The 72,089-nt window shown below is 32.2% G+C and overlaps 1 protein-coding gene across 1 annotated transcript; it reads left to right on the top strand.

The window, feature by feature from the left end:
- The first annotated feature begins 44,104 nt into the window (after positions 1 to 44,104).
- On the top strand, positions 44,105 to 71,321 carry LOC134722461 (uncharacterized). The gene is made up of 17 exons (XM_063586082.1): positions 44,105 to 44,399; positions 45,096 to 45,371; positions 47,025 to 47,351; positions 50,042 to 50,341; positions 51,078 to 51,143; positions 53,826 to 53,891; positions 54,887 to 55,234; positions 56,350 to 56,649; positions 59,097 to 59,411; positions 59,589 to 59,678; positions 60,000 to 60,056; positions 60,775 to 60,879; positions 64,226 to 64,745; positions 65,487 to 65,548; positions 69,900 to 69,992; positions 70,718 to 70,849; positions 71,272 to 71,321. The coding sequence occupies exons 1-17, from the start codon at positions 44,105 to 44,107 to the stop codon at positions 71,319 to 71,321; spliced, it is 3,402 nt and encodes a 1,133-aa protein (XP_063442152.1).
- The last annotated feature ends 768 nt before the right edge of the window (positions 71,322 to 72,089 follow it).

The following is a 72,089-nucleotide window of genomic DNA, read 5'->3' as shown; positions in this document are numbered from 1 at the left end:
CTCGTTCATATATATCAGTCTAAAGTTTTGCACAACGGTACTGATATAAGATGTTATTATACCAAAATGTTGTTATTAAATCGTGTTGATAAATATTTCGGATCAACAAATGGCCTTCTTCTGTGACACAAGTTTTAACAAAGAACTTTTTTTCTTTTTTTTTGCTGGTTGGTCCTTTTTATAGACTTTTACCATTGTAACCCAACAATGTTAGATCTGTAAATTTGCTTTCGCAAATTTTTGGTTCTTCCCTCACCGGGATTCGAACCCATGCTACTGTGATATCGTGACACCAAATCGCTTGCACTGCAGCCGTCCCGCTAGACCACACGACCACCTGGGCTCTAAAAAAAGAGCTATCGGTGGGCATGTGTTACCTTTCCACCTCAGTTTTAATCTAGCGGCGTACTACAGTACATGATATATATATATATTTGCGAAAGCAAATTTACAGATCTAACATTGTTGGGTTGATGTTAAGACGAGTTGTATATATATATATATAAGTACGTCTGAGTCAGTGACAACCATACAACAGATGTATCCATCGGATCGCCATCAATGATGGTGACACATGGCTGTGTACATAATGTATATACAACTCGTCTAAACATCAACCCAACAATGTAAGATCTGTGAAAGCAATTTTTTTTTTTTTTTAAATTTGCGAAAGCAAATTTACAGATCTAACATTGTTGGGTTGATGTTTAGACGAGTTGTATATATCCGGATATGGTGTAAAAAATTTAGCACCTCATGTTGTGGTTTACCATCTTTGCCGCAAGTTTATTGTTTTCTACTTCGTATTAAATTAATATAGATCCATTTTGTTACACCTTGTGATCAATTTATTTGGCAATCGTCAATGGCAGTCAGCAGGGTTTAAGAACATCAGTTGTTCGACCTGTTAGTCAAATGCGTTTTGTTAAAATATGTTTTTTTCCCTCTTTTTGTCTTTTGGAAAATGTTGTTAGTGCTGTATTTAGACCCCCTCTACAACGAAATTTGTTACATGCACACGTATAAAAATTGCGGTTTTTATCCAACGCAATCATAGGTTTGAACGTTGTTTTTAATTTAGACTTGTTTATATTTATTTCGTTTGGGCTTGTATTATATTTTCTCTCCGGTTTATATAATTCGTTCATCCTATTTTGACTCTTTAAAATTTAAGAGTCTATCCTAAATTGACATAAATTAAATGGCCTTCTAAATACTTTTCGATCCCTAACATCACTGAAGAGACATTTATTGTCGAAATCCGGATATGGTGTAAAAAAATTAGCACCTCATGTTGTGGTTTACCATCTTTGCCGCAAGTTTATTGTTTTCTACTTCGTATTAAATTAATATAGATCCATTTTGTTACACCTTGTGATCAATTTATTTGGCAATCGTCAATGGCAGTCAGCAGGGTTTAAGAACATCAGTTGTTCGACCTGTTAGTCAAATGCGTTTTGTTAAAATATGTTTTTCCCTCTTTTTGTCTTTTGGAAAATGTTGTTAGTGCTGTATTTAGACCCCCTCTTCAACGAAATTTGTTACATGCACACGTATAAAAATTGCGGTTTTTTATCCAACGCAATCATAGGTTTGAACGTTGTTTTCAATTTAGACTTGTTTATATTTATTTCGTTTGGGCTTGTATTATATTTTCCCTCCGGTTTATATAATCCGTTCATCCTATTTTGACTCTTTAAAATTCAAGAGTCTATCCTAAATTGACATAAATTAAATGGCCTTCTAAATACTTTTCGATCCCTAACATCACTGAAGAGACATTAATTGTCGAAATCCGGATATGGTGTAAAAAATTTAGCACCTCATGTTGTGGTTTACCATCTTTGCCGCAAGTTTATTGTTTTCTACTTCGTATTAAATTAATAAAGATCCATTCCGTTACACCTTGTGATCAATTTATTTGGCAATCATCAATGGCAGTCAGCAGGGTTTAAGAACATCAGTTATTCGACCTGTTAGTCCAATGCGTTTTGTTAAAATATGTTTTTTTTCCCTCTTTTTGTCTTTTGGAAAATGTTGTTATTGCTGTATTTAGACCCCCTCTACAACGAAATTTGTTACATGCACACGTATAAAAATTGCGGTTTTTATCCAACGCAATCATAGGTTTGAACGTTGTTTTCAATTTAGACTTGTTTATATTTATTTCGTTTGGGCTTGTATTATATTTTCCCTCCGGTTTATATAATCCGTTCATCCTATTTTGACTCTTTAAAATTCAAGAGTCTATCCTAAATTGACATAAATTAAATGGCCTTCCAAATACTTTTCGATCCCTAACATCACTGAAGAGACATTAATTGTCGAAATCCGGATATGGTGTAAAAAATTTAGCACCTCATGTTGTGGTTTACCATCTTTGCCGCAAGTTTATTGTTTTCTACTTCGTATTAAATTAATATAGATCCATTTTGTTACACCTTGTGATCAATTTATTTGGCAATCGTCACTGGCAGTCAGCAGGGTTTAAGAACATCAGTTGTTCGACCTGTTAGGCAAATGCGTTTTGTAAAAAATATGTTTTTTTCCCCCTCTTTTTGTCTTTTGGAAAATGTTGTTAGTGCTGTATTTAGACCCCCTCTACAACGAAATTTGTTACATGCACACGTATAAAAATTGCGGTTTTTGTCCAACGCAATCATAGGTTTGAACGTTGTTTTTAATTTAGACTTGTTTATATTTATTTCGTTTGGGCTTGTATTATATTTTCCCTCCGGTTTATATAATTGGTTCATTCTATTTTGACTCTTTAAAATTCAAGAGTCTATCCTAAATTGACATACATTAAATGGCCTTCCAAATACTTTTCGATCCCTAACATCACTGAAGAGACATTAATTGTCGAAATCCGGATATGATGTAAAACATTTAGCACCTCATGTTGTGGTTTACCATCTTTGCCGCAAGTTTATTGTTTTTTACTTCGTATTAAATTAATATAGATCCATTTTGTTACACCTTGTGATCAATTTATTTGGCAATCGTCAATGGCAGTCAGCAGGGTTTAAGAACATCAGTTGTTCGACCTGTTAGTCAAATGCGTTTTGTTAAAATATGTTTTTTTCCCTCTTTTTGTCTTTTGGAAAATGTTGTTAGTGCTGTATTTAGACCCCCTCTACAACGAAATTTGTTACATGCACACGTATAAAAATTGCGGTTTTTATCCAACGCAATCATAGGTTTGAACGTTGTTTTTAATTTAGACTTGTTTATATTTATTTCGTTTGGGCTTGTATTATATTTTCTCTCCGGTTTATATAATTCGTTCATCCTATTTTGACTCTTTAAAATTTAAGAGTCTATCCTAAATTGACATAAATTAAATGGCCTTCTAAATACTTTTCGATCCCTAACATCACTGAAGAGACATTAATTGTCGAAATCCGGATATGGTGTAAAAAATTTAGCACCTCATGTTGTGGTTTACCATCTTTGCCGCAAGTTTATTGTTTTCTACTTCGTATTAAATTAATAAAGATCCATTCCGTTACACCTTGTGATCAATTTATTTGGCAATCATCAATGGCAGTCAGCAGGGTTTAAGAACATCAGTTATTCGACCTGTTAGTCCAATGCGTTTTGTTAAAATATGTTTTTTTTCCCTCTTTTTGTCTTTTGGAAAATGTTGTTATTGCTGTATTTAGACCCCCTCTACAACGAAATTTGTTACATGCACACGTATAAAAATTGCGGTTTTTATCCAACGCAATCATAGATTTGAACGTTGTTTTCAATTTAGACTTGTTTATATTTATTTCGTTTGGGCTTGTATTATATTTTCCCTCCGGTTTATATAATCCGTTCATCCTATTTTGACTCTTTAAAATTCAAGAGTCTATCCTAAATTGACATAAATTAAATGGCCTTCCAAATACTTTTCGATCCCTAACATCACTGAAGAGACATTAATTGTCGAAATCCGGATATGGTGTAAAAAATTTAGCACCTCATGTTGTGGTTTACCATCTTTGCCGCAAGTTTATTGTTTTCTACTTCGTATTAAATTAATATAGATCCATTTTGTTACACCTTGTGATCAATTTATTTGGCAATCGTCACTGGCAGTCAGCAGGGTTTAAGAACATCAGTTGTTCGACCTGTTAGGCAAATGCGTTTTGTAAAAAATATGTTTTTTTCCCCCTCTTTTTGTCTTTTGGAAAATGTTGTTAGTGCTGTATTTAGACCCCCTCTACAACGAAATTTGTTACATGCACACGTATAAAAATTGCGGTTTTTGTCCAACGCAATCATAGGTTTGAACGTTGTTTTTAATTTAGACTTGTTTATATTTATTTCGTTTGGGCTTGTATTATATTTTCCCTCCGGTTTATATAATTGGTTCATTCTATTTTGACTCTTTAAAATTCAAGAGTCTATCCTAAATTGACATACATTAAATGGCCTTCCAAATACTTTTCGATCCCTAACATCACTGAAGAGACATTAATTGTCGAAATCCGGATATGATGTAAAACATTTAGCACCTCATGTTGTGGTTTACCATCTTTGCCGCAAGTTTATTGTTTTTTACTTCGTATTAAATTAATATAGATCCATTTTGTTACACCTTGTGATCAATTTATTTGGCAATCGTCAATGGCAGTCAGCAGGGTTTAAGAACATCAGTTGTTCGACCTGTTAGTCAAATGCGTTTTGTTAAAATATGTTTTTTTCCCTCTTTTTGTCTTTTGGAAAATGTTGTTAGTGCTGTATTTAGACCCCCTCTACAACGAAATTTGTTACATGCACACGTATAAAAATTGCGGTTTTTATCCAACGCAATCATAGGTTTGAACGTTGTTTTTAATTTAGACTTGTTTATATTTATTTCGTTTGGGCTTGTATTATATTTTCTCTCCGGTTTATATAATTCGTTCATCCTATTTTGACTCTTTAAAATTTAAGAGTCTATCCTAAATTGACATAAATTAAATGGCCTTCTAAATACTTTTCGATCCCTAACATCACTGAAGAGACATTAATTGTCGAAATCCGGATATGGTGTAAAAAATTTAGCACCTCATGTTGTGGTTTACCATCTTTGCCGCAAGTTTATTGTTTTCTACTTCGTATTAAATTAATAAAGATCCATTCCGTTACACCTTGTGATCAATTTATTTGGCAATCATCAATGGCAGTCAGCAGGGTTTAAGAACATCAGTTATTCGACCTGTTAGTCCAATGCGTTTTGTTAAAATATGTTTTTTTTCCCTCTTTTTGTCTTTTGGAAAATGTTGTTATTGCTGTATTTAGACCCCCTCTACAACGAAATTTGTTACATGCACACGTATAAAAATTGCGGTTTTTATCCAACGCAATCATAGATTTGAACGTTGTTTTCAATTTAGACTTGTTTATATTTATTTCGTTTGGGCTTGTATTATATTTTCCCTCCGGTTTATATAATCCGTTCATCCTATTTTGACTCTTTAAAATTCAAGAGTCTATCCTAAATTGACATAAATTAAATGGCCTTCCAAATACTTTTCGATCCCTAACATCACTGAAGAGACATTAATTGTCGAAATCCGGATATGGTGTAAAAAATTTAGCACCTCATGTTGTGGTTTACCATCTTTGCCGCAAGTTTATTGTTTTCTACTTCGTATTAAATTAATATAGATCCATTTTGTTACACCTTGTGATCAATTTATTTGGCAATCGTCACTGGCAGTCAGCAGGGTTTAAGAACATCAGTTGTTCGACCTGTTAGGCAAATGCGTTTTGTAAAAAATATGTTTTTTTCCCCCTCTTTTTGTCTTTTGGAAAATGTTGTTAGTGCTGTATTTAGACCCCCTCTACAACGAAATTTGTTACATGCACACGTATAAAAATTGCGGTTTTTGTCCAACGCAATCATAGGTTTGAACGTTGTTTTTAATTTAGACTTGTTTATATTTATTTCGTTTGGGCTTGTATTATATTTTCCCTCCGGTTTATATAATTGGTTCATTCTATTTTGACTCTTTAAAATTCAAGAGTCTATCCTAAATTGACATACATTAAATGGCCTTCCAAATACTTTTCGATCCCTAACATCACTGAAGAGACATTAATTGTCGAAATCCGGATATGATGTAAAACATTTAGCACCTCATGTTGTGGTTTACCATCTTTGCCGCAAGTTTATTGTTTTTTACTTCGTATTAAATTAATATAGATCCATTTTGTTACACCTTGTGATCAATTTATTTGGCAATCGTCAATGGCAGTCAGCAGGGTTTAAGAACATCAGTTGTTCGACCTGTTAGTCAAATGCGTTTTGTTAAAATATGTTTTTTTCCCTCTTTTTGTCTTTTGGAAAATGTTGTTAGTGCTGTATTTAGACCCCCTCTACAACGAAATTTGTTACATGCACACGTATAAAAATTGCGGTTTTTATCCAACGCAATCATAGGTTTGAACGTTGTTTTTAATTTAGACTTGTTTATATTTATTTCGTTTGGGCTTGTATTATATTTTCTCTCCGGTTTATATAATTCGTTCATCCTATTTTGACTCTTTAAAATTTAAGAGTCTATCCTAAATTGACATAAATTAAATGGCCTTCTAAATACTTTTCGATCCCTAACATCACTGAAGAGACATTAATTGTCGAAATCCGGATATGGTGTAAAAAAATTAGCACCTCATGTTGTGGTTTACCATCTTTGCCGCAAGTTTATTGTTTTCTACTTCGTATTAAATTAATATAGATCCATTTTGTTACACCTTGTGATCAATTTATTTGGCAATCGTCAATGGCAGTCAGCAGGGTTTAAGAACATCAGTTGTTCGACCTGTTAGTCAAATGCGTTTTGTTAAAATATGTTTTTTCCCTCTTTTTGTCTTTTGGAAAATGTTGTTAGTGCTGTATTTAGACCCCCTCTTCAACGAAATTTGTTACATGCACACGTATAAAAATTGCGGTTTTTTATCCAACGCAATCATAGGTTTGAACGTTGTTTTCAATTTAGACTTGTTTATATTTATTTCGTTTGGGCTTGTATTATATTTTCCCTCCGGTTTATATAATCCGTTCATCCTATTTTGACTCTTTAAAATTCAAGAGTCTATCCTAAATTGACATAAATTAAATGGCCTTCTAAATACTTTTCGATCCCTAACATCACTGAAGAGACATTAATTGTCGAAATCCGGATATGGTGTAATAAAATTTAGCACCTCATGTTGTGGTTTACCATCTTTGCCGCAAGTTTATTGTTTTCTACTTCGTATTAAATTAATAAAGATCCATTCCGTTACACCTTGTGATCAATTTATTTGGCAATCATCAATGGCAGTCAGCAGGGTTTAAGAACATCAGTTATTCGACCTGTTAGTCCAATGCGTTTTGTTAAAATATGTTTTTTTTCCCTCTTTTTGTCTTTTGGAAAATGTTGTTATTGCTGTATTTAGACCGCCTCTACAACGAAATTTGTTACATGCACACGTATAAAAATTGCGGTTTTTATCCAACGCAATCATAGGTTTGAACGTTGTTTTCAATTTAGACTTGTTTATATTTATTTCGTTTGGGCTTGTATTATATTTTCCCTCCGGTTTATATAATCCGTTCATCCTATTTTGACTCTTTAAAATTCAAGAGTCTATCCTAAATTGACATAAATTAAATGGCCTTCCAAATACTTTTCGATCCCTAACATCACTGAAGAGACATTAATTGTCGAAATCCGGATATGGTGTAAAAAATTTAGCACCTCATGTTGTGGTTTACCATCTTTGCCGCAAGTTTATTGTTTTCTACTTCGTATTAAATTAATATAGATCCATTTTGTTACACCTTGTGATCAATTTATTTGGCAATCGTCACTGGCAGTCAGCAGGGTTTAAGAACATCAGTTGTTCGACCTGTTAGGCAAATGCGTTTTGTAAAAAATATGTTTTTTTCCCCCTCTTTTTGTCTTTTGGAAAATGTTGTTAGTGCTGTATTTAGACCCCCTCTACAACGAAATTTGTTACATGCACACGTATAAAAATTGCGGTTTTTATCCAACGCAATCATAGGTTTGAACGTTGTTTTCAATTTAGACTTGTTTATATTTATTTCGGTTGGGCTTGTATTATATTTTCTCTCCGGTTTATATAATCCGTTCATCCTATTTTGACTCTTTAAAATTCAAGAGTCTATCCTAAATTGACATAGATTAAATGGCCTTTCAAATACTTTTCGATCCCTAACATCACTGAAGAGACAATAATTGTCGAAATCCGGATATGGTGTTAAAAATTTAGCACCTCATGTTGTGGTTTACCATCTTTGCCGCAAGTTTATTGTTTTCTACTTCGTATTAAATTAATAAAGATCCATTTTGTTACACCTTGTGATCAATTTTTTTGGCAATCGTCAATGGCAGTCAGCAGGGTTTAAGAACATCAGTTGTTCGACCTGTTAGTCAAATGCGTTTTGTTAAAATATGTTTTTTTTTCCCTCTTTTTGCCTTTTGGAAAATGTTGTTATTGCTGTATTTAGACCCCCTCTACAACGAAATTTGTTACATGCACACGTATAAAAATTGCGGTTTTTATCCAACGCAATCATAGGTTTGAACGTTGTTTTCAATTTAGACTTGTATATATATATATATATATATACACGAGTCTAAATTGAAAACTACGTTCAAACCTATGACTGCGTTGGATAAAAACCGCAATTTTTATACGTGTGCATGTCAAACAAATTTCGTTGTAGAAGGGTCTAAAAACAGCACAAACAACATTTTCCAAAAGACCAAAAGAGTGAAAAAGTATATTTAAACAAAACGCATTTGACTAACAGGTCGAACAACTGATGTTTTTAAACCCTGCTGACTGCCATTGGCGATTGCCAAATAAAATTGATCACAGGTTGTAACAAAATGGATCTTATTATAAATTTAATACGTCACAGAAAAAAAAATTGTTAACTTGTGGACAGGATGTTGTGCCACAAACATTCGGTGTCAATATTTCTTTAGTTCACCATATCCGGATTTCGACAATAAATGTCTCTTCAGTAATGTTAGGGATCGAAACGGTATTTGGAAGGCCATATAAAAAGCACCCTCATTTTTAGAGAAAGTACCCTCATTTTTAGATTAACTCTTGAATTTTAAGAGTCAATATATAGGATGAACGGATCATATAAACCGGAGGGAAAATATGATACATGCCCAAACAAAAAATATAAACGAGTCTAAATTGAAAACTACGTTCAAACCTATGACTGCGTTGGATAAAAACCGCAATTTTTATACGTGTGCATGTCAAACAAATTTCGTTGTAGAAGGGTCTAAAAACAGCACAAACAACATTTTCCAAAAGACCAAAAGAGTGAAAAAGTATATTTAAACAAAACGCATTTGACTAACAGGTCGAACAACTGATGTTCTTTAACCCTGCTGACTGCCATTGGCGATTGCCAAATAAAATTGATCACAGGTTGTAACAAAATGGATCTTATTATAAATTTAATACGTCACAGAAAAAAAAAATTGTTAACTTGTGGACAGGATGTTGTGCCACAAACATTCGGTGTCAATATTTCTTTAGTTCACCATATCCGGATTTCGACAATAAATGTCTCTTCAGTGATGTTAGGGATCGAAACGGTATTTGGAAGGCCATATAAAAAGCACCCTCATTTTTAGAGAAAGTACCCTCATTTTTAGATTAACTCTTGAATTTTAAGAGTCAATATATAGGATGAACGGATCATATAAACCGGAGGGAAAATATGATACATGCCCAAACAAAAAATATAAACGAGTCTAAATTGAAAACTACGTTCAAACCTATGACTGCGTTGGATAAAAACCGCAATTTTTATACGTGTGCATGTCAAACAAATTTCGTTGTAGAAGGGTCTAAAAACAGCACAAACAACATTTTCCAAAAGACCAAAAGAGTGAAAAAGTATATTTAAACAAAACGCATTTGACTAACAGGTCGAACAACTGATGTTCTTTAACCCTGCTGACTGCCATTGGCGATTGCCAAATAAAATTGATCACAGTATGTAACAAAATGGATCTTATTATAAATTTAATACGTCACAGAAAAAAAAAATTGTTAACTTGTGGACAGGATGTTGTGCCACAATGTATATATATATATATAAGTACGTCTGAGTCAGTGACAACCCTACAACAGATGGATCCATCGGATCGCCATCAATGATGGTGATACATGGCTGTGTATATATAGATTCTTACATTGATACCAGTGGATTATCGGATTTATCCAATCGAGATAGTTAAATTGTCAATTTTAAAGTCCGAGCCGCCTCGGCGAGGACTTTAAAATTTATAATTTAACTATCGAGATTGGATAAATCCGATAATTCACGAGTAACTATGTAAGAATCTGTTTCTCTAATGATCAAAAAGACATTTTCTTTTTTGTTAACCGAAAATCCCCTACGAGTGCCTTTCACATTGCACGAAGTTGTCAATTTCATTAACACCTGTTATCATATTTTGATTCATTCAGTTAGCTAAAAGGTCATGACCCTTAAAATCATCCAATGATCTTTTGAGATCACCAGCAACCACACGTTGATTAAATTTGTTTATACAATGGGTTCAGAAAGGGATAAATTTCCATAGAATTAGAGAAATAATGTATATACAACTCGTCTAAACATCAACCCAACAATGTTAGATCTGTAAATTTGCTTTCTTAAATTTTTGGTTCTTCCCTCTTCGGGATTCGAACCCATGCTTCTGTGATATCGTGACACCAAATCGCCTGCACTGCAGCCGTCCCACTAGACCACACGACCACCTGGGCTCTCAAAAAAAAAGAGCTTTTGGTGGGCATGTGTTACCTTTCCACGTCAGTTTTAATCTAGCGGCGTACTACAGTACATGATATATAAGGCATGAAGATGTTATTGTTACAGATCAGCTAAGTTATCTATAGTAAAGGATCCTACAAATTAATGTAAGATACAGTCACAGAAAATAATTATATTCCTAAGTACGTCTGAGTCAGTGACAACCCTACAACAGATGTGTCCATCGGATCGCCATCAATGATGGTGATACATGGCTGTGTACATAATGTATATACAACACGTCTAAACATCAACCCAACAATGTTAGATCTGTAAATTTGCTTTCGCAAATTTTTGGTTCTTCCCTCGCCGGGATTCGAACCCATGCTTCTGTGATATCGTGACACCAAATCGCCTGCACTGCAGCCGTCCCGCTAGACCACACGACCACCTGGGCTCTAAAAAAAAAGAGCTATCGGTGGGCATGTGTTACCTTTCCACGTCAGTTTTAATCTAGAGGCGTACTACAGTACATGATATATAAGGCATGAAGATGTTATTGTTACAGATCAGCTAAGTTATCTATAGTAAAGGATCCTACAAATTAATTTAAGATACAGTCACAGAAAATAATTATATTCATAAGTACGTCTGAGTCAGTGACAACCCTACAACAGATGTGTCCATCGGATCGCCATCAATGATGGTGATACATGGCTGTGTACATAATGTATATACAACTCGTCTAAACATCAACCCAACAATGTTAGATCTGTAAATTTGCTTTCGCAAATTTTTGGTTCTTCCCTCGCCAGGATTCGAACCCATGCTACTGTGATATCGTGACATCAAATTGCCTGCACTGCAGCCGTCCTCCTCAACCATGAAATCAAATATCATAAGAATGTATACAGTTCTTTAAATCCTTTTCTTGGCCGTTCTTATGTAAAACCATTGATGTTAATGCTACATAAATCTGTTTGTACACACATTTAGTTTGCTGTGTAGTGTAAAATGTAAAACATCTTTTTTTAACTCCATAGAAAATTCAAAACGGTGAGTCCGTAATCGAATGGCAAAATCAAAGACATAGACATCAAACGAATGGACAACAACTGTCATATTCCTGACTTGGTACAGTCATTTTTGTATGTAGAAACTGGTGAATTTAACCTGGTTTTATCGCTAATGAAATTCTTTCACTTACATGACAGTCGCAAAAAAATCACTAATATTGACAACAATGTGTGAACAAAACAAACAGACATGCCAGGTAAAATTGTCAACAAAAAAAGGACAGCAGACAACAGTGTGTGATAATATAAATCACTATAAAACACATAAATATGTAAAAAAGAAACACAAAAAGGTTTAAAGACAAAACACATGAGCAAAAATGAAAGACAAGAATACACACCTTTCCTATAGCACAATGACGAACTGTATTTATTGTGTTAGTTAGTTAACGCATCATTGTAAATATAACGGAATTTGATGAGACTGTCATCAAAGTGAGAGGGTTAGCGCCTCAAAACCAGGTTTAATACACCATTTTCTACATTTGAAAATGCCTGTACCAAGTCAGGAATATGACAGTTCTTGCCCATTCGATTTTGATGCGTTTTGTTATTTGATTTTGCCATGTGATTATGGACTTTCCGAATTGACTTTCCTCTAAGTTTTAGGAATTTTGGTCCTATATGCTCTTCAACTTCGTACTTTATTTGGCCTTTTAAACTTTTCTGGATTCGAGCGTCACTGCTGAGTCTATTGTAGACGAAACGCGCGTCTGGCATATATACAAAATTATTTCCTGGTATCTATGATGAGTTTATTTATCATGCGTTATGTTATTTAACCTATTTATTATGTGTCTTTTTTGTACTGATAGCATCACCCCGTATAACCCCGATACAAATGAATCCGGACGTTGACGCATTCGAAGCGATTATCAGGACAACATTTGGGATGACAATAATTTCGATTGCCTCTCTAGAACTTATACGATGAAATATAAACATGTCAATGTGTATGATAGTTTATTTATTCAATTATGCAGTTGTTGTAAGTTTTAGATATTGCATAGAACGTTTGATAAAACTGCTCGATGCAAAACGCACAGACATGGTGCAATTTCATACGTTTTATGAGATAAACAATGCTGAATATCTTTTCGTACATACACATTTGCGTATTAATACCTTAGACAATAATAAATAACTATACGTTGCATTACTGCGTGCCTTCAAATGTTCCGTAGAACTTAGAATAAACGCAATATCATACTCAATAAGTTTTCTTTAACTGTATTGTTCGTTCCATCAAATGGGTCGCGTTCGTTTTGCGTTTTTGAATAATCACTGTACAGTTCGTTGACGAAAACCTTCACAAATCAATTTCTTGTCAAGGTATTCGAGATGGTTTCGACGACTCTTTTTCTGTATTTTATTGTAAATTTTTATCTGTTTACTTAGTCAAATTAGTTGAACTCAAAATATCAGTCATATAAAGCCAAAATTTCAAAATTAAACCAACTTACATCAGATAGGAATGTTTCTATTGAAAATTGGGACTTTCAACGTTATTCCAGATAAAATGAACAGTTAAAAAGTATATTCCAGAGAAAGTATAGTACAGTCAATAAAACTTACTTTTCACAATTTAAGGCTCTTCCAAATACCGATGTTTTTCTTAAATCGACTACACGTTAGCAGACATAGATTCTCGTTAAACTTAGTTTACCGAATGACTTACATGGCATTCCAATTGCTTTTAAAAAAAAAAAAAAAAATAATTTATTTATTTTTTACATCTAAAGCTTTGTAGATCTGGTGTGATGGCCGGTGAGACAACTTTCTACCTAAGTTTAAATGAAATAGGTGTATTTATAAAACATTTCACAATGAGGAAATATAAAAAAGAAGATGTGGTATGATTGCCAAAAAGACAACTATCCACAAAAGACCAAAATGACACACACATTACCAACTAAAGTCACCGTACGGCCGTCAACAATGAGCAAAGCCTATACCGCATAGTCAGCTATAAAAGGCCCCGATAAGACAATGTAAAACAATTCAAACGAGAAAACTAACGGCCTTATTTATGTAAAAAATTGAACATTTGAAATAATTAAAACGAGGAAACTAAAGGTTATATATTGATAACTTAAAAATTATGTATTAAAGAAGAAAAAAAAATATGACAGATCTGTATAACCAATGTACTACAGGCTCCTGACGTTGGACGACACACAAAAAAAAATAACATATTGACAAAGTCAGTATATCTAACGGTTTTAGGTCAAGACGTAATAAATTGCATGAACTTGTGCAATGCCAAATGCTCTGTCAGACGAGATCGGGATCATAACTGATGCCCAGGATGGTTTTCGGAAGGGGTATTCTGTCCAAGATAGTATGTTTATCATGCATGCTTTAATTTCATTATATTTGAGTTCGGGAAAGAAATTATTTTGCGCTTTTGTAGATTTTAGAAAAGCGTTTGACACAGTGACGAGGGTGGGACTATGGCAAAAACTATTAAAATATAATATTGGTGGGAAAATGTTGAAAGTTATATTGAGCATGTATACAGATATTAAGTCTTGTGTTAAAAATGGAGAACTGAAAACAGATTTTTTCCCGTGTGAGGTAGGTGTAAGACAGGGAGAAAAAATGTCACCCTTTCTCTTTGCCTTATACCTTAATGACTTGGAGGAATATCTGGATGAAAACTCTGTGGATGGTCTAAAATTTATTAATGGAATATTTACAGAGAATCTTGATTTGTATATCAAGTTATTTATTCTTCTGTACGCCGATGACACAATTATTTTTGCGGAGTCGGCAGAAGGGTTACAAAAGACTCTGGATGTTTTTGAGCAATATTGTTTTGAGTGGAAACTCACTGTTAATGTTACAAAAACAAAGATTGTAATTTTTTCAAAGAGAAAGTATAATAAGAATGTTACTTTTAAACTATGTAATGAAATTATTGAAATTAAAGATTCATATTTTTATCTTGGTCTGCTGTTTAATTACAACGGAAATTTCTTTCAAGCTCGTACAAAATTGGTAGACCAAAGCTCAAAAAGCACTTTATGCTCTTTACAAGAAGATACAAAATATCTCACTTCCGATTGATCTACAGCTAAAATTATTTGATGCGTTGGTGGTTCCTATTTTGACCTATTCCTCGGAAATATGGGGGTTTGAAAATAAAAATAATACTGAAAAGTTACATCTACAGTTTTGTAAGCGCAGTTTGGGTGTGCGATCATCTACGCCAAATTTTATGGAAGATTTCCACTTGAACTGCAGATCAAGTTAAAAATGGTATGTTTTTGGCACAAGCTAGCAACAAATGATAAAAAACTATCGGGTAAACTTTATAAGTTACTTTGGTAGATGCATGAGCATGAAGGTTGTACTTTTAAGTGGTTTAACTATGTAAAATCTGTGTTTAATAATTGTGGCTTTTGTGAACTATATAATTTTCCGGAGCAAGTTGATTATAATTATATTAAAATTAATGTAAGGCAGCGTCTCCAGGACCAGTTTATTCAAAAATGGTTCTCAGATATAAACAATTCATCAAGGGGGGAATTTTATTTACACTTTAAAGAAGAGTTTTGCTTGGAACCATATCTGTTAAAATTAAGGCGGGGTCATAGAGTAAACATATGTAAATTAAGGGTATGTAATACAAAGTTTCCCACCGAAACAGGAAGATGGAGAAATGTACCACGAAATGAGAGGATTTGTCCACTCTGTATTATGAATTCTCATAAGTATGCTTATATTGAAATAATGTTAAGTGATGTTTTAATTTAACAGGTACAGCAAAACTTTCTACATTGTAGCCAAAATTTTTTTTTTTTAATTTCGTTTAACGAAAGAATTTTGTGAATGGTGACTGGGATATATACTATTAGATATGGTCACTTTGGTCTTCTTTTTCCGACCGGCAGTAAAACCTGACAGAAGTTGGCTAACCGTTTAGTTGTGTAGGCTGTAAATGTACGCAGTCACGTCCAGTCCAAATGGGAACATAAGATCCAATGTCTGGTGTTGAGAGAACACCACGCTAAAACACTGTGCAAACCCTTGCAAAAACTCTATGAGAGGTCCATAAATGGCCTGTTGAAAGGCAACATGTTTGTCCTTATTCATTTTACCTCATTTAATCCTGTGGCAGTCCAAACTTCTCTGGCTTAATTCCGGAGGGCCTCCTTCCAGGACCTACATATAATATGTGTTGCTACTTATGTGATTGTCCTGAAAACACATGACATATTTGCAGGTGAACTTTATTTAAGCAACAAAAAATCAGCCATTATGTACGCGTGTCATTAACAAATAAAAAACATAATTGATCCATAATTGAAGAAAGCAAACCAGTTGAATATAAAAAAATATCTTTTAATCTTTACATCTTCACATAAAAGAAACTGTATAACTATTGGTGGCTATAAGTTACATGGTCATTGTATACACATATTCTGTAGCCTTAATATAACTCTATTGTAATCTATGACCCGCTAGGACTCGCCTTTGAGATTCAGACCAAAAGTCTATAATCCATTGATGGTTGTTTATTGCTGTATATAACAAAAAGAAAATGTGGTATTGAAACAACTCTTCGCCTTTGAAAAGACCAAAGGACACAAAATGAACAACTATAGGTCAGCGTACGGCTTTCAACAATGAACAAATCCCATACCGCATAGTCAGCTATAAAACACACCGAACTTACAAGTTAAAAACAATTCATTCGAGAAAACGGCCTAATTAATGCACAACATAGTGAATAAAAAATATATATACAACTACTGAATTACACGCTCCTGGTTTTAGACAGGCACATACAGAATATGACGGGACTAAAGATGTTAGTGGGCACCCAACCCACCACCCTCACCGTACATTGACTGTCACGTAAACACTTTCAAAAATTGTATTCAATTATAAATCGGACGTGTGTTCATGTCTGCCAAGCCATATTATGCATATGTCGAGTTATTGTATTTTCAATTTCGAATGTGTTTTTAATTTGATAGATGCTTTTGTGTTCTCTTAAATTGTTTCTTTTTGAAATATTTACACGAACACGACTATTGTTTCCATATTTGGACTATTTTATTTATTATCTCTCTTAAGTTCACGCATCATTGTAAATATAACGGAATTTGATGGGACTGTCGTACAAAGTGAGAGGTTTAGTGCTATCAAACAAGGTTTAATCCACCATTTTTTACATTTGAAAATGCCTGTACCAAGTCAGGAATATGACAGTTGTTGTCCATTCGTTTTTTTTATGTGATTTTCCGATGTGATTAGGGACTTGCAGATTTGATTTTCCTCTGAGTTCAATAATTTTGTGATTTTACTTATCGTATAAATAAGTATTTTTTACATGCACAAAATGCCTCTACGAGTGTTCCAACAGTACAACAGTTATTATGGGTTGCTGTCTGCATGAAACGTTGGTAAATTATTGGTTATAATCATACTAAAGTATAATTATATACATGCAAAATTCATTTACAAACGCAATATGTTGTCAACAAAGCGTACAGTACAAAAAGGTGTAATGACAACGAAGCGTACACAACATGAAAATAAAGACAATTTAAAACGTGTACTTTTCTTTTTCTAGACACAACATAAAGATACGATCTTAATAAGTTTGTTAATTTCAAATATGAAATTTTCAAAAATGTATGTTTAAAAAGCTATGAGGTACGAGAAACATTAATTTTTGAAGATTTTAAAATACCAAGCATGTTTTATCACTGATATCGTCTTGCGTTTTTTAATGTTTGCATATAAAGATGTCACATATTTGAAATACCTTTTATAGTGTGTGATAACATTGTGTGAGGGAATTCGACGTTTGCTGTACCACTGTTCACTCCAGTGAAATTTATGACAATACCACTGCATCAATCAGAATTATCTTTTTTGCAGTGTTTTAAGAAATGATTTTGCTTTGTTGTCGCGTATTATTTGTGAAACATTCAATGTTTTAAAAAGGCGAATTTTCTGTATAAAATCAATGTTTGTGTTGACTTTTGAAGGCCAAACTTTCTACAGCCTTAAATACGCCAATGAAAGATCCAAAAACTATACCTATACATAACGACATGTTTATAAAATTATAACAAATCTATTGGTTACCAAATTTTTACTCGTTATTGCAAAATAATGAACTTAAAATATCTGACATTTTCTCCCTACCCAGTTTACCCCTATACATTTTTATGGTGTGGACTGGTCATTGTTATTGAATCGTAGGCAATTTGATTGGATTAAGGTGTTATTAGTTTACCTTCAAACTTGTTTATGCTTTTCATACATGAGTATTGATTAATTAGAACGTGCATTAAGGTTCATCATAAGGAATTGAAAAATATGGCCGTGTTTACACCTAAAAAAATACTATGAGTACAGACAAACTGGTACATCCAGGAAAGTTTTAAGGCATGGCAGAAACTAGATATATAAAAGTTATATGAAGTCTACGTTTCAGAAAATTAAAAACTTACCTGCATTTTGATGTGCATTTTTTTCCAGTCTGCAAAAGATAGCAAAATAAACAAACACCCGAGTTTCATTTGATACGGTCCACTCAGCTACACAGTTTAAACCTGTTAAATCACCTATTTTTTACAGGTGTCTATTGTCCATCTATTGTCCATTTAAATCAATACTACTCACAACATTGATTATATGAGGGGAGCTTCTCAATCGTTTTCACTAAATAGTTAATTTTTGCACTTTCTGCAGGAACGAAAAAAAAATGGATAGCAAAATCTAGAAAAGTTTATAATTTTCAGAAACATAAAATGCATTTAAAATTTATATATCTAGTTCCTGCCATCCCTTAAAACTGTTGCAGATGTATAAGTTAGTCTGTACTCAGGGTAAAATTTGTTGTGTAAATACGGCCATTTTAGCCAAAAGGTTATGATGAACCTTAATGTGTACGGTTACAAAAATGACCTTCAAACTGGACACTGGACGAGTCAATATTATGTTTTATCAATGAAAGTTGAGGTGTGAAAGGTAAGAATTGCCACTTGTTCTATTTTCACAAAATTTTCGGAATATACAGTTGAAAGGTTATTTTTTAAAAGCCTATTGTGAAGAGTAAAGAGAAAGTTTACAAATTATACGTTGTGTTCCATTAAACAAGTCATTTTCGTTAGAGAAATGCAGAAATATATTTTACACACGACTACGGCAAGTAAAATTATTATTTATCATAATAAAAAAAAACATTTTTCAGTCTCATTGGAATATGTTGATTACAATTAATCCCAAACTTAAGAAGTAAGTAAATAAAGTCAAAATATGTCCGATCTGCCTACTTCTGCACATCAACAGTCAATACGATCGTTTTAAAGCCAATTTCGTCTACCTCACAAAATCTTGTTAGGCACTATAATAACTAATGAGTTTTATGGCAATGAATATATTGGAGCAAAATATCCGAAGAATAGATATTGTATTTTCTTGAAAAGAATTATTTTTTGTTGTCAGAACTAAGTGTTACACGATGTGTTCGATTCGAACGCGTCAACGTCCGGTTTCATCTGTATCGGGGTTATACAGGGTGAGCATGGTATGAAATATAATCAAGAAAACAAACAATATATCACAACAATTTACTTTATGATATCAAAAGGCCGGAATGAATTCGGTATTTACAGGTAAGGAATGTGTTTCGACCTTGCCAATTATATTCATAAATCCTCGAATTTCCACTTTATCAAATGTTAAAACTATTCTATTTGACAATACACGTAGCTTTGCAATGACTTTATAAATACAAAAAACTATGATCAATCCTCTGGATGTGGTAAAGAGTGGGATAAATATGGGAAGTTGGACCCTTCTCATAGCCGAACGTTTTTTTATTCGGGTAAGCTCTCCTGAACTGCTTCATTTGTTAACAAATCCTTCTGTTTTGGAACATATTTACTTAGTTCTAAGTGTCTAGCTATACGCGATGCTCTTAGTCAGATGAGCAGGATTGTAATTTTTAGGGGACATATATTAATGATTGCCAGTAGGTTTAGAACGTTTATCTGTGGATATGATGCCATCTGTGAGGGAGCTGGAAGTGTCGAGGAAAGCGATTTTGGATTAAGATTTTTCACGAGTAAATTTGATACTAGAATGTACAAACATTTACATATACCATAAGTTTATGGGCGATTAACAAACATTACTGAGTCTCACTTTGTTTGAAGACAGAAAACAAAACAATTATAGCATTAAACGATTGTGGAAAAAACATATGTAACTACAATTGTATTAATTCTGCAGTAACTCTTTTTGTGTTACAGAATTAAAATTTTGTCCTATTGAAATAGAATGTAATTTGTACGGATATCATGGCATAAAAAGACACGTGCGAGAATAAACAAAAAATAAATCACAACCATCTTAGGATGAAGGACATATAAAAGACAAGTAGTTATAGTTAAAAGTGCGTATACATGTGCTTAGAGACTTCTTAATAAATCATTAGAAACTTCAAAGAATATCAACTTTTATTAAGGTAATAGTATGTTCCTTATACACACTTTACATTGAATGAGAGTGTCTGATCATTTAACACTTTTTTCAGAGACTTAACAATTTGTGTTTTAATGATTTGACATGATGCACCTGTTTCAACATAACTGAATATGTTTAAAAGTACACAAAACGTTCACAGTATATATTAACGGATTAAGTTACCCTTCTTTGAAATGACATCCGCAGTTGAAAAATTACACATCTTTAAGATTCAGACGAAGATAAGAAATGGATTGCAATGATCATTATCATCAATGCGAGATCGTCTTTTTCTTGAAAAAAAGTTTCAAAGGCAATCTTGGTATTTGGAAGTACACTGTTTGTTTTGATTTAAAAACAATGTGTCCTAAAACTAGGCAAAGGGGCATTAAGTGTTACCATTGAGTGTCCAGTCGCCTTTCCGTTTGTCCTTCCGTCCGTCCAATTTCGTTTCCGCACTGTAACTTGAGTTTGCCTCATGTAAAATTTATGAAACTTGTACACAAAACTTAGAACCTAAACTTGCAGAAACAGTTTGCATTGTCACTTTCTGTTCTAGATTTGTTCCCCTTTTCAACTTGTAAAGTTGTAAAATTAGTGTTTTTGTTCCGCACTCTTATTAAAGTTCCCCTCGTCCAAGTTATATAAATCTCCAACACAATGATAGGTTTCAAAACTTGCAGACATATTTTTTGTCTATCTGATAGCTCATTCTTATGTTGTACTGTTATACCACTGTCCCAGATTAGGGGGAGGGTTGGGATATCGCTAACATGTTTAACCTCGCCACAGGATTTATGTATGTGCCTGTCCCAAGTCAGGAGCCTGTAATTCAGTGGTTGTCGTTTGTTTATGTGTTACATATTTTTTTTCGTTCTTTTTTTTTTACATAAATAAGGCCGTTAGTTGTCTCGTTTGAATTGTTTTACATTGTCTTATCGGGGCCTTTTATAGCTGGCTATGCGGTATGAGCTTTGCTCATTGTTCAAGGCCATACGGTTACCTGTAGTTGTTAATGTTTGTGTCATTTTGGTCTTTTGTGGATATTTATCTCATTAGCAATAATACCACATCTTCCTTTTTATATAGTTTGAATTATGGCAGTAGGTCCAAGGACACAGTTATCGTCCTTTGGTTGTCTACGAATATAGTCTTTAGTGTAAACAGTGAATAACTTGCATGTTTTATTTGATACTGTTTCCCAATTTATTTCTTGATATTAAATGCATAAAATATTAAGTAGGGGGATTTAATTACATGTTTAAAAAATATCGGTGCTGAATCTTTATGTTAAGTAGTGATTTGGTCCAGCTCAAAAAGGTCAAATGTTCTCACGTTTGAAGCTTTCAAACAGAATTTTACACTCCCCTCAACACAGAAATGTCAATATTATAATTTAGAGCTGGTAGAAGTTTCCATAGTTTTGATATTATTTGTCTCACTGGTAGTACAATACATTGTAAAAAATCTTTTTGTGTAAGAGCATGTGCAATTTTTTTAATTTGAATTTATTGTCTAAAAGAAATGCACTACGAAATAACTGTGTTCCCGGGCCTAAGAGATGGATATCTGAAATCTATATTTGGTACTTTGGCAACTTTCCTGAACGATTTGCTGGAATCAATTTGTCAAACTCAATCACAGTAAAGGATTTACATCTTTGGTTTACAGAAATTCTGTTAAAATGTGCCATTTTGGCATTCTACAGCTACACTAATCATTTAAAGCAGTTTACATTTTATGCCTAAGAGGCATGCTGACTTTCTATCTAACAGCTTTTTTGTTCCTGATATTTGTGTTTCTATGCTTAAATCAAATTTAATTAACCATCATGGCGTTGTCAGTTTGTTTTAGATTTATGAGTTTGACTGTCCCTTTGGTATACTTCGTCCCTCCTTTGTGAACTCTGAATACAGAGAAAAGTAGATTATTACAGAAAACAAGTGCATAATATTTTGTATTCATGGCCCTGGTTAAACGGCCTAATTGATGTATGTAAAATGTGAAGAGCTTTGTACATCAAATCTGTAGTCCATCACAAATATTTCACAAGATCTGTAAAAAAGCACTTTACTATATTTAGTACACGTTACTCCTTTCATAGGCTACCATATTTTTTTCTATATGATGGTAGGTGGTCCAAATTTATGCATATTGAGACTAAAACTAACTGCAAGGTGTCCATTGAAAAGTGAAAAAAACTGGCCATCAGACCATATTGTCATTCAAAAAATTTAAGTGCAAGAGTCCTTTTGCAATTAGACTTCTTGTATCATAACACCTTATCATAGAAATGAGCAAAGAGTAACACATTTTCATTTCTGATAGCTTCTGTGAGTATTTTTATATGTCAATATGGGCTACCGCTTAAATCGACTCTAAATAATTCTCAGTGCTACATGACCCAAGACCATTTTATACTCATGTGTTATGCTTTTTGTAACTTTTCTTTACATTTAAAGTACATTTAATATATATAAAAGAATAATTTAGGCTTAAAAAACTTCAAAAACTTCAAATTGGATGAGAAAAATGCATAATTATGTATATAAGGCTTCCCTGAATTGGAAAATCTCTATTATCAGGCATAGGCTCATATGAATTTGACTTTGGAATAATTACAATGCATCTGATACACAAAATGATTGTTCCGATGCTTTTAATACTTAATATTTAATATTCAAGAGCATTTAAAAAGCAATATTTAGCAAAATTTCATTTTTTTAGGCCAAAATCTTGACAGTCAAAAATAAACATCCAAATGTAAATACTAAAATGAATTTAGTTTCTCTAATATATGCTATATGACCTAGAAACTTAGCAAACTATCTCATAATTGCCTAAGCTTAGGTTATGCTAAGTTTTATAAAGATTGGTCAACTATTTCTGTCCTATAAGGTCCAAGGACACAGTTATCGTCTTTTGGTTCTTTGGAATATAGTCCCTAGTGTAAATAGTGTATAACTTGCATGTTTTATTCGATTCACTTTCCCAATTTATTTCCTGATATTAAATGCACAAAATATTAAGTAGGGGGCTGTAATTACATGTTAAAAAATTGGTGCTGAATCTTTATGTTAAGTAGTGATTTGGTCCAGCTCAAAAAGGTCAAATTTTATCACGTCTGAAGCTGTCAAACTGAATTTTACACTCCCCTTAACACACATTTGTCAATATTATGACTTAGAGCCGGTAGAAGTTTCTATAATTTTGATATTATTTGTCTCACTGGTTGTACACTACACTGTAAAAATCTTTTTGAGAAAGAACAGGTGCGATTTTTTTAATTTGAATTTATTGTCTAAATAAAATGCACTACGAAATAACTGTGTTCTCGGGCTTTAGAGATAGATATCTGAAATCTATATTTGGTACTTTGGTAACTTTCCTGAATGATTTGCTGGAATCAATTTGTCAAACTAAATCAAAGTGAAGGATTTACATCTTTGGTTTACAGAAATTCTGTTAAAATGTGCCATTTTGGCATTCTACGGCTACACTAATCATGTTAAAGCAGTTTAAATTTTATGCCTAAGAGGCATGCAGACTTTCTATCTGACAGCTTTTTTGTTCCTGATATTTGTTTTTCTATGCTTAAACCAAATTTAATTAACCATTTGTGAACTTTGAATATAGAGAAAAGTAGATTATTACAGAAAAAAAGTGCATAATATTTTGTATTCATGGCCCTGGTTAAACAGCCTAATTGATGTATGTAAAATGTGAAGAGCTTTGTACATCAAATCTGTAGTCCATCACAAATATTTCACAAGATCTGTAAAAAATACACTTCACTATATTAAGTACACGTTACTCCTTTCATAGGCTACCATATTTTTTTCTGTATGATGGTAGGTGGTCCAAATTTATGCCTATTGAGACTAAAACTAACTGCAAGGTTTCCATTGAAAAGTGAAAAAAAATGGCCATCAGACCATATTGTCTTTCAAAAAATTTAAGTGCAAGAGTCCTTTTGCAATTAGACTTCTTGTATCATAACACCTTAGCATAGAAATGAGCAAAAAGTAACACATTTTCATTTCTGATAGCTTCTGTGTGCATTTTTATATGTAAATATCGTCTACCGCCTAAATCGACTCTAAATAATTCTCAGTGCTACATGACCCAAGACCATTTAATACTCATGTGGTATGCTTTTTGTAACTTTTCTTTACATATAAAGTACATTTAATATATATAAAAGAATAATTTAGGCTTAAAAAACTTGAAAAACTTCAAATTGGATGAGAAAATTTATATGTATATAATGCTTCCCTGAATTGGAAAATCTCTATTATCAGGCATAGGCTCATATAAATTTGACTTTGGAATAATTACAATGCACCTGATACACACAATGAGTGTTCCGATGCTTTTAATACTTAATATTTAATATTCAACAGCATTTAAAAAGCAAATTTTAGCAAAATTTCATTTTTTCAGGCCAAAATCTTGACAGTCAAAAATAAACATCCAAATGTAAATACTAAAATGAACCTAGTTTCTCTAATATATGCGATATGACCATGAAACTTAGCAAACTATCACATAATTGCCTAAGCTTAGGTTATTCAAAGTTTTATTAAGATTGATCAAGTCTTTCTGTCCTATAAGGTCCAATGACACAGTTATCGTCTTTTGGTTTTTTGGTTTTCGTTGTCTACGAATATAGTCCCTTGTGTAAATAGTGTATAACTTGCATGTTTTATTCGATTCACTTTCCCAATTTATTTCTTGATATTAAATGCACAAAATATTAAGTAGGGGGCTGTAATTACATGTTAAAAAATGGGTGCTGAATCTTTATGCAAAGTAATGATTTGGTCCAGCTCAAAAAGGTCAAATTTTATCACGTCTGAAGCTGTCAAACTGAATTTTACACGTCCCCCTTAACACATAATTGTCAATATTATGACTTAGAGCCGGTAGAAGTTTCTATAATTTTAATATTTTTTGTCTCACTGGTAGTACACTACACTGTAAAAATCTTTTTGAGAAAGAACAGGTGCGATTTTTTTAATTTGAATTTATTGTCTAAAAGAAATGCACTACGAAATAACTGTGTTCTCGGGCCAGTGTGTCATAGTCGTTTTGGCAGTTTTTGATGTGGAAAATTACAAAGCCTGCAGATGATCATCAGTCACTTCAGATACATTCTTCTTTTATTTCATGTTAGTTGCAGCTATGGAAAGTTTAGTTTAACAATTAGAGATGCAATTTGTAAGACTTTCGAGTCAAATCTTATGATTATAAACCACTTTTTTTATAATATATCTTGTATAAATTTATTGTTTTTCCAAACATTTAATTAATATCTTAAAACATTTCTTAATAAATGCAAAGTTGTTAAAATTCAGTTGAGTCATTGTGACAGTCGTTTAAATTCAAACTATATTGTCATTTGAAGCGTATTTATTTCATTTATTTATAGTTTAAGTCGACTTGAGATGAACTTTTAAATCTGCTTAGTTCTAAGAATTTGACGATATTTTTTAATTCGACTAGCTGATGTTCAGATTGTATGTAAATGGACACATGCGTACACACGTACACTGCTATGAGTTTCAAGGGAAGGAGTACTATCGATTAAATTTGTTTACAGGTAAGATGTTTTGCATTTAAGATATTATCAGATATATTCGTATTTAAATTCCCATTAGCAAATATTATGTTTGTATCTTACTAGGTGGTGCTATATGATATCTTTAGAGTGAAGGATATAGTAAAACGATTTACTGAAGAAATCTGTGACTATCTAGTACAAACTTTAACTCTAGGTGTTGAAATTCAAAATGATTGTCTCAAATTTGCTGTTTTACTCCAATCAACTCGTGTGTGTATAATTTATAAGTAGTTTTAATTCAAACAGAAATTTGTCATTGAAGACTATTCACAAAATATTGCCATTAATTCATTTTTGGATCAATTATTTTATTACAATCGAAAAAATAGATACACAAATTTAAAAATAATTTAGCACAAAATAAATAAGTCTGTATATTGTGTTTATAGACTTCAACAAATATTTTGCCTTGATATATATTTCTTGTTTGCAACCATTTTGTTAAGTATTTCAGTTGGGATACCGCTTTTTTATAAGCATGCATTGAATATAGATACGTGATAAAGGTAAATATCCCTTACGATCAAGTTTATTGTTATTTAAAAGAGGGACGAAAGACACCAAAGGGACAGTCAAACTCGTAAATCTAAAACAAACTGACAACGCCATGGCTAAAAATGAAAAAGACAAACAGAAAAACAATAGTACAAATGACACAACATAGAAAACTAAAGAATAAACAACACGAACCCCACCAAAAACTAGGGGTGATCTCAGGTGCTCCGGAAGGGTAAGCAGATCCTGCTCCACATGCGGCACCCGTCGTGTTGCTTATGTGATTACAAATCCGATAAATAGTCTAATTCGGTAGGTCAAATTCATGAAAGGGAAGGGGATTGTAGCTACGACGTATCCGATATCATTTGTGAAAGGTTTGTAAAGGTTATACACAAGTAGATAATGTATGTCAATAGTTTTATGGACGCTTTAACACGGGTATACATTTTATGTGTAAGCCATGCACCGATACATTTTTATTTGAAAAAAAAACAAACTTTTATGTATTTTCCATTTCATGGATGAATTTCTATTTGGCATTGTTGATCAAATGTCATCCTACCCATAGCATGCATTATCACATGTACACGAAAAAAAAAAATGATTTATTCAAAAGATACATATTAAAACAAGCAAGACCAATCGTATTTTTAATGTACATGTGTATTGTCACCTGTTACGAGAATGAGTAAAATTAGTAAAGGTTAGTTCATCAATACATCTTGATTTGAAACTAAAGCTATACTAAAATATTTAGCCTGAAGTATAATTTTACCGTATTAACTGTCAGAATTTGTATTCTCTTTCCAATGTCATATACTTTTGATTAAATTTAAATGTGAATCCGATAACATGGAATATGGGGGGGGGGGGGGTCCTCAACGCTTAAAACAAAACTATACGACAAAAGAGATGATTTCAGCTTTCCAATTGTGAACTTTCCATTTCTTAGTAGCAACATTCCAGCAGCACCTGCATACGGGGTATATATCTCCCAATTGATACGATATTCCCGAGATTGCATTTCCTATCATGATTTTCTTGATAGAGGGTTACTGCTCACAAGGAAGCTATTAAACCAAGAGTTCCAAATGGTGAAGTTAAAATCATCCCTTCGTAAATTTTACGGACGCCATCACGAGTTGGTTTACCGTTATGGAATAACCGTTTCCTACATGATATCGGATATGTTCCTTACATTGTAACTACAATCCCCTTCCCTTTCATGAATGTGACCTACCGAATTAGACTATTTACCGGATTTGTAATCACATAAGCAACACGACGGGTGCAACATGTGGAGCAGGATCTGCTTACCCTTACGGAGCACCTGAGATCACCCCTAGTTATTGGTTGGGTTCGTGTTATCCTTTAGTTTTCTATGTTGTGTCGTGTGTACTATTGTTTTTCTGTTTGTCTTTTTCCTTTTTAGCCTTGGCGTTGTCAGTTTATTTTAGATTTATGAGTTTGACTGTCCCTTTGGTATCTTTCGTCCCTCTTTTAAACTTAATACTTGTTTGGCTCTATAACTATTTTGATTTGCGTCTCACTTAGGAGTCTTATGTAGACGAAACGAGCGTCTGGCGTTTCAAAGTATAATTTTTGTACCTTTGATAAGTATTTACACCACTGGGTCGATAGCACTGTTTGTGGACGTATTTTACCGGAGAGTATCACTATCCCAGTAGTCACCACTTTGGTGTTGACATGAATATTAGTTATATGGTTATTTGTATAAATTTACTGTTTGCAAAAGTATTCATTATTAGAAATACCGAAGATTTTCTATTTCAGGATAAAGATAATCTTAATTGTATTTGGCACATCTTTTGGGATTTTTGTTCTTCAATGCTCTTCACCTTTATACTTGTTTGGCTTTCGTATTATTTTTATCTTAGCGGCACTGATGAGTCTTATAAAGACGAAATTCGCGTCTGGCGTTTCAAATTATAACCCTTGCACCTGACTAAATGTAATCTTCGATTTCAATCGGATCAATATATTTTTGATACTCTTTCAATCATAGAAATAGAATATTCAACAAACTAGCGTAATCAAATTTCATAGTTCAATGGAAAAACTCAGCAAGAAAAAATAAACCAATACAAGTATAGGTAGTAAGTTATACTCTTGCCTATATACATTATTACATGTCATATTTTAGATTAGATACTGTTAATTTAGAAATTATTGCGTGCATTTATTATTGCGATTTAGATAGACTAAAATGCATTTTTAATTTTGCGGTATTGATAAAACTCCTGTTAAATTAAAAACAAAATCAGAATGCTAGTTTAAATTATTGCGATTATAACTGTGTCGCATTTTTCGAAATAATAAAAACATCGCAATATTTTTGTTGTATCTTTTGTATCTTTTAGGTAAACAAGTTTTTCTTAAAAATTACAGGTTAATCACGTTTTCTTTGGATAATTCCTGAACTAAGTCATAAATATGGTAGTTCTTTTTCACTTGTTCTGTTGATTTGACAACGTTTGAATTTGTCAGTTTATATAGTCCTCACCTTGGAACATGCTAAGAATTTGGAATTTTTGTTACACTGGTTTTTTTTTAATATTTCGTATAATTTGGAAGTCTATACTTATATAAGGACACGGCCACGTCCACTTGTATTGTTTTGTCCATCTGATGAGTAAGCCTTTTTCAACTGATATTTATAGTTCGTTCTTATGTTGTACTGTTATACCACTGTCCCAGTTTAGGGGGAGGGTTGGGATCCCGCTAACATGTTTAACCCCGCCACATTATGTATGTATGTGCCTGTCCCAAGTCAAGAGCCTGTAATTCAGTGGTTGTCGTATGTTTATGTGCTACATATTTGTTTTTCGTTCATTTTTTTTTTACATAAATAAGGCCGTTAGTTTTCTCGTTTGAATTGTTTTACATTGTCTTATCGGGGCCTTTTATAGCTGACTATGCGGTATGGGCTTTGTTCATTGTTGAAGGCCATACGGTGACCTATCGTTGTTAATGTTTGTTTCATTTTGGTTTTTTGTGGATAGTTGTCCCATTGGCAATCATACCACATCTGTTTTTTTATATTTTCTCTTGAATCTTCTACTTTTCTATCTATTCATTCACAATTGTAGTTATAGCATCCATAATACTATTTCCACAAATAAGATAACATACACAATTTAGTTCTGGTATATATGATGAGTTTATTTACAACCACTGGGTCGATGTCACGGCTGGTATCACCAGCCCAGTAGTCACATTTTTTGTGCTGACATTAATATCCATTGATATGGTTACATTTATAAATTAACTGTTGACAAAATGTAGAAGTTTTGAAATACTAAGGCTTTTCTACCTCAGGCATATATTACCCTAGCTGTATTTGGCAAAACATTTAGGAATTTTGGTCCTCAATGCGCTTTAACATCGTTCTTTATTTGGCCTATAAACCTTTTTGGATTCGAGCGTCACTGATGAGTCATTTGTAAACGAAACACGCGTCTGGCGTATATACACAATTTAGTCCCGGTATATATGATGAGTTTATTTACAACCACTGAGTCGATGCCACTGCTGATGGAGATTTATTTTCCCGAGGGTATCGCTAGCGCAGTAGTCAGTACTTTTTGTGCGGACATGAATTAACATTGATATGGTAACATTTATAAATTAACTGTTAACAAAATATTTTTAGTCCTGGTATCTATGATGAGTTTATATACACGGTTTCATATCTCGGTATGATATTGGAACCACATGATTTGAAAGTAAAGTCACTTGATTCTTCACATTTTCAATGAACCTACATTTCTCATATGATCACATTTGATTTTAAGGTGGTTCTTTTTGACAAAAATATAAAACTTTGAAAAAATTTCAACCAAACGTTTTATCAGAAAAATACACTGGTTATATAGCAGTTTGACAAACACTTATTTTGAGCATTCAGAAGCTTAATATTCACTTAACAACACAACGTATTTATCTCCCTGTAGTGTAAGGTACCATCCTAGAGGGAATGGTTCAAAGCAGGATTCAGTTAAGAATTTAAAAAATAATAACTGTTCCTACCATCTTAGCATATTATTTAAGAAAACATTTTCTTTAATGCACTGCTTTCATCGTGAAACACTCTTCAGGAGCACATCCAATCGTCCCAGGTTATGGCTATTTTCGTGTTAACCAGTATTTAGCATTCAAAAAAGTGTTTCATTAAATGTGTGTCTATTCGTCATTATGCCCCATTTATGGGCATTATGTTTTATGGTATATGTGTCCGCCTGTCCGTCCGTCTGTCCCGCTTCAGGTTAAAGTTTTTGGTCGAGGTAGTTTTTGATGAAGTTGAAGTCCAATCAACTTGAAACTTAGTACAAATGTTCCCTATGCTATGATCTTTCTATTTGTTATGCCAAATTTGAGTTTTTATCCCATTTTCACGGTCCACTGAACATAGAAAAAGAAAGTGCGGATGGGGCATCCGTGTACTTGGGACACAGTCATGTTATCAATGGCATTGTCAGTTTATTTTTTACTTATAAGTTTGTATATTTCTTTTTTTCGTTTTCTTTTTGGCCTTTCTTTAACTTAGTTATACTATTTGAAATTATAGATTAATACTCGTTTAAGTGCCTTTATAACATGTGCATTTCACTTAACATATGTCGTTATGTCGTAACTGCAATCCACTTAACTTTTTACCACGCATACACAGTTCCTAGAATTCAGTTGTCTTCAGTTTTAGATTGTAACCTGGTTTTTTTTTCTATCGATTTATGAGTAGGGTTCGAACAGCGGTATATTACTGTTGCCTTTATTCATCAGACACATTCTTTTTTGTGTTCTATATCAGTTGTAGCTAAAGGTAAAATTAATCATTTGGGGATGCTGATTTGCAGACTTTCAATGTCAAGTTTAAGGATTCAAAACTATATTTTATATCGGGAAAACCTTTGTCAAATATATTTGCTTTCATTTGACGATTTGCCTTACATTCAGTTGATTTTTGAAAGAATATGTGAATCGCATACACAGTTACTCGAATTCAGTTGAGGGATTGTTAAGATACACAGTTGTCTAAATTCAATCTTTTGTTATTTAAAACACTATTTTCCTTTATTCATATTTTACCACAAAGACGTGAGATAAAAAGTTTAATCTGTTAAGTTCTAAGAATTCGATGATTTTTATTTTGAATAGTTAAATTTCAGGTAAATGTGAATGGCTTAATTGAGTACACACGTATATTGTTGTAATTTTTAAATGGAGGAAAGATAACGGTCAAAAATGTTTACAGGTAAGGTGTTTTGTAATTAACATATAATGTTTTTGTGTATAGTTTCAACAATAGGGGTTCCCATTAAATATGTTGTGTGAGATGGTGTAGGATATTTGTAGAGGGAAGAATGGACTACAATGATTTTCGGAAGAAATCTGAGACTATATATTACAAACTGCAAAATTTAAGTGTTGAAAATTAGTCAAAGTGATTATATCGATTGCACAAAAAGGATTCTTCGGTTTAGAAGATTCTGTCTACACAACCAGGTATACAATTAAAAAAAATTTATTAAGATGAAAAACACTACATTTTGAAAGACTATAAAAATATCATGAGACAAAATAAGTTTCAGATAAATTGCTTTAAATCAATCGGATGAATCGGTAAAAAATAATGAAAAAAATTGTAAGTCGGCTATCTGTTTTCTCAAAACTAATATAGACAATAAGCTTTCATTTTACTATTGTATAACAAGTGCGCTTTCTCGTGGGTTGACGACATTGTCAGACACCTTTTTGTTGGCGTTTTTCGTAGATTAATTTTCATGTCTGTTCAATTTTTATTTTAGTCAGTGTATGTCTATGATTTATGTTTAGTCTTGTATATTTTTTTTCTCAAATATAAGTTCATTAATTGGTTTCAAAATTTATTATGACGTTCATTTTCGGTGACCTAATACACACGTTTGTTGATGGGCTTTTTAGAGGACGCTTCCGAGTTTCTCACTGTCTTGAAGTTCCTTTGGTTACCTAGTGCTGTTACGTACTGTTTGGTCGGGTTGTTGTCTCTTTGGCACATTCCCCATGTCCATTCTCAATTGTGTATTAAAGTTTTGGTTGCTTGATCCCTATTATTGTCCTAATGTCTGTCTTGGTTGCTAGCACCCAATTTTGTCAGTATGATGGAATTAAATACAACTGTTTTACAAATGAGAGGTTCAACCAGCTATACTACCAGTTCTGATCCATATTATTTTTTTGGAAAATGCTTGACTGAAGTCAGGAATATTGCAGTATTTTCTACTTGTTCTGTTGATTCTGTGTGCTTTTATAGGATTCTCCTTTTTGAGTTTGCTCAGTATTTTTGTTTTTCAAGTATTACATGCATAAGCAATCGATCACCTTTCTGGTATATTTAGACTTTTATTCTTAATTACTTTAAATATAAAATCACTTGTCAGTAAAGCCGGCGAGCTATATTATTTGAAGAATTCTAAGAATTGGATCACAACATGACCATTTTTTATTTATCGAATCAAACAAATTAAGGTTATAAGCTAGTTATTTATTTAAAACTATTAGTTTGTGTATTTTCATAAGTAGGGTTGATAAGCCAGACGTGTTAAAAAATTTTAAGAACCGAAGTCATATTGTTCATTCCTTTGCATCATCTAATTTCTTTCCCTTTGTGATGTTTCAGTAGTTTTAATCCGATATCTTATGATGTTCGTTGTTTTAATTGTGTAACCAAATCATTTGCGTGACAAAGACAGCCAACAAGTACAAAAAACAAAAAGCCTTTAAGTTAGATCTTTGACAAAAGAAGTAGAGTATTGATGACATGTATAATAAACTATACTTGCTTGTTGCCAATAGTGTATTCTACCAAATATGTTTGAATACTTTTGTTTAAATATAGATACATTTTTTTTATCGATACAGGACTTGTGAACTTTGTTACCAAAGTTACTTGCGTGCATTCTAATAAGTAAATTGATAAACCTAGATTAAAAAAAGTTTTTCATAAAAAAAATCATATTCCCCTTAATATTTACGACACCAGACACGAAATGATGGGAGACAGTAAATTTTATACAACAGGAATGGATGAATGCTTTAATATTTTAGTGTTAAAACTGAAAACAATTTACAATTACTGGTGAAATTTAGATCCGAAAGCTGTAAACATATTTAAAGGATTCAAAAATATCAAACATAAACTAGTTGTGTATATCTGTACATTATTTGTACGCATATTTCTAAAATTTGGTTATGAATGATGGCCTTGAGAATTGACCTCGTAATTCCTGAAATCGATGATATCTTAGTAAATGAAAACCTTAACGGTCAAATTACAGAAAATGAAGTTATGATACCTCGAAGAGACTTGAAAAAGGAGAAGCACCAGCTTGAGATACAGTGATAAATTAGTATATCTAGTCTGTTATATAATTAACAGAAAATATGGAATTAGTGCCAATGTGACATCTATCCATCCAAGTCACAATATATTTAAAATAAGAACCAATATTTGTCAATGTACAGTTTTTAACAGGAATTTTTGGTTAACACTGAACAGAAAGCTATAAAGGGTATCAAAATATCTTCGTATTTGGCAAATCATTTTGGAATTTTGGGTTCTCAAAGCTCTTTATTTTATAGTTGTTTGGCTCTCTAACTATTTTGATCTGAGCGTTACTAATGAGTCTTATGTAGACGAAACGCGTGTTTGGCGTATCGAAAAATAAGCCTTATACCTTTGATAATCATTATGTATCTGTCGATGCCTTTGTTTCATAAAAGGTTTCACATATTTTAGAAACTGGAATTTTACAAGAATTTTGTACTCTAAGGATTACTCATTTTCAAAATAAGGAAACGGTTGGTACAATTATTTCTGACAACAAATTTAAAGACTGAGGGATAAATTTTGAGTTCGAATCTGTTTGGAGGCTGAGATTATGACAATATTTCTTAAACAATAGCATTACTGGATAAAAGTCAATGGTATTTTACAATAAATCAAAATAGACCAAATAAGAAAAAAAAGCAAAACTAAACACAGTTATTGTTTATAAAAAAGGTCATTTTACTTTTACAAAGACAGGACAAGATGAGTAAGTAAAGAAAGAACTCTTCTTATTATATAAGACAGTAACTTTAAGGATTCCTTTCAGTTTATAATTCAAAATATTTTGATTGATTTCAAGTCCTTATATTTGAATTTGAGGTTTCACAAACTTAATTTTGATAAAAAAAAATCAATATCCAATATTCAAAGAAAGATTTTAGCGTTAAGATGGAATAAAGAGACACTGACGTGTAGCTTATATGACAAACCTGGGTATCATTTGACATACAATTAACATTATTTTTTTCAACTTTTTTGTCGAAGTTATTATTCCTTCCATTTTAGGTAAGATTACAGGGACTTGCAGATTTAAATTGTCCTTGGAGTTCAGTATTTTTGTGATTCTACTTTTAACTAGTATTAAGCTCAACGTTTTATTGTTTGATTTTCACTACGCCTGGTTGGCAAAAGGAAGAGGCCTGTTGAATATTTTTTTGTAAATTCCCCTTTGACCAATACAGTGCAACCTGTCTAATGCGACACACTACGAGACCAGACAATGGTGTCGGACTGTACAAGGTGTCTAATACTCAGGTTTCATTTTTGAACAACACAAGTTTTTTCCGGCATATTGCTGTTTTTTGTAAGTATACAAAACTGTTTCGCGTCCAATCCCGTATATTTCGCTAAGTTGTTTTAGCTTAATTTTGGAATTTGGAAAAAAAGATTTTTGTCTTAACTAAAATGCGTTCTAATCCGTTTTGGTGAAGGTGGCGTAGCCGTATTGTATAATTCTTTTTTTTAAATGGAGGGTGAAAAAACCTTACATTTAACTTCTTATTTTTATATTAGGTAATTTACCAAAAATGTATCTGGAATACATAACGAGCCTCAATTCATCTGCCGATCTTCAATTCTAAGGGTACCCAATCATTTCAATTTGTTTGACGGTTCAGTGATAATATTACACATTTATACATGATTATAGGGTTATTGCATGAATATTTGGGAATACTGTGACGAGTAGAATTGTATATTGCACAAGCTTGTGAGGGACAATATTCCCCAATATTCATGTAATAACCCTTTAATTGTATAGAAATATAATATTTGAAAGTAAAAAATGGTTTAAACTAAGATTTTGTCGTTGATGACGTCATGAATTTTGAAGATGTATTGCACTAGTGCAATATTACAATTTATTGCTCGCTAACTTGTGATTACTTTCTCTGGGAAGTATTTTTGCTATGCAATAATATCATTTTTTTTTATTTAATTGATAAGCAGACCAAAGGGTCGGATTAGACAGGATTAATAAGATATAAATAATAACATCTAGATTTGAAAACAGTGTCGGATTAAGAAAGTGACAGTTTTCTGAATACACAAGTTTTTTTTAACAAAGATTGTTGTAGAAATTGTTTATGCACTAAATTTTTTGTCGGATTTCACAAGTTGTCGGATACTTAGGTGTCGGATTGAGCAGTTTGCATTGCATAGATATTATATATATCTTTGGTACTGGGTACTACAGTACAGATCAGTACAGAAAAGTGTTTTGGTTGCATCACTGTTGTAGAGTACCTTATTTTTTCGTTATTCCTCTTCAAATAAACTCATCCTTCAAAGGTTGCTACATATAACCAAACAATGATTCATTTGAACAAGTCTGATTATAGTTGCATTTTTATACACATATTCTGTGTATTGCTTTAATTGCATTATCATATAATGTTTCGAAGATGGCTGAAAGGGGTGACTAAATAACCATATGCAAAGCAATCTTTCAAAAAGTGAAGCCAAAAATTTATAAAGTGAGCTTGATAAAGAAATTTGTTAGAAACGGAATATTTAAAGACTGTGATGCTTCAAACCCGAATGTGAATACAGAAGTTGACGTAGAACTACTTGTTACTAAATTGAAACCACAACTTTTAAAAATCGAATTAAGACCAACATGTTTGTCCATAATGAAGAATCGCTGTGTGTGTGTTAACAATCACAGTCAACTGATTCGGACCTCACGATTGAATTTTCCTCGGAGTTCAGTATTTTTGTGATTTTACTTTATAAAAAGATTGTTGGCTTGACGTATAAGTTGACTGTATTAATTCAGAATTTGCTTTCTCTTTCAAATGCCATATACCTTTCATTAAATCAAATGTGATAACTTGGAATTTTAGGTCCTCAATGCTCTTCAACTTTATAGTTGTTTGACTTTATATTTGATCCGAAGGTCACTGAGAAATCTTATGTAGATGAAACGTACGTCTTGAGTGTCAAAGTATAATTCCGGTACCTTTGATAACTATTTACACCACTGGGTCGATGCCACTGCTGGTGGACGATTCAGTTCCAAGGGTATCATCATCCCAGTTGTCCTCATTTCGGTGTTGATATAAATTTACTGTTTGAAAAAGTATTAATAATTCGAAATACTAAAGATGTTCTTATACCAGGAAAAGATTACCTTAATCGTAGTTGGCACAACTTTTCGACTTTAAGTTCCTTTTTAAAATGCTCTTTTACTTTATACTTGTTTAGCTTTCTAACTTTTTACATCTTAGCGTCACTGACGAGTCTTGTGTAGACGAAACGCGCGTATGGCCCATTTGATAACTAATTAAACTGTTTGATTTCAATTGGATCACCATATTTTGAATACTCTTTCAAAGATAAAAATAGAATATTCAAGAAACTACCTTAATTAAATGTCTTGTACGACTTTACCACAGCAAAGCTATAGAAAAATAGTACATTTATGGCTGTTACACAGACACCTTTTAGTTGATACACGGACACTTTTTACATGTTACAAAGACGCTTTTTGTGAATAAAATCACTCGTGCATAATCAGTGAGTTCATGGGCACTTTAAGTTTCAATAGATTTGAACTTTAGTTTTACCGACATATTTCCTGTCTTTTTTATTAAAATATTTAATTTAGCATCAATAACTATATTTCAAACAATTCCAGTTAATAACTAGTTATATCAATACACTAAGGGATTGACCATTTATCTTTAAAAAAAGGTGGTATGTCTTTTTTTCTAAAAAAAATATTTGATCCCAAATTTTATGAGAAAAAATATATTGTGGTCAGGCAGCTGACCAAATTATGTTATGATTCCTGATTTTCAATATACCTTATATGATTGTCTTATTTCGAAAAGACATCAGAGACATATGAAAAAGACCATATGTATAAACTTTTAAAACAAATACAAAACATATGCCTTTTTATTTATCTAAAAATTAAATTTTTGAACTGTTTTTTAGAAGAAAAAAAACCACTCGGCTTAAAGGAATGTGTTCAGTAACTTACATTAACTGGTATATGGTCATTGAAGTTTCTAATATTTTTAGTTTTGCTTCCTGTTCTAAATGCAAAATGTACTATTTCATCCCTTAAGCGTCGTACAAGTCAGATACAAAACAAAGGAAACAAAAATAGGCCAGAAACAACCTGCCGTATACTAAGTTGTTTGTCTGCACTTGTAGCCAGGCTGACGCCTCGGACCTTGACCTTGTGACTCCATCTCCTCCACAACCGTAAAAGAAAAAAGAAAATTTATTTGATAAAATTGCTTGATGTATCGATATCCTTCGCATGATTTATCCTGTTTTGACCTAAGCGGTATGAACACTCTATATGAGAGTTATTTTCCCTTATTCATGTGATATACGTGATATGCATTTCTGTCTTGTAAACCATAAGTGATATAGACCTAGAATCTTTTGATTTGAGGTTCTTGATTTAAAAATAAGAAATAAGGTCAAGGTCATATTTTAAATTTTGATTTTGGCTTATTTTAAAACTGAATTAGATACGGAATTAGCTTGTGTGCTTGTTTAATGTAAAAGTATATTAAACAATATATTTTTGGAATCAGTATCAAGTAAACTAAAAAAGGTGGTATGTCTTTTTTTCTAAAAAAAATATTTGATCCCAAATTTTATGAGAAAAAATATATTGTGGTCAGGCAGCTGACCAAATTATGTTATGATTCCTGATTTTCAATATACCTTATATGATTGTCTTATTTCGAAAAGACATCAGAGACATATGAAAAAGACTATATGTATAAACTTTTAAAACAAATACAAAACATATGCCTTTTTATTTATCTAAAAATTAAATTTTTGAACTGTTTTTTAGAAGAAAAAAAACCACTCGGCTTAAAGGAATGTGTTCAGTAACTTACATTAACTGGTATATGGTCATTGAAGTTTCTAATATTTTTAGTTTTGCTTCCTGTTCTAAATGCAAAATGTACTATTTCATCCCTTAAGCGTCGTACAAGTCAGATACAAAACAAAGGAAACAAAAATAGGCCAGAAACAACCTGCCGTATACTAAGTTGTTTGTCTGCACTTGTAGCCAGGCTGACGCCTCGGACCTTGACCTGACTACTTGTGCAGAAAAACACTATCCGACAACGGTTGCTACCGGTCTGTTTCTTTCTGATTGTTACCTTTGTATTGTATCTAATACATATTTCAATGAAAAAACTAACAAAAAGAATACTAGTATAGGAAGTAAGTTACACTGCTGTCTATCATCTATTATTACATGTCACATTTTAAATTAAATAGTATCTTTTGTATGTTTTGGATAAACAAGTGTTTATTGCAAATAATGGGTCTTTTTTCTACCCCCGGCTAGATTTCTTTAGCTGTATTTGGCAAAACTTTTAGGAATTTTGGTCCTCAATGCTGTTCAACTTCGTACTTTTATTCGTCCTTTTTAACTGTTTTGGATTCGACTGTCACTGGTGAGTCTTTTGTAGACGAAACGGGCGTCTGGCGTATACTAAATTTAGTTCTGGTATCTATGAAGAGTTTATTTACACATATTTTTGGGGAAATGCCCTAACCAAGACAGGAATATGGCAGTTCTTCTTTACTTGTTCTGTTGATTTGATTACCTTTGTATTTGTCAGTCTATATAGCCTTCAACTTTTTCTACTTTGAATTTATGTTACACTTTTTTATATTTTAAAGTATATACTTTTCTCTTTCATCTTCTTCAACTTTTCTATCTGTTCATTCACATTTATAGTTGTAGCATCCATATACTTTTTCCACAAATAGAATACATGGTTTCATTTCTTGGTATATCATTGGAACCATCACATTTGAAAGTTCAAGTCACTTGCTTCTTTACATTTTCAATTAACCTACTGTAAATTCAGAAATTATTGCGTGCATTTATTATTGCGATTTTGTCATTTTAGGCTTAAATGCGATTTTAATTTTTACGATTTTGAGAAATATCTTATTAAATTCATATAAATTATTTCAAAATGCGAGTTTAAATTATTGCGTTTACAACTCAGTCGCATTTTTCGCAATAATAAAAACCTCGCATTAATTTCTGAATTTACAGTATATTTTCCCGAGGATCACTTTTACCACGAGATGGCTCTTTATGCCAAATAGTTTACCTTGAGCAAAAGCAAGGGTTAAAATATCGAAATAAAGGGACAACCTGTGGTAAAATCACGATATATTCAAGCCCCCATGACTTTTTCGACTCTAATAGCTCAAATACGGTAATCGTGTTAGATCGAAGCGCTCTTGGTAAAGGCATTAATAGAACGGAGCAAACTGAATAAGTGACATGCGTAAACTATTCCGATGACAAATATAGACAGGTTTGGACGAATCTTAATGATAATTGCACTTATATGTCTTAAGTGTATAAACACCATAAGTTATATAACATATTTTTGTATAGTCTCATCACTTGGCGCCCGGCGTCTGTCGTCTGTCGTCGTCGTCCGTCGTCGGCGTCGTCCGTTGTCGTTAACTTTTACAAAAATCTTCTTTTCTGAAACTACTGCGCTAAATTAAACCAAACTTGGCCACAATCATTTTGAGGTATCTAGTTTAGAAATGTGTCCGGGGACCTGGCCAACCAACCACCATGGCTAAAAATAAAACATAGAGGTACAATATAGATTTTGGCTCATATCTCTGTAAACGAAGCATTTAGAGCAAATCTTGCATGGTATAAAACTGTTTATCAGGTCAAGATCTGCAGGTTTTGGCTGATATCTCTGAAACCATAGCATTTCTGCTGGGAATACAAATTATCATTAGGTCAAGATATATCTGCCCGGACGAGTCGAGCAACTTGGTGTTGGGTTGCTGCTCCTGAATTATTAATTTTAAGAAAATTGTGCAGCTTTGGGTTATTATCTTGAATATTATTATAGATAAAGATAAACTGTAAACAGCAGCAAGGTACAACAAAGAAATACCTACAAATAAGTCAACATGACCAAAATTGTCACTTGACTACTAAATGAGTTATTGTCCTTTATATTCAATTTTAAACAGTTTTCATAAATTTTGTAAATTTTAATACATTTTTACAAATTATGCTCCTCTATAACTTATGTAACAAGTTCAATAGAGACAGAGATAATTGTAAACAGCAAAAGTGTTCAGTAAAATAAGATCTACAAACACATCACCAACACCAAAACACAATTTGTCCTGAATCCATCTATGCTCTTTGTTTAATATGCACATAGACCATGGTGAGCAACACAGGCTCTTTAGGGCCTCTAGTTTCAGATATATGTCAATTTCAGCTATAGCAAATCTAATTTAATATTTAGAGATACTGATTTGCAGACTTTCGATGTCAATTTTAAGGATTCAAAATTTATATTTTAAAGCGGGAACCCTTTGCCGAGTATATTTGTTTTCAATCTATGATTTTTCCTAACATTCAGTTGATATTTAAAGAATTATTGATTCACATACAAAGATAACAGGAAAAATCTGTTGCTATTGTTGGTACTTGCAGATTTATTTTTTAGATTTGTGTCCCAAATTTTACATACACAGTCATTTCAGTACCAGAATCTATAACAAACGATCATTTTAGTTTTGAAATATCAATTCCGGCATCTGAGTAGCAATTTGCCAGCGTCACCTACATATTGTATATATTTATATATCCTAACTTATTCAGTATTCAGGGGTTTGCAGCTGCTAATCAGACTTTGTAAAAAGTAACCAGTGTCTCAGTTGAAAGTTGACGGTCAAAGAACATCTCCTTCTTTTTCTAAAAAGAGTTCATCGGACGGTACCAAGACCTTGTTGATCAATATTCATTATCAACTTCACAAATAATACACTATCGTCTTAAAGTATAGATTCTGAATATTGACATTGTTTATCATCTTAATAACGTGTTAGGGGAATCTTTTATTTGTCTTAGTGAATATTAATTTTACTGTTTAGTCTGGGTTTTTTTGTTATATCCATTTGACGTGGCTCTGTACTTCCAATTATTGTGTTGTTGTGTTTTGTTACAAAAAAATACATTCTTGTGTTTTATTTTTGTTAATTTGCTTTTTCTATTTGCCTCTCTGTGTTTCTTAGTTATATATGACGTAGCTCTGTACATCCCGTCAGTTTGTTATTGTGCTATGACAAAGTTTGTTATAAGGTCTTTCCACTTTTCTGTGGAAAGACCTATTGTATATGTGCTGATTATGAAGTCTTTCAACATTTCTGTGGAAAAAAGACCTATTGAATTTCTTCTGATTATTAGGTCTTTCCACTTTTCTGTGGAGAGACCTATTGTATTTGTTCGGATTATTTTATTTCTTCTGCCTATTTTTGTTCTTGTGATAACTATTTGTTTCGCAATATGTCGCTTAGATATTTCTCATATTGTACAGTATAGTTCATTAGCTTTTAAATTTCACCCTGCTTAGACAAACAATTTTCTTTGAACGAGTTATCTCCCCGTACACTTGTGACTCCATCTCCTCCACAACCGTAAAAGAAAAAAGAAAATTTATTTGATAAAATTGCTTGATGTATCGATATCCTTCGCATGATTTATCCTGTTTTGACCTAAGCGGTATGAACACTCTATATGAGAGTTATTTTCCCTTATTCATGTGATATACGTGATATGCATTTCTGTCTTGTAAACCATAAGTGATATAGACCTAGAATCTTTTGATTTGAGGTTCTTGATTTAAAAATAAGAAATAAGGTCAAGGTCATATTTTAAATTTTGATTTTGGCTTATTTTAAAACTGAATTAGATACGGAATTAGCTTGTGTGCTTGTTTAATGTAAAAGTATATTAAACAATATATTTTTGGAATCAGTATCAAGTAAACTATCAAATAAAACAGGAAGTGACGTATTTCAAACTTGATGTAACCATGTATCTCCCTGCTTGAGACAAAAATGTATAGAAACCATATATTTGCGTAATCAGTTTACAATATGCTATCATTTGACGCTGAATATGATATTTCAAACTGAATTTTCATAGATCTATATCTTAATTGATCTTGATGAATGGAAAGACCTTCAATTGTTTTTCATCTTGTCTTTTTATTTCTTTCTATTTTGTCTTGAACATATGCTTATCTGTGTTCCTTTGTTACATATTTGTTTGTTTTTATCAACATTTTGTATTATAGTGATTTAGATTATAACACAATTTTGACTGTTTTACCCCTCTTTTCGACTTTTTTTACCTATGATGTCTGTTTGTTTTGTTCACACAGCGTTGTCAATGTAAAGGAATTTTATGAGACTGTCATACATGACGTAATACTCAATCATAACCACATGTAATGATGAAATTTGTCACATAATGCTTTAAACAAATAATACAAAAAAAAAACATATATCTAATGAAAAGAGGAGGACAATAGTATGACTAACGTGGATTAACTTCTTAATATGTAAGATAACAATAGAAGCTTGCTTTTTGGTGAGATTTAAATTCAAACGGAACAAAACAAAATGGGAAATGTCGCTGTTACAAATCCAATCTAGAGTCTTCTTTTTTCACAATCACTTTTACATAATTAAACTGACGGGTGCTACATTAAGAGCATGCTCCGCTTGTCTTTCAGGTGCACCAGATATCAACCCAAATGTTTTGCGGGGTTCGTGTTTCTCAGTCTATATTTTTCTTTGTTATGTTTTGTGTACAGTTTGTCTATTTCGTCATTTTGTTTTTTAAGCCATGACGTTGTCAGTTTATTTTATGATGATGACTTTGGTTGTTCCTTTGGTAGCTTTCGCGTTTCTTTTTACTACTGAACATATGTTTTCAATTGTCTTTTGGCGGTATATGCTTGCAAACACCCAAGTACTGTTCATACCCGGATATGAAAGATATGTTATGATTAACGGCATACAGCCTCAATATTCAATTACTGGAAATACAGCTTTTGTCGCATTCAGAACAAGACATATTTATTTATCTTTTAAAGTTAATAGTTGAATCGTCATAGACTTGATTCATGGCAAATCTTTTTGTGTGTTCGCCTTAGATCAATTTAGATATTAAGTTTCATTTGCTTTCAAAATTTTTAGTTTGAGTGTTTATTGTGCTTCAGGAGCAATTCTTAAAGTATTTTTTTTTCTAGAATTGTAATTCCTGTTCATATCTTATAAATGTAGCAGAAAAAATTATTCATTTAAATACGATTGATTATCATTGTATTAATGTCAACTGATTATCATTGTTACAGTATTAATATTTACAAATAATTTTCATTGCTTCAATTGCATTAGGATATGATATAATCAAGATGGATGAAAAAGATAATGTAATGACCATATTCAAAGCGCTCTTTCAAAACGCAAATCAGATAAATAATAAAGAAAGCTTCATAAGGGAATTAGTGGAAAAGGGACTATTAAAGGACTGTGACGCTTTAAACCAGAATGTTGATACAGAAGAAGACGTGGAACTTCTTGTAGCTAAATTGAAACCACAACTTTTAAAAAGCGAATGTAGAGTAAGCTGTTTGTCCATTATGGAGAGTCACGGAGTGTGTGTTCACAATCACAGTCAACTGAAGCGATTTATAACTTGCGAGAAAGGTAAATGATGAAATATGATGGCGATGCTAGTTTTCCTGAGTTTGAATTTAATCACCAAAATTATAATAAAAAATGGGTAAAGAAGTGCAATTAACATTGTTATGGTTCGTTTTATAGAACAAATACCAAATGTAAACAGCTGTGGATGACATTACTTACTAGACAAATATAGATTACTTTAGAGGTAAACCGTTTATAGCTTTACAACCCGATAAAATATTAATGGTTTATTTTCAATGTATAGGAGAAGTAGAATTAATAGTACATTTATTTTATAAACGCCTGTTAAACAAATGAGTGCTTATACGATATTTCAAATCGAAAGGAACATAATGGAGTCACATCTCGTAATGTTCTTCACAAGGGAGAGTTGATCGGCTTTCAATGATCTTTCTGTTCTTATTCAAAACCCAGAATAACAATACTAGCTTGGTTTTTATGTTCAGAGATCATAGCTATAACACACATTTAAAATATTCGTTTGAAACAATTCTTTGTGGAATAGAAGAAAAGAATGCCTGTACAAATCAAGACATTAACTCAGGGATAACTGAAAAAATTATGAAATTAAATAACTGTTAAGAATAAATCTGAAAACTCAACATAAATGTGCACAATCAAAAAACATTGACGTGTTTAAAGATTCTAAATAAGTCATTTCAATGTTTAACTGAAAGTAACACTTTGTAATTGTAGAACTACCTATTTTGTGTTGTTGGCAAGAGCCAACACCTTGTTCAAGACGGCGTGTACAATCTCATGAAATAACCGGAAGTGAGAAAAGGGATTTGAAAGAATTGCATAAACATTTGCGTTTACCTGGAGTAAGAATTGAAACAGAAGAAAGATGTTATAGAAGCTTAGCACAAGTAGAATTCGATAATATTATCAGCTATCCTTTAACCATAATGAACCCAGAACAGGCTATAGATTCAGGCCAACTTACAAGACTACATACTCAAATTAAATCCGGTACGTTGGTCATAATCACTATGGTATTTGTATTAATTAAATAATTTAACAAAAGTATTATGCATATACACTAAAGTTATCGACGTCAAACAAATGTTTTGGATTCATATTTACTTTGTAAAATTAGCCAACTAATTCTTATTTCAAATAACCATACATGCCAAAGAGAAAATGAATATGTAATAAAAAAAATACTGGTATGATATTATCCGAAAAGAATAGTTGAAAGATACAAAAAGACGTTCTAAATCAAAAGTTTAAAATAATCTTATCAAAACATGTCATAGAGCGACATACGGCACATAGACAGTCAACTGGTCTCAAAAGCAACACTAAGCAACATGAATTCAATAAAACACGGGGTTCGTATCAGGAAATCAGGAAAGGTGTGCAGATCCTGCTCCTCATTTAGAATTATTATATTTTTTTGAAACAATAACTTGAGTTAAAAAGAATATTTATAATTCAATTTGTATGGCAATTATAAGTTTCTGATGAGGTTAAGATCAAGGGAATTAAAACCAAATCGGTACATGTATGTATTGTTAAACAGGTATGGACAGATTTTAAACTTGCTAGGTTTCGATATATGACATATATATTTTTGACTTCAAATAGCAATATCATGTCAGTTTCTTTTCCATAAACGCGCAATTACCGATACATATTATGTTCTTAGCACTTACGTCGAAAGATTTCTAGGTGAAACAGTGCTTACTTTTTATACAATAAAACAGTCTCCGTACTCGTGCTTAACGGATGTTAACAGTAACCTCTGAGTTTTCAGTGAAAGCGATCATATCTTATCAAAAGACCGTTATCTGTTATAATAGATGAGTACCATCTTTTCTGAAATTATCATTGGTATAGAAATGTTATGTGAAAATAAAAAAAAACGAATATTCTATATGAATGCCATGATATAACTTTCAACCGAAGAAAAAATAGCGTAGAAGCTTGCAACTGTATGTCACCGTAAAGCCTTCAACTTTGAACGAAACCAATACCTACCACATAGCAATGTATAAAAGGCCCAAATCGACGATACATATATAACACACATGATTGTGACACCTTTTTATAAAACTAATCAAAATTTTAAATTTTAACGTCTTTTTCTCTTTTATTTAAATAAACGGAAGAGGTATCAGAATGTAGCTTCATAGCAATATAACTTGATTAAAACGACCAGCTAAACTTTACAAAGTAAACTTCTTGAAGTGTTTTGTACCAACCTAATAAATAGTTTTCATGTTTGTATGTTCTTATTTTGGTGTTGGTCTTTGTGTACTTAGTGTACTTTTTGGAGGATTTAATGGATAATGCAAAAACCCTGTTTGCTTTACTATCAAATTTACTTTTAACCCTTTTCAGCGACCTGACTGTCTTAGACGTTATATACGTCTTTTAATTGTTCGTGTTACACACTATCTAAATCTTTAACACTAATTGATCAGTTACGCATTTACATTTCTCAAAGTAGAGACTGAAACTAGGAGTAACTCTTCCTATTTCAATTATATGAAAAGTTTTTATAGACAATTGTTTTGATCTTATTGTTAACAAAGATTTATTTGTGGGAAACAAATTGTTGATAGAACTTTTTTTTTATCATCACTACCTAACATTTTGAACCTTCTTTTTTATGCATAGGAGTACAGAGGCAAATATCAGATGGAGAAACCTTTAGAAATACGATTATTGGAAACTGGAAATACATTAAAGACAATATCCACCTCACCAGTTTTTCAGACAATTGTTTAAAGGAAGGCTTACTTGATTTTGACGACGTTGAATCGAACCAACTTCTTGTGCTACCGACATCAAGAAAAATAGATGATATCCTTGCAACTATTGTCAGTAACATCGATGATTCCGCTGACTTCAACAGATTTCTAAAGGTTTTCGAAAAGGACGAACATCAACAACACATTGCGGACAAATTGAAAGTTCCAGTTCATTTAAGCTGGATCGAAGACGGTAATACTAAAAAAAAAAATCAAAAACAATACAAGAAATTTATTACTTTGAATTTTTGGAAGAATAAACAGAAACACTGTTCTACACTAGGGATTTGATTACTTTATCGGTATTCAGTAAAACTTTTTGAAACTATTTGTCTTCAATGCTCTTAAACTTCATGATATATTTGACCTTTTAATTTTTTTGAGCTTCAATACAATTATCTAGTAGAAGAAACGCACATCCGAGGCGACGTATAAAATATTCAGCCTGGTAACTATGATGAGTTTCTTTAATTTGTAGTTTTTAAATTCTAATCATATATAATTGAAAACCGATGAGTGCTTGTAATATAACACCAAAAAAAAATCAAAAAAATTGATGAACATGAATTCTTTGCCGATAATCGTTCTTTGTCTGGAAGTAACATATGTTTATACATACCTTGAAATCATGTCAATATATTGAGAAACAATATCAAAGCGTCATGGTTGTGGCATAAAATGTACTTATAATAATTGTTCTTCCGCACATTATCAATATGAAACGATTTGATTAGTAGTTCCAACAATTTGTGCTTCGATCAACGATTTTACATCCAGATAAAATTCAAATAAACAGGTGCGCCATGAGCGCATGATACGCCCGACGTCTGGTGTGGAATTTTGAACAGATATATCATGTTATGGAGGGGTATTTGCGAAAAATACAAATCGAGGGACTGCAATTTCCCGAGCCGCTAGGCAAGTGAAATTTTGTCCCAAGACTTGTATTTTTTGCAAATACCCCTCCATAACATGGTATATCTGTTTAATTACACCGAATAATTTTTAATTTGAACTCTCTGTACTAGGAAAAGGAAATATTTATTTGAGGACAAGTACTGTCATAAAATATACTGCGGGAACTATACAGGTACGTATACGTATACAAGTCGAGGGAAATAAGTTTCCCGAGCCGCTAGGCAAGGGAAATTTTGTGCCAAGACTTGTATTTTTTGCAAATACCCCTCCATAACATGATATATCTGTTTTTAAAATTACACCGAATAAATTTTAATTTAAATCTCTGTACTAGGAAAAGGAAATATTTATTTGAGGACAGTACTGTCATAAGATATACCGCGGGAACTATACAGGTACGTATACGCGTTCGTGCTGTCTTTATGTAACGTCATATCCGGAAAAAAAAGACGGGAAGATGCTCGCGAGGATAAAAAAGGAATATCCAAAATGGCAAATACCATGGTATTTGAGGCATATTCACCGGCAGTGGTGAAAAACAGGCAGATTCGTTTGAAATAAGGAAAAAATGTTAGAATATGCAAAAAATACACTGGCTATCAGCCAATCAAAATCTGGCATTCTTATATAAGGTGTAATTATGAATGAAAATCAAAATGTATACCGTCTTTAGATTAATATAACAAAGAAGTGTGCAATAATCATAAAATGTTTTTGAGATACGGTGCGACCCGTAAAAAAAACTCCCCCTTTTTACAAAATACTCAATAACTCAAAAATAAAATTTGAATCATCACCAAAAAGTATACAGATCTTAAAGATTAATACAACTTAGAAGTGTGTAAAGTTTTAAGCAATAACCATAAATCATTTTTGAGATACGGGGCGACATGTTAAAAAAAAATCCCCCTTTTTTACAAAGTACTAAATAACTCAAAAATGAAATTTTGAATCATCACCAAAAAGTATACAGATCTTGAGATTAATAAAACTAAGAAGTGTGTAAAGTTCAAAAATCGTTTTTTAGATACAGTGCGAAATGTGAAAAAAACCACCCACCTGTTTTAATTACAAAGTGCTGTAACTCAAAAAGTTTTTATTTTATTTTCACCAAAAAGTATATATAGATCATTTGACCAACATAAGAAACAACCATTATAAGTTTCATGAAATTTGGATAAGTCGTTCTCAAGTTACGGTGCGACATGTTTACGCCGGACAGACAGACGGACGTTTGTATACCATAATACGTCCCGTCCAAATTTTGACGGGCGTATAAAAAGAAGCACCTTTTTTTAAGAAAGGTTAGAAAATGTATAAGTTATTTTTTGTAATATATTACGAAATTTCTGTCAAGATTGGATTTAAAACTATAAAACACTACATATTTAATAATTTAATCATCAAAATTCAACAACAAAACAAGAAACATATACATCAAAATGATTTGTCTGTCACATTAAAGTCTTGACGACGATTCAACTAATTATTGTATCACAGCTGGATGCTCATAAGCTGTCGTAATAAAGGGCAGTCCAGCCAGCAATATTTCACAAGAAGCAGCTTGGATATCCAACGTCTGCACATAATACGCCAACATTAACACTCGAACTCAAAGTAAAGAAGGATTTCTGCCACAAAGATTACACATGACAATTCAAGGCATATCAGAGCTTTGAGCAATTTTAACTTTTCAAGCAATCATAGTAATCTAAAAATATTGTGTATTCATAATTTTTTCAGCTACCAAATTGCTCTTTCGGCTATGTATTGATGTTTTGTTTTCAGTGTCGACATAAATTATGTTTTTTCATAATACAAACTATTTTAATACAGCAAAGAATAAAATTATGTTTTAGTTGTTCATTATAAAGACCCAAATAAAGAACGAGCTATTTATATTGTAAATTTATGATGTCTCTAGTCTGGTCAATGGGTCAGACTTGTTCTTTCTTAAATTTTCAGTAATTCAAACTAAACAGTGTTATCATCGATTAAAGAAAAACAGAGCAACTTTAGAAGATGAAATGAAACCAAAAAAATGTGCCGATGATTTTCTAGAAGGTTTCATATTAAGTTTGGATGAACATGAACAATTATGGAAGTTAGATACCAGAAAGAAGATGGCTGAATACTTATTTGACAGAATCTTATTGTCAGTGGATAGAGGATCCTATTCTATTCTGCTAAAAGTTTTAGAGCAGCAAAATCCTAATCGATTTAAAAAGATATTGAAAAAACTAGATGTTCCTTCGGGATTCCAAGGTTTGCATATCAAATTTACCTTTTTATCTTCCACTGCTTCTTTATGGTACTTTTGTAAATACATGTATCTTTATTCCAAAGGTAAAAAAGATTTTATATAGATAGAAATTAAACCATCAAGACATTTTTAATGTATAAAATCTCATATTTCTATCCCTTCTCCGTTCTTGGTGTAAAAGATGAAATGTAACTATGTAACGTCAGTAGGCGTTTTGTGTGGATCTGTAAAGAATCATTCTTCTCTTTACAAAATATAAAAAGATGGGATATTTGTATAAACGGCAATGGGATTTCTTCTATGAGAGACTAAATGACGTAGGTGTTAGGAAATATAGGCCACCGATATTTTTTTAAAGGGAAACCCATAAAATGGATGTAATAAAGATGACCATAGTTGTATTTGGCAAAACTTTTAGGTATTTTTGGTCCTGACTAGTCGCACCATGTACTGATTAGTGATACTTTACAAACAGATAAAAACTATGTACATGTCTTTCGATTTTTCCATCTAAAAATCGTAACAGAAAACCATTACACAATTGTTTGAAATATTATTTTAGGAACACATATTTCGGAACAACAAACGGCCTACGATGGTAAAAATCTTTTCCCATTTTTTTTTCAAATACATATTGTACGGAAAATGTTTACCTGAGATGTTTCATTCAATTAGAAAAACAAATCTAGTCTAAATTGTATTTACCATTTTTTTAATGTTTACATGTTCATAAAGCAGAAGATAAGAAAAACGAAACAATTGTTGGACCAGATTTGAAGGACGGAACTTTTAGCGAGGAAACAGGTAAATATTGAAACAGTTTAAGGGGTCATCCATAATTGTCAACCATTTACCAAAGTATACAAAACGTACACTTTGGAGGAGGGGGGTAACAAATCAACACTTTTACCGTACTTTTTTTTTTTATCTTTATTCCGGCAAATATGTTAGATATGTTTCAGTTGTTTATTTTTAATAAAAATTCCTATATTAAACTTAACTATAATACAGAGGATGTTCTTTATTATTTCGTCGGTCTCAGGTTGAATATACAGCATAAACAGGATTTAATAAAAATGTCTAAAAACTTGTGAAACATTGTCGAACTTAGAAATAGGAATAAATCGTTATATAATCATAAGAACAAATAGAAAATAAAATGGTATTCGTCAGTGTAATTTTTTTCCCTTTTTAGCTCACCAGGCCCGAAGGGCCAAGTGAGCTTTTCTAATCACTTGGCGTCCGTCGTCTGTCGTCCTCCGTCGATCGTCGACGTCGTCGTTAACATTTTACATTTTGAACATCTTCTAGAGAACCACAGAGTGCAATGAAACCAAACATGGCATGAATGTTTCTTATGAGATGCTGACCAAGTGTTGTTACTTTGTAGCCGATCCATCATCCAAGATGGCCGCCAGCAGGGAATTAAGAAATAATTCATGGAAGCCATAGATTTGTTGGAAATTTACACATGGCCTGGGCCGTGATATTCGAATTTTATCCTGAGCGTTAGCGAGGGATAAAATTAACGAATATCACGGCCCAGGCCATGTGTAAATTTACAACAAATCTATGGCTTCCATGAATTATTTCGATTCTAATAGGACAAATAATTTACCTTAAATACTGAAGCGAGGGTTGGTATGCCGTGTGTGGAGCTGTTCTTTTTTACTCCTTGTTAGATAAAGCTCAAATATTCTCATACATCTTTAACTTGCATTAATTATTACGTTAATAACCGCTAGAAAAAATATGTTAAATTCTCAAACTCAATATTTCCGATTTTTAATTTACATGTCGTAAGCTACCGTCAAATCCAAAATTGACATTTCGTAAAGAAGGAGCTGCCATGTTGACTCGCTGAATCAAAGGCAATAGAATAGAAAACCTCAGAATTCCATCGGAATAAAATAGTATACGAACTTCGTTGGTTACAAAAAAGTTTTTATTTTTGTGATATTGACTAAATATTGTTTTTATACTGCAACTTAAATTAGTATATTGATATTTTTTTTAATCGTAACATAAATATCAAGCTTATTTGCATCCCTTAATGAACCCCTCATTGTAGAGAAATTGTTCCATGATGAAATTGACATTGCACAAAATATGCAGTGTTACTATATTTAGGAAATAAACAAAACTAGTTGCAATACATTAATTCTTTTTATTATGCATCTGAATAAGAATAAAAGTTCTGTAATGTTTTTTGTTTAATTAAAATTAGTAATACAATAAATTTGGCAAAGCATTTGCAATGTAGGTTCAAATACATGTGGATTTACGTGGGAGGTATATTGTAACATCCATTATTATGTATATATCTGAGTCTGCGCTAAGTATAGATATATCGAGAATTTTCACACAGTGTTGTTTACAAAGCGAAAGAAGCACGTCATATTAGAACTTAGTTTAACATAGGACCCTATAGGAAATGCATACAAATGACTTATTTTAGAGAACCACTGAATGGAATGAAACCAAGTTATGTTACTTTGTAGCGGATCTATCATTCAATATGGCCGCCAAGGGGGGGGGGGGGGGGGGGGGGGGGGGGGCTTAGATTAACATAGGACCCTACTGTAAATGCATCCAAATGACTTCTTTTAGAGAACTATTGAATAGAATGAAACCAAACATGACATGAATGTTCCTTATGAGATGCTGACCAAGTGTTGTTACTTTGTAGCCGATCCATCATCCAAGATGGCGGCCAGCAGGGATTTCAGTTTAACATAGAACTCTATGGTTAATGCATACAAATGACTCATTTTAGTGAAGCACTGAATGGAATAAAACAAAACGTAGCATGAATGTTCCTTATGAGATGCTGACCAAGTGTTGTTACTTTGTCGCCGATCAAACATAAAAAATGGCCGCCAGTGGGGAAACTTAGTTTATCATAGGACCCTATGGGAAATACATTCAAATTTGTTCTTGAAGAGAACCACTGAATGGAATGAAATCAAACAGAGCATAAATGTTTCTTATGAGATGCTGACCTAGTGTTATGACTTTGTAGCCGAACCATCGTCCAAGATAGACGCCAGCAGGGGACTTAGTTTAACATAGGAACCTACGAGAAATGCATACAAAAATTCTTTTTTCAGAGAACCACTAAATGGAATGAAACCCAACATAGCATGAATGTTCCTTATGAAGTGCTGACCAAGTTTTGTAGCTTTGTAGCCAAATTTTATCTTTTTTTTTATATGATTTCAAAAACATAAGTAGAGTCAGGTGAGCGATACAGGCTCTTGATAGCCTCTAGTTTGAAAATGCATTTAGTCATTTTTAAATATTTCTTACGGTATTGGAGAACGTTAAGGATGTACGAAGCAGGTTAAAAAATATTAAAATGGACACAGATTCCAAGTTAATTCAGGTGATTAGAGTATACCAATTTGGTTTTTTGATACAACCGATACAGCTACGTTAAATTTTCTGTATTGTATAATCATTTTCTTCATCTTTTTCATAAACCAGAAGAAAAGAAAAACAAAACAACTGTCAGACTAAAGATCAAGGATATCACTTGTAGTGAGCAAACAGGTATATATTGGAATAGTTAGGCATAGTTTTAAAGAGTATATTTATTTTTGCAATCGTGTCAACATCGTGTTTATGTTGTAAATTGTATACTCGTTGACTGGGTATGAGTGTTATGGTAAGTTTATGTCCCAGAGGACAATACACTTACTATTCCACTAATATCAAGTCAGTCAGTTTTTTATTATATCGAAAAAGACAACAGTCAATAAATGGCGGTGATAAATCAACTATCGTAATATTAAAAAGAGGAAACCAAACCTTAACGTTTACTTCATAGATATATTCAAATGTCAAGGCTACATCGTGCACTGACGTCAACCCTATACTAGATACAATAGGTAAAACACGTCGTTATTCCCGCGTTATTTTCAAAATCCTCCAATCGCGTAGCTGCATTTGAAATTCCGCGAAATGTAATGACGCTTGCGGTCAAATAGTATAACCCAGGTCCAAAAGTTGGAAATTTTTGACCGGTCCAAAAGTTCAAAGCTTGTGATTTGTAAAAAATGACTTATTTACATAGAAAATGATAAGTGAGGTATAATAAATAAAGTCTACACCTTTCTATTTGCATCGTTCACTTTGTATACATCGTGATGTTGATGATGTCGTGTGAATATCTTGTTTATATTGTATGCATATTCTATAACTGTCTGTTTGTATTGTTTACATTGTATGCATCGCAATGTGGATAAATTCATCTGTTTTTAAGAGATAAATTGGCAGCGCGTCATCCCTACAATAGCTTCCATTTTTACGATTGTAACAATTAACTGGCGAGATGGGGAAATAATTTTGACGAAGTTGAATCCTGGCTTGATTTGCCTGTACAATGTTCCAACAAATCATCGTTTTAAGGATATAACTCACATTAGATAGAAAAATAATAAGACTTTATCATTTTCAAAGGGCTGTAAATATAACATTGTATAGTTGTTTTTAAAAGTATACAATTTTGTACAAATCTGTTTAACTTGTCACACATTTCTTGACAGATAACAGCAAAGAAATATCTATTACAATAACCACTAAGTTAGGTCTTGAAAATCAGCACTGCGAGAAAATTTTAATGGAAAAAATCATGAATTTTGGTCCCGACTTCTTGGGCAAGTTGGGTTTGTATCCCAGTGAAATAAAAAAAGGGTCAGTTGTTATCTATTTGGATCAAGTATCTGGTGACTGCATTGCCAAGTTAAAGAACAGTGTTATTAACAGAGAGCTTGTGAAGATTATTGAAGCTCTATTTAATAGTGATGAGATTAAGAACTGCCTCTCTCCTGGTCATTCCTGTATCGAGGTTTCCATTGCAGTTGACAAAACACAATTGTCCGAAGTCAAGTCTAGTAAGTACAACGAATTTAAGATATTCACTAATAGTTATCAAAAGTACCAGGATTATAATTTTATACGCCAGACGCGCGTTTCGTCTACATAAGACTCATCAGTGACGCTCAGATCAAAATAGTTAAAAAGCCAAAACAAATACAAAGTTGAGGAGCATTGAGGACCAAAAATTCCAAAAAGTTGTGCCAAATACGGCTAAGGTAATCTACTCCTGGGGTAAGAAAATCCTTAGTTAAATCGTTATCAAAAGTACCAGGATTTAAATTTTAAAACTAACGATATTGAAATTCTTCAATCCTAATAGTACAACAGTCTGCATACCTTTATGAATTATCACTGCTATTAATAACTTAGTATCGCATACTTTGTTCTTAAGTTTCCGATAGTTTGTAGCATTATATTTATAAAGCACATAATGAACGTTTAAGAAACATCTCATTCTAATGAAATCAAACTTAACACAGATATCAGGCTATACGTCAAATGCTCGTTTCGGCTATAAAAGACTCATAAGTAAAGCTTGAGTAAAAAAAGTAAAAGGTATAACACGTCACTTTTCATACTGTTAACTTACAATTTACGATAGTTTTTAATGTATAATGCAAATTTAACTTTTTTTTTTTAACATATATGACATTGCTCTGTGCATTATATCATTGTCTTATTAGAAATTTGTGTAATTTTTGCTAATATGCTTGGTCTATGTGTCATTTTGTTTTCTTTGTTACATTTTTTTTTCAAATTACAACGCAATGTTGACTCTGTATATTTTATATTTTTATCTATTATGTCTATTTGTGTTGTTCAAGTATCGTTGTCAGTATAATGGAATTTGACGCGACTGTCATACAACGGAGATGTTAAGCTAGCTATAAAACCAGGTTCAATTAACCATTTTCTACATAAGAAAATGTCTGTACCAAGTCAGGTATATGATAGATGTTATCCATTCGTTTGAAGTGTTTGAGCTTTTGATTTTGCCATTTGATTAGGGACTTTCCGTTTTGAATATTTCTCGGATTTTTTTTGTTGTTATTTTACTTTTTAAAGTTAACGTATTTTTACTGATGCACATAAAAAAAGTTTTATTTATGAAATATTGTTATTATTTTAGCTATCACTGTATCTCAAACCAACAAACAATATACTATATTAAGAGCAAGCAAAAAGTTGTTGTTAGAAGAAATAGATCCTCTTACCCTCTTAGATGGATTTACAAAAAGAAACTGTCATATATTTGTCTCATCTAAACTTAGCAAGATAAAAACAAAAAAAGAAAGAACAGAGAAATTTATTGAGATTTTACTAGGAGAAGAGGAAAGATGCTTTGATATATTTTTGGAAGTGTTAGAAGAAAAGAAAATGTTGTTTGTGTTGAAGATACTGCAATTATGGCAACATGTTCGTTTGACAGGTAGGTTACTTTCAACGACAGACGTTTACTGCTTTTGGGAAATCAAATGCAGATTTAATGCGTTCCTTCTATATGTATTACTTATATAATACTTTTATTGATTTCAATTAAAATTGCTATAGATCAAATTATACGATACAATTTAACTCTGCAAGATAAAGAAAAAAACATGAGTTATTGTAACGAAATCCGAGCGTTCGGGCCTTTATGTTAAACCTATAAATGTGTAACCCTTAGTGCGTTGCTATACGAATGTGTTTTGTAATAATGTATAATATATATATATATGTTATAAAGTTATAACATCTTTGGTAGCGTGGTACTCTAGTTATCTGTCTACATCCTGGTTTATAAGATTGGTTACTCTGGTAAGGTCGGTTACTCTGGTAAGGTGAAGACTCTGACGTAAAGGGTTATTGGAGTATAGGTTTTTGTACGGTTACTCTCGATGTATGTAAGAACAAACAGACTCTTTAAACAAAATTCAACTTGTTTTAATTTTAAAATGTATTAAATATCAACATAACTATAAAAATAACACATAGCTGAGAGGGTGATAGAGCAGATTGTTACCCCGATAAAACATTTTAAACCGCGTCGAAGCCTAGGTTGGCAATGCTTTTTCTAGGGGTAATATGTGGGTTTTTTTTTATTTATTATACTGAATGTTCTATCATAACTGTCTTTAACAGATTAATTTAATTTTAAAAGTATTTTCTATAGCGTCACGTATATAGCAGCGTAAATAAGGGTATTAGAAAAACAATTAAAGTTAAGCAAGCTGTTTTATTTGGGTTTTTTTTACAGTCAAATAAAAAAAATCTGAGCCAGAACTTAAGCATTGTATTTTTGAATTAATTAATATAAATTCAATTGTCCTTTAATTTATCGATTTGTGACTGGTCTAGCCGAGAGGGTAACATTCAAATAAATTATCACCCGCTCACCATGTGATAGAGTTAATTAACACACTCGTATTACCCAATCAAAATATTGCATTTTAACGTGAAATATAATAAATACAATTATTATATATCTTAACAGTGCTCTAGTCTAATAAACTAAATACTTTACTTTATCCACCTTAGAATATCGAGATTTAAAGAAAATGGATAGCGAATAAATATACCCAGAAAGTTTACTAGCTTTAGTTAGGTAATCGTCAATGGTAAATCAAATTCAATGTCAAACGGAAAAGTTTCTCTCGAGAAGTTATTCTCTGAATGCAACTTGTTAAGGAATTTACAAACCCACATTATACGGAAATAGTCTCCTCGAAAATTGTAATAGTGTTGACTGTCTGGTTACTACTTGGTCTGGTAAATGGTATCTATGCGTGTATATTAAAATCGCTTGGAATTAGCGTGTGTTACTCACCCAGGGTAAAGTCGTACTGAAGTCTTATCTTTATTCTCTGCTGTATTTATACTTAGGTAAACCAATTGACCGATTTGGTTTACCGTTCACCATTTTGGCTTACCATTTACCTAAATTACCATATCCAGAGCCGACGTCATTACCAAAATAGGTAATGACGCCATTGTACATCACTTGAAGTAAACAACACTCAGGTGTTCCGAATGTAAAAACATAGACAAGAATAGTAAACAGTTTTAGAGTAAACAATGTTTAAACATATATAATAAGAACAAACAACACCATCACACAATTTAAGGGGAAAGAAGTGCCCTTTCAAGGGACCCACATTCGTTACATTATATACCATCATATAATGAGTCCATCGACATACATTCAACTGATTATTTGGACGTACAAGATATTTTATCAATTACAATGACTCCTTCATATTGTAGCCAGGTTCTATTTATGTTTGGTAAGTACCAGCAGTTAGGAGTAAACCGTTTGGTGATCATAGTAAGGAGATGACAAATGCGATAATAAGTTCTCGTAAATAACTTAAACATATATCCAGTGGAACTATTACAAAAAACGCTATGTACATTCCAGAACAGATCTAGAGCAATAGTTTATTATTACCTGAGTATGAAACATACAGAACAGAACACTCACAGAAAAATGAGAGTTTGCATAGGTCGGCATTATTTTTCATGAGTGTCAACTGTATACACTTGTGCATATCACGTTATCAAATCGTCTGTTTTGTGATTTCTTAATTTGTATAGTAATTCAGAGTTTAACATTGACTGTAATCTTTTTGGTATTATTTTTATGTTTAAAATGTTCTAGGTATTGACTTCTTGGACATTGACAACTTTGATATTTAATTTCATTATAGTCTCAGTATGTACTTATAAAAGTTATCCAGAAAATAAATTGCTATTAAGAATTTTATATCTTCTCTTACTTGGTAATACTAATAGAAATGTTGTTTTCAAAATATTTAGTATAATACCCCATTATTTTTTTTATATCCCTGTGCAAAATAATTGTATAATGTATTTTTTTTTCTTAATTTTTATTTACAGATATATCTGTCCTTCGTCAAAATATACTACAGAATATTTCCGAAATCGCCGATGAATTGTACATAGACGATATGCAAGAAGAACTAATGGAGAGAAATATTTTCAGCGAGGAAGTGTTTGATGATTTGTCTGTTAAATTTCCAGACAACAGTCAGCAACAAATCATTGAATTAATAGTTGACCTTCTGAAATCAGAAATGACATCCCACTTAATTGATATAATGCTGCTTAACGGAATGAATGTATTAGTGTCAAAATTAGTAATCCCTGAGAAGGAAACTAGTTCCAAAGACAAAGACGAAAACATTTGTCAAGGTAAACAAAATAAGACTTTAAATTATCAATCTTGAGATTTCTTTCTGTTTATCAGCATATCGCATACATTTTATTATATACCAACATTTTAAATTGGTAATTACGACATCAAAAACATTTACATTTTACTGTCAATCAAGTAATCTGCAGATTTTGAGTTTACTCTTCATCTTTCAGCAGATTATGTTGTGGTATCTGGAAAAGACTTACCGGAAGGCGTGCTCTTTGAAGGGGTTATCAATGTTGACGTGATTGTTACAACACATAGTACGTATGAGTATTTTAAATCACCACCTAAATGATATGTCATTAAGTGAAATTAGCACTATTAAACAGTCTAATACAATATCATGGCGGCTGCTGAACTCAAAAGTGTTACTTGATAGACAAATATATCTTGAAGATATTGTTTTGAGTTAAAAAAAAAAGTTAAAACACTGAAAAAGAAAAACATTTGTTTATCAACAGTTTAAAAGTTATTTACAGCATTCATTTTAAGTTAAATATTTAGAATAAAAATGATGGCAATGTGGTTATTAATATATTTTATCTAATATATCACAGTTCCTTATTATCTTTTTATTCAAGATGTGCAGCAAATATTTCCTTCTCGGGAAGACACCTTAAGAAGATTCGAACTTTCCTGTAAGTTTATAAAAACGTATGACTTTGAGCATATATTGGGAGAGAACAATACATAACCGTAATCAATAAAGATTTAAAAATTCTCGATTTCAACTTTCATCTTTACTTCTTAATAACGCAATGCTTTGCGGGAAAACAGTAGCCTTTAGGTAACTTATTCAACACAAGCAGATTGGAAAACTAAAATAAAAGAAACGTAAAAACACCAATCCCATATATAAATCAATTTCTTGGACCGTTGTGTAAAACCACCGCAAATATCAGACCGAAAAATATTTGCAAAAGGCGTTACTCGTTGGATCTGCACATAGCACACTTTTTACTAGAATAAATATTACAAAAGAAAAAATCTGTTTTCCATTAAGCCTTCACGTCTTCTTTATTTGAAAAACTGAATATAAAAAGAGTTGACGACTTATTTGTCGATATTCAGAAAAAACAGTTTTAATGTTCTGACTGTTATTATTATTAAAAGTTTCTTGATTTAAAAACAATTAAAAAGTCAATCATCGGAACTAATAACTTAGAGATGTAAAGTAAGTGTCCAAGAAAGGTATTTCTTATCTGTTTCACACTAGATTACGTCCTGTTCTTCAAGTTTTTCTTTGTTTTCTACTTTGAAGAACATGTAAACTAATGTCGCCTTTACCTATTAAGACATGATAAAATATTATTTTGGTATTGTTTTTTTTGTATTTTAAATGGTTTATTCTTGCAGCTGCAAAAATTGAAAGCATGATCGAGATAGTATCCCAACGTTTAGCAAGTCTAACTGGATTGCATAAAGAAGTATTAAAACAGATTGACAGTTTACATTGTTCAGGTAAACTTCGTTTAATACACACATTCATTAAAAAATTGTCTATATGAAATGCCTTATGACATGTACAGGAAGAATTTAAAAGTGAGGTGTTTCACAAATATTACGTAAAAAAAAGAGAATAATTTGAAAATGTGTTGACAGGCATGCATTTTAAACTCAAAGCTTGATTTGAAAAGTATGAATGTAAATGGTAGCTGGTACATCAATTATAACACATAGCCTTTACACAGTCCTTCAAACTTCGAGGCTCGGGATCAAAGTTGATAGATATGCTGTAGTAATTTATTGCGTTCATCACTAGATCACTTTTATATTAAAAAAAAAAACAAGTGGCTGTGACAAAACGGAAGTCAATGAAAAACAGACAACAACGGGGCTAAGACTATCAGCCACTTAGACTATCAACAAATTCACACTACATTTGAAATTTAAAGGTGTTCTAATAGATACAAAAATATTTAATTTATTCAATGTATAATTTGAATTAAATCCATTTATTGCTATGACTTTGTGAAAATATTTAGAGATGAAACCAATCAAATAATATGTATACAAATAAGGGCAACAGTAGTATACTAGTATACCGCTGTTCGAAATTAATAAATCAATAGAGAAAAAACAGATTTCGGTTTCAAACTAAAACTAAAGAAACGCATCAAATATAAGTGAACTACGACACAACAGAAACACAACATTATAATGCAACACACACAGAAACGAACTATAATTTAACAATGGTCATTTCCCTGACTTGGTACAGGGCATTTTGAAATAAGAATGGTGGGTTGAACCTGGTTTTGTGGCATGCCAAACCTCCCACTTTATTGGCGATGTTAATTATAATATTAAACTGACAACATTCCATGAAAGAACTACTGTATAAATAATTTGGAGAAAATATAGGACAGAGAAACAAATGAATAACAGAAAACAAAAGGTACCAGGTTAAAAATGCAATACGCCAGGCGTGCGCTACGTCCACACAAGACTAACCAGTGACGCTAAGTTTGGAAGTCAAAATAAGTACAAGGTTGAAAAGCACTGAGGTCAAAAGTCTAAAAAAAATTGTAACCAATACGCCTGGGACAAGAACATCATTATTATTTAAAATTTAGAAAATTCATATTGTTTGAACAGTAAATTTTATCAAATGACTATATAGTAGATCTACATGATTACATTGAAGTGGTGGCAAGCTATAGAATAAAAACGGACACATTACAAAAATACACAGCCGTGTTAGCCAAACCCCAGTGTAATGCTCAAAATGACGTCACATTTGAATTTGTAAAACGAGTTCCAAAGAATTTGTATGGAATTCAAGATTAGATTTGTATGACTATCTAACATTTATCATTAACAGTGAAAATTGCAATACTAATTAATACCAAATTGTAGTAGTAATTATCTGGCTATGTCGGTGTTTCTTCGGAAATAAACTGGAAACTAAATATATCGTGTAAATTTGGTTGATCCTAACTAAAATTTAATAAATGGACTGGATGATTATTTGTCGTCTCCATACCACACGAATACAACAGAATAAAAAAGATATACAACTACAAAGACATTTGAAAAAATACGATGAGAATAACAAATATCACATCAAAACATAAAAACTAAATAAATGAATTTGAATGGAAAAGTAGCGTGACACGTTTTATGCCAATTCGAATTCACACTCATCAAAACAGTCACACTTTGGAATAAGTCCCGTTCGGTAATAAAAAGATCATACGATAAAACGAAAAACCACAATATAACACGTTGTAAAAATGTTCATAGTAAATTTGGACAAAGATACATCGTATGTATCAAACAATTTATGATTGTGTCCGTTAATTTAAGGGAGTGTCATTTTTAATATGTCCTCCTCATAAATTTGTTGGAGCAGTTTCTGCATTGAGAGCACACTTCTGCATATGAAGTCCGTATAGTGTGAACACGCACGAGAATAACGTATCAATTGAGATATGTAAACACCATACGAAGGAGCAGAGGGTATGTTACTGCTGAGAAATTGAAAGTTGATACTTGAGAAGTTCAAATCGTCCCGTTTATCATAGTTTTTCGTTTGAAGTCGTTCATCTGTGTCAATATTGAGGTAAACATATGTACAACACATATAGTAAATTTACCAAGTACCGACATTATAGTTGAAGAAGATCACATGTGACTGGCACGGTTATGCAAACCAGATTTTAATACATTTGTTCTTTACCTGTACCTTCCTGTTATTTTATCAGTTCAACGTAAACACCAATTCAAATTGACAGTCATTTAAATAAATAAGAAAAACAAATATTAGCTGAAAAAAAATACTTCTAAACATTATATTTAGTATGTCCTTTTGTTAAATTATTTGACTCGCGGAACTTGTAATTATTTTTAAGAACCACCATACTATAATTTAACTTCTTAAGAAGAAAGATAAGAAGTTAGCAATATCCTTTAACTCTACTTTCCGCTATATAGATGATGTTATTTCACTAAATAATTCAAAATTGGGTGACTATGTGGAACGCATCTATCCCATTGAACTAGAGATTAAGGATAATACAGATACAGTTAAGTCGGCTTCATATCTTGACTTATATCTAGAAATTGACAATGAGGGTCGATTGAAAACAAAACTTTACGACAAAAGAGATGATTTCAGCTTTCCAATTGTGAACTTTCCATTTCTAAGTAGCAACATTCCAGCAGCACCTGCATACGGGGTATATATCTCCCAATTGATACGATATTCCCGTGCTTGCATTTCCTATCATTATATTTTTTTTGATAGAGGGTTGCTGCTCACAAGGAAGCTATTAAACCAAGAGTTTCAAATGGTGAAGTTGAAATCGTCCCTTCGTAAATTTTAGGGACGCCATCACGAGTTGGTTGACCGTTATGGAATAACCGTTTCACAAATGATATCGGATATGTTCCTTACGTCGTAACTTCAATCCCCTTCCCTTTCATGAATGTGACCTACCGAATCAGACTGTTTACTGTATTTGATATCACATAATCAACGCGACGGGTGCCACATGTGGAGAAGGATCTGCTCACCCTTCCGGAGCACCTGGGATCACCCCTAGTTTTTGGTGGGGTTCGTGTTGTTTATTCTTTGGTTTTCTATGTTGTGTCGTTTGTACTGTTGTTTGTCTGTTTGTCTTTTTCGTTTTTAGCCATGGCGTTGTCAGTTTGTTTTAGATATGTGAGTTTACCTGTCCCTTTGGTATCTTTCGTCCCTCTTTTAAGTATAAACACTCATGTATGATGCAAAAATCCTAAATATTGCAATTCAAATGAACTATGCCAGCCTGTTTATGATATTTCCATTTTATTTAATTGTAAGGAAATTCTTCGACGCTAGATTTAGAAGCATGCAGTAAAGGACTATATTTAATAGAAAATTCAATCCCAAAGTTTTGGAATACCAACAAAAACACCATGACACTTTCTGCAACAGGAAATACGGAACTCGTTGAAGTATTTGCTGAAGTGCAATGTTTAATGTCTAACTGCCAAACGATACCAGAAATCGACGAATGCAACCATGATTCTTTCTTAACATCTGTATATGATTATAAATCTAAATTCATTGAAGAAAATCCTGATAGTCAAATAAAAGAAAAACAAGAAACATCAATTAATGATGAATTAGTAAAGTCAAATCCGATGTCTGCAGAATGCACAAAAATACATCGCCCTATTAAACGACAAATAAGTCAAACCGAATTCGATACATTACCAGAAATAACAATACGAACAATAGACGGTAGTTTAAAACATATAAAGGAAAAAAAGGTTCCAAAGAATTCAAAGGGGAATATTTCCATGAAAGCATCTCATGAAATAGGTACCAAGGACAACAGGTATGTACAATTTAAAGTGCTGCTCAGAAAGAGTTGTTAAGGGGTGAAGAGGTGTCAATGGTAAGTCAAACTTTACCTCGATGTTGTTTTGCGGTAATAATGGTTTATAATCGATTGTATCTTCGTTATATTTTAAGATCCTCAAACATTTCTTTTATTGCCTATAATTAATAAAATGTCTGTCATGCATATGTTAGAGGCAATTAGTGAAATTAAGCTTGAGGCTATCCATAAGGATATTGTCGGAAATGTTCAGCCATTTAACTCATATATAGAAATCTGTTTATAATTATACAACTGATTGAAAAACATCATGTCAGGTCATAAGTGACTTTTGGATTAAAATAGTAAAGATATCCATGAGAAATACTAAATCCTAATATCCTAGAAAAAAACAACGCCACAACGTATGAACATAAGTAAGCATAAGTGAACTTATTTCTTTAATACTTATGATATCTACAAATAAAAGTATAAATATATTGTAATTTTGTTATTTTCCTGTTACATTTGTATCAGATATAAAACTATCAGGATCTATATAACTCGAGCCAAGTTAACTGTACATTACAGTACAATAGAAAACTTAGGCGAATCGCTCGTGTTAACAGTTGTCTAAATGTCATGCGTAGATGCTGAGGAGAAGATTATATTTATCAATTATAAAGATTGCATTATTTGTAAATGCCTTCATAAATTGATACTAATTTTTTTTCTTTACATCATTCGTAATTTTGTAAGCTTGGGAACTACAGACAAAGAAAAGACACAAATTTGTTCAGATAAACTGAGTGCGTCAACAGGTAAGAGATTTTGTTAAATGCAAGATTGTTATTTTAATTCAGATTTAAAAAGCATAAGACAGAAATGAAACTAACTGATTTTTTTTTTTCACAACATGATGCAGCTTCAGCAAGTGAAAAATCCTTATTTTTACACAGTTAAATTCTCTGAACATTTAAGTCTGTACAACTTTTTATAACTCCAAAGTTTTTACATTTTTATTGTACAATATTTAGCTCTCCAAAGAAGCACAAATGGTTAATAGCTAACAAAATTTAACATCATGCTGAATTTCATGGCATATAGTGTTTTTTTATTGTTTTTTTTAATTTATAATTTGAGTACTTCATTTGAGGCAAAATAGGGATATTGGCCTATTTTGGTATATAACACCATTAAAAGCTTTGTGCCCTAAAAATTTCTTAATAAGAATCTCGATCTGTTTTAAGCTCACCGGGCCCGAAGGGCCAAGTGAGCTTTTCTCATCACTTGGCGTCCGTCGTCCGTCGTCCGGCGTCTGTCGTCCGTCGTCCGTCGTCCGGCGTTAACTTTTACAAAAATCGTCTCCTCTGAAACTACCGGGCCAAATTTGACCAAACTTGGCCACAATCATCATTGATGTATCTAGTTAAAAATTTGTGTTTTTTTACCCGGCCACCCAACCAAGATGGCCGCCATGGCTAAAAATAGAACATAGGGATAAAATGCAGTTTTTGGCTTATAACTCAAAAACCAAAGTATTTAGAGCAAATCTGACATGGGGGTAAAATTGTTTATCAGGTCAAGATCTATCTGCCCTAAAATTTTCAGATGAATCAGACAACCCATTGTTGGGTTGCTGCCCCTAAATTGGTAATTTTAAGGAAGTTATACTGTTTTTGGTTATTATCTTGAATATTATTATACATGGAGATAAACTGTAAACAGCAATAATGTTCAGCAAAATAAGATTTACAAATAAGTCAGCATGACCAAAATGGTCAGTTGACCCCTTTAGGAGTTATTGCCCTGTATAGTCAATTTTTAACCATTTTTCTTAAATCTCCATGATCTTTTACAAATCTTCTCCTCTGAAACTACCGGGCCAAATTAATCCAAACTTGGCCACAATCATCATTGATGTATCTAGTTTAAAAATTGTGTTTTTTGACCCGGCCAACCAACCAAGATGGCCGCCACGGCTAAAAATAGAACATGGAGGTTAAATGCAGTTTTTGGTTATTACTCAAAAAACCAAAGCATTTAGAGCAAATCTGACATGGGGTAAAATTGTTTATCTGGTCAAGATCTATCTGCCCTGAAATTTTAAGATGAATGGGACAACCCGTTGTTGTGTTGCTGCCCTTGAATTGGTAATTTTAAGGAAATTTTGCTGTTTTTTGATATTATCTTGAATATTATTATGGATAGAGATAAACTGTAAACAGCAAAAATGTTCAGCAAAGTAAGATTTAGAAATTAGTCAACAGGACCAAAATATTCAGTTGACCTCTTTAGGAGTTATTGCCCTTTATAGTCAATTTTTATCCATTTTTCGTAAATCTTAGTTAACTTTTACAAAAATCTTCTCCTCTGAAACTACCGGGCCAAATTTCACCAAACATAGCCAGAATCAATATTAGGCTATCTAGTTTAAAAATTGTGTTTTATGACCGGGCAAACCAACCAAGATGGCCGCTACGGCTAAAAATAGAACATAGGGGTAAAATGCAGTTTTTGGCTTATAACTCAAAAACCAAAGCATTTAGAGCAAATCTGACAAGGGTTAAAATTGTTTATCTGGTCAAGATCTATCTGCCCTGACATTTTTGATGAATCGGACAACTCGTTGTTAGGTTGCTGCCCCTAAATTGGTAATTTTAAGGAAATTTTGCTGTTTTGGGTTATTATCTTGAATATTATTATAGATATAGATAAACTGCAATTTAAGACTCAAAAATAAGTCAAATGATCAAAATGGTCAATTGACCCCTAAGAAGTTATTGTCCTTTATAATAAATTTTAAACAATTTTTATAAAATTTGTAAATTTTTACTAACATTTTCCAATGAAACTACACGGACAAGTTCATTATAGATAGAGATAATTGTAAGCAGCAAGAATGTTCAGTGAAGGAAGATGTACAAACACATCACAATCACCTAAATTTTTTCATGAACTGTCTGCTTCCTTTGTTTAATTCACATATGCCAAGGTGAGCGACACAGGCTCTTTAGAGCCTCTAGTTTTAATGTATTGTAATAATCTTTTTTAAGTCTTCAGTTACTAAGATGTCTTTTTTCAGTTTATATTCCTTTTAATTAGTTATCAAAGGTACCAGGATTATAATTTAATACGCCAGACGCGCGTTTCGTCTACATAAGACTCATCAGTGACGCTCAGATCAAAACAGTTAAAAAGCCAAACAAATACAAAGTTGAAGAGCATTGAGGACCCAAAAATTCCAAAAAGTTGTGCCAAATACGGCTGAGGTAATCTACTCCTGGGCGTAAGAAAATCCTTAGTTTTTCGAAAAATAACACTTTGATTTTTTTTTTTAAAGTTTATCTATATTGAAATTTGTACATTTGTTAGTTGAAAAACATCAAGATCCGGTACCTTATCCTGGCCTCTTTAACATAAGTAAATAACACATTACCAGTAGTCAGCACTTCGGTGTTGACATGCATATCAATAATGTAGTCATTTTTTTATAAATTTACTGTTTACAAAACTTTGAATTTTTCGAAAAACTAAGGATTTTCTTATCCCAGACATAGATTACCTTAGCCGTATTTGGCACAACTAATTTGGAATTTTGGATCCTCAATGCTCTTCAAAACTTTGTATTTGTTTGGGTTATAACTATTTTGATATGAGCGTCACTGATGAGTCTTATTTAGATGAAACGCGCGTCTGGCGTTCTAAATTATAATCCTGGTACCTTTGATAATTATTATAAAGCTGTTAGTTTTTGTTATTATTAATCATACAATTTTCCATAACAAAAAAGTTATATACCATGTAATTAATTTCAAAAAGAAATTTAAAAAAGCAATTTCACCATTAAGATTATCAAACATAATTATCTCATATAACAAATGCAGACGTTTTGAAAAATATATCTTTTTAAAATGAATTTCTTTATAAACATAATACGTTACACACACTTTTATGCACAATAGTTATATACAATAAAACAGAAGATATATAAAATATTTGATAGACACATGTACAGCTATACTAGTCACCAAAAGAAACGATACAAGACTTTTTTTCAAATTAAAGATAAAGTTTTCCGTTTATAGGACCAATATTGAAGGTAGTAATACTTAATCTTTATGGAAATATAAATCCGTACAAAAAAATTGTTTTTTTGCTTTCGTGACGTTTTTTGGCGTTTTTTTTGTTTTTTGTTACAAAATTTACATAAAACAACAATTCTAAAAACAGAAGTTCCAACTAATGATGCCAACATTTCATTTAAAGGTAAAGACAGTGTTTGCCATCAATTTGTTTTTAAAAATCATACAGTTTCTTCGTTTATTTGTTAAGCAAAATTCGGTCCCACGAGAAATCGTTGAAATGTATACCTTATCAACTGATTTACCATAGATAATATGTGTAAAGTGATATTTAAAAAGCGGTAACAATCTTAAAACTTATCCGAAAGGCTCCAAATTTGCTGTGTGTTGTAAAGCATTGATTTGAGACGAAAATAAAAAAACTTTATTGCATTTTTTGAGATTTAAAAAAAACCACTTTTTTCCCCAAAAATGTGAAAAAAAACCAATATTTCCACCTATCATTTACAGCATGAATATAACTTGATTACATATTGAATATTTTGAAAAAAATTGTGAAATTTTATTTAGTACTTAGAAAATTGAGTGTCGATTTTTTTTCAACTTTCCGCAAAATTAATTTGCACCCTATGTTCGTTTACACAGAACTTAGATACTTTCCGACAAGTTTTGATTTTGTTTTCATCATCACATGTGCATACAAAGCTTTTTAAAATAGTGTATCTCATTTTGTTTTATATCTTATAATTTTGGATAAATTTTATTTCAAAGTCGTGTATCGTTTCTTTTGTTGACTAGCATATTATAGTTTGGTGCATTGCAGTTTATTGGTTTTTTTTTCTTTTGAATGTATGACCGTAAAGGAGTCCAGGGGCTTAAGCAGTTCTCTACCCTTACTTTGAAAATTTGTGAAGTGGAAAAGAAAAAGTAAAAAAAAGTAAAACCGTTTATGTGGCAAGATTGGAAGTCAGTATGATGATTTATTTTTCTCTGCAGTTGTCAGTCAATTTATTCTTATGATTGTAAATAACAAATTAAGATAATTTGTTCAAGTATGTGTAGACTTATCGTTTATCTTTTTCATTAGGAGCATCCATTCCGGTCAACTTTAAAGATATAATTAGAGTGAGAATGACTGAAAAGGGATGGAAAGAACTGTGTGAAAGCGAAACCAAAAGGGGTAAAGTAGCCATACTTAACATTCACTATGCATTTGATCCGAGGAAGGAAATGCTTCGGTTAAAATTATTCAAGCTTTTCAAATTAATATATGAAATGAATGGCGTTGCCAAATACAGGAAAGGCGAAAGATACCAAAGGGATATCCAAAATCCGAAAAAAGGAGAAAACAAATTGTTAAAGACATTTCAAGAATCGAAAAAAAACGAAAAGACAAACTGTACACAAAACACAATAAAGATAATATTATCTTTTGAGCATCACAAGCCCAATTTAAAACAATTGATAAACTCATGTGCTCTGAATTAGTCAAGGAGAGATCACAGCTATGATTACATTTTGTACCTTCATCACATGCGCAACATTTTTTTCACATAAAGAATGAAAATGAGTTTGAGAGATATAAGTTTAAACTTCCAACTTATAAAAGTTGTTTATAGTTTCGGTATAATGATAATATTTTAAAAGAGAGCAATCGAACGGATATTGGTTTTTGTAACATTAATAGGGTTCAGCAGCCAACACTTTTTAAAAAAGAAATCACATACAATAAAACGGACTTCAAAAATCCAAAAAAACATTCAATAGTCATTTGCTCAGCTTTTAGATATAGAAGAAAAGTCTGATGTATGAAGTCTGATTTAATCTGTCAAAATTGTTATTTACTAGGTATTTAATTATGTTAAAACAAAAGTTCAGTGCACCTTCTGTATTCCATATTTGTAGGTGACAGACTTTCCCTGGTCGAACTACCCCAGGTGTGTGCACCTGACACAATTCTTTTGTTAGATTTATCTGGCAGTATGAAAGGAACTGCTTTCATAGATATGAAGGATGCTGTTAATGACTTTTTAGATAGTAAGTTGAGTATTTGTCTATGCTTTTACATAAAGGCAACAGTAGTAAAGTACTGTTCGAAATTCATAAATCGATTAAGAAAAAATTAAATCCGTGTTACAAACTAAAACTAATGGAAACGCGTCAAATATAAGAGAAGAACAACGACACATCAGAAACACAATATTGAAATGTAACACACAGAGAAACGAACTATAATATAACAATGGCCATTATCCTGACTTGGTACAGGACATTTTAAAACAAAAATGGTGAGTTGAACCTATATTTGTGTCATTTAACCCCTCCCGCTTTTATGGCAATGTTACAAAAGTGATGAATCTGAGAATCAAAGTAACAAAAAAGAGACTTATGTATGACATATAAGATCAACTAAAATGAGCGTGTTGTACACATTTCAAGTGATGATTTCTCTGTTAAAGAAGAATCAGCAAATAACTCAGAACAACATACAGATACATTGAAATTCTAAACAAATAATATACACATAATCACAGCAGTAAACTCTGAAAGACGTGTAAAATCACCTCGTATAAGAGATGTGAACACTTGGAAAATAATTGCTGTGTAAAACATAGAGAACTTAAAACATATGAAAGTTTACACCAATAAAAATTGGGATGCCATAAAGATTATAGATACCACTAGAATTTTAAGAATTTTGCATAGAAGTCACTTATATGCCATCATATTTTTCCAGAACGAATTGCAACAAGGGAAGAACTTGGACTGAATGAAAATATTGCCATGGTAATATTTGGATATAGAACCGAAGTCAGGCATCACTTGACTAGCGACTACAATATCGTGAGGCAGTATGTAGGTAATTATTCATTCTATTAATTTATTCTGTCCGTCATCACCACCAGATATAAGTACCATTGGCCTTTGGTTCTTGGTTAATTTATAAAAAAAAAAAACATTTCTGTACAACTGACAGTGTAAAGTTACCGGGATACCTATATACAAGTCAGAATGAAACAGGGGAATGTGTCAAAGAGATAGCACCTTGACCATAAAGCAGAAGATTTCTAAAGGGTCTTCAAAACAGAGAAAAAAATCCCGCATTTGGAAGTGGGCTTCAGCTGACCCCTAATAAAAAAATGAGTACTAGTTCAGTGAATATGGACGTCATACTAAACTCCAAAACATAGAAATGAACTAAAATGAAAAATCATACAAGACTTACAAAGAACAGAGGCTCTTGACTTGGGACAGGCTTAAAAATTCAATGGGGTTT

The sequence above is a fragment of the Mytilus trossulus genome, chromosome 6, assembly GCF_036588685.1.
Source record: "Mytilus trossulus isolate FHL-02 chromosome 6, PNRI_Mtr1.1.1.hap1, whole genome shotgun sequence".
NCBI lineage: Eukaryota > Metazoa > Mollusca > Bivalvia > Mytilida > Mytilidae > Mytilus > Mytilus trossulus.
This window is presented reverse-complemented; position numbering and strand designations above follow the sequence as displayed.

Bases quoted from the DNA above. Each gene is read 5' to 3' on its own strand.
- LOC134722461 (XM_063586082.1), top strand. From the start codon at position 44,105: ATGGATGAAAAAGATAATGTAATGACCATATTCAAAGCGCTCTTTCAA. The intron at 56,650-59,096 runs GTAGGTTACTTT...TTTTATTTACAG, and splicing joins GCAACATGTTCGTTTGACAG to ATATATCTGTCCTTCGTCAA. The intron at 60,880-64,225 runs GTAAACTTCGTT...TTTAATTGTAAG, and splicing joins TGACAGTTTACATTGTTCAG to GAAATTCTTCGACGCTAGAT.